Below are 72,089 nucleotides of genomic sequence, written 5' to 3'. Positions count from 1 at the left end.
GCGCTGTGTTCCAATGTCTCCTTATATGGCTGTGAATGCGCCAGGAATGAGCCTACACTTTCTGTCGTTTCCCCAAGGTGTCTGCAGCATTGTGACGTATTTGTAGGCATATCATTGGAAGATTGACCATAAGAGACTACATTTACCAGGTGCCCGCTTGGTGTCCTCCGTCGAAATTATTGCATAATCTCCAGCTGCGTGCATTTTACCATTTGCTTCAGAGGAGAAAGCCAACTGCCATGAATGACTTATCATCGAATAGAAAAACACCTTGAGGATTGATTCTAAACAACGTTTGCCATGTTTCTGTCGATATTATGGAGTTTCAGGGTTTTTTCTTAGCCAAACGTGATGAACAAAACGGAGCGATTTCTCCTACACAAATAATCTTTCTGGAAAAACTGAACATTTGCTATCTAACTGAGAGTCTCCTCATTGAAAACATCCGAAGTTCTTCAAAGGTAAATTATTTTATTTGAATGCTTTTCTTGTTTTTGTGAAAATGTTGCCTGCTGAATGCTAGGCTAATGCTATGCTAGCTATCAATACTCTTACACAAATGCTTGTGTAGCTATGGTTGAAAAGCATATTTTGAAAATCTGAGATAACAGTGTTGTTAACAAAAGGCTAAGCTTGTGAGTGAATATATTTCTTTCATTTCATTTGCGATTTTCATGAATAGTTAACATTGCGTTATGGTAATGAGCTTGAGGCTATGATTACGCTCCCGGATACGGGATTGCTCGACGCAAGAAGTTAAACATGTTGAACTCTAACCACGCTGCATTTTGGTCCTCCTCTCCTTCAACGGAAGAAAACCATTACAGTTAGAATAGATAAGGAAAATTACACGAAAGAGCAGCAATTATTAAAAAAAAAATACAGTCTATAGACTAATATTAAAGAAAATATTAGTACTTGTACTTACAGAAAAATGAATACAACAGACTGACGGTAGAAAGACAAACGATGCAGGCCGCAATAATGAGTAAAACGGCAGTAGACTTTCGGAGCGTTAGTTTTTTTTTGCAAAGGGGATGTCTAACAGAAATGGATAAAACGCACCAGGAATATGGGTACTAAATGGCCAAAAGAGGTAACATTTGATGTCTCAGTGTGTGAGGAAATGGAAACTCTAATAAAAAACATAAAGCAAAGGACACCGGAAAGAAAAGGAAAAATAAAAGAGCGAGAGAAAGGTGATGAAAATGTTGAGGTGATGAAAATGTTCAAAGTAGAAGGAGAGGGATTGTTAAAAAGTACAAATACAGCAAGAAGAATGTTAGAGAAAGTCAATGAAAAGTCAGACATGAAGAAGGTGGAATGGTTTACAGAACCTCCACCATACACCAATGGACAATTCCCGCTGGTGTCTGGAACAGTGGAAATAAATGGGGAAGTGGGATTAGAGGACGAGGTGGTTGTTTCCTCTACACTTCCTTTAGAGGGAAGAAAGGACAGTGGAGATTGAGCAAGGTGCAGGAAGGAACCCAGAAAAATTGAATTGTTATGAAGGGTTAAGTAAGGCCTCAGCTAAAATAAATGTTAAAAAGGACAGAGACGAAGATTCACTGGATGAAGACATAGTAACTGAAATAGAAGCAAGAAACAGGAGAGTGGATGGAGAAATAAGAGAAATAGAAAAATGCTTAAGTGAACAGAGGGAGAGAGTAAATGTAAAGAAACAGAGAGAACAGGCATGTAGGATACAAGAGGGGAAAAGTGAAGAAGATATAGCCAGTTTTAGGAACATGGGCTATGATGATGAAAGAGAGAAGAGAAGTAGTAAGAGGAAGATGAAAGAACCTGAAAAATGTGGTACACAATACCCGATTTTGATTAAAGGGACCCAAGGGCAACACGTTCCATGGGGATCACAGGACCTGGAAGGGTTGGTTACCCGTCTACCTGAACTCCATGACGGAGCTGGAAAATGGATCAGAACATTTGAAGAGCAAACCATGAGGAAACTACTGGCTGTGGGGGATCTGAGGGCACTGCTGACGGGAGTAGCAGGAGCGGCAAAAATGGAGGATGTACTGGATGCCAGTGGCCTGAGAACGGCAATAGGGGATCCAATGAGGGATGGAATGGACTTTGATACATACCGTCCAGGAGTCTGGAGAGCCCTAAGAGATGAGTACCCTGCACGGACGGACACAAAGTCACTAAAAGGAGAGCTACTGGGGGTGACAGAGAATCCAGCTGCGTATCTACATGGACAGCTGAAACGATGGAGGCAGGAAACAGAACAGGATACAGAGTGATGACAACTGTTCCCAAAACTCAGTGATAGAAGCCATGCCCCAGCCAGTGAGAAGCAGGCTGGAGGATGTAGTGGGACTGACTTCAAAACCACACACACAATTCTGTGACCATGTGATCCATGCAGTGGAAACATACAGAAAGGATGAACAGAAACTCACAGAACAAGAAAAAAACATTCAGAGAATAATAGCTCACCTTCAGCTGGAAGAATTGACCTACAAATAAAAAAAAGAAAATCCAGTCTCCAGTGACAACACCTGTGCCGGAAGTAGGGACTATAGCTGCAGTCTCCCCGGGAGGGCCGCAATTGCCTCCCGTCCAGCAGGCCCAAGTGCAACCCACACCACCAGTAGTAAATGTGTATGCACAACAACCCCAACAATTTAATAATGGCAATGGGCAACAATAGACATCCACAGAACAATCAGAGAAAAGGATTTAGCAGGCCAGAGGGGCCGCACGGGACCTGTTGGGGATGTTACCAGCTAGGACACTTCAAAATAAAATGCCCTACAAATTCATGAAAGATACAAGGAAACCACAAAAAATGGGTATCAAAATAAATGGAACCAAGAAGGAGGCTGGCAAAATAATCAGAGACAACTACAGGGCCCTGTGTGTCCATGGGCGGGGCCAAATCAGGGTTACTAGGGGTGCCCAGTGAATCCTACAGGGGAGGGTCAGTTTCCAATTATAACCACGAGAGCTGATCAAGAACCTATGCTGCAGGTTCAAATAGAGAACAGAGGCACACCTATGATGATAGATACTGGAGCCACTTACATATGTATAAATCCAAATTATGCCTCTCATCTCTGGCAAATATGCTAAAACTATAGGATTCTCGAGACAAACGCAGCTAATTCCAATAACAGCTCTTGTACATCTGACGGCTGAAGGTAGCTCAGCAACACTCCCTATACTAGTGTCAGAACAAACTCCAATAAATTGACTGGGTAGGGATGCTCTATGCAAAATGGGAATACAAATTAAGTGCTCACCTGAAGGGGTAATTATTGATAGAACAGGAGTAAATCTACAAATGGTAACGACAGGAAAGACAGCAAATGTGTATTGGTTAAGGGACATTAAGTCAGAGGTAAATAAAACCATAGAGAAATGTGGAAGGTTTATTCAGGCCCAAATACCTGAAGCTAGTAGAGCAACTTCTGAGTATGAATGCACAACGCAGTATGATCCCTTTCCAAGACCATTAATTAGAACAGCTTTTGATCATGAACTCAAATGGAAAATCAGTATCAATTATGTCTCATAATTATAGGGAAACAGGGAGCAACAGTAGATGTAATGGCTTTGTAGGGGAATGGTATAATGTTGGTAAACAAAGGGCTCAAAGGAATTGGGACCCATGGTGAAGAAAGCCAAGAATTGTAAATGGAATAAAACAGACAATCCATTGATTTTCCACTCTAAAGATAAAGCTTTTATCAAAACACTGACCACAACAGTAATGAATGGGGATCCAATGGTAGTAGAGGTTACAGCTAATCAACAAATACAATTAGGAGATAATATTGAATCAATAAGTGAACAGAGACAGGAAATGGGAAAAATGTACCTGAAGGGGAACGGTCGCAACATGACACAGACGTAGGATTGGTTAAATCAGCAAATCCTGTATGCATCAAAGTAAACCCGGATGCTAAACCCCCTCAGAAAGCTCAATATTATATGAAGCTTGAAGCTGAGGAAGGCGTAAAAGCATGACAATTGAGGGACTAATCAAAGCAGGGGTTTTAATAGAGACACAAAGTAGCTGTAATACACCTTTATTACAGGTGCTTAAAGCAGATGGTAAACAAATGGAGACTGGTACATGACTTAAGGGCAATTAATGACATCTGGGGGGACATTGGTCAGCAATGTGTGAGGGTTAGGAACTTCTGCATCCCAGTCCAGTGCTAAGTACTTGACAGTGATTGATCGATGTGGAACATTTTTTTAGTGTGCCCATGGCGGAAGAGTGCAGACATTTGTTTGCGTTTACATACAGAAAACAGAAATGTACTTATACTCAGATTCTACAGGGATTTAAGTACTCTCCTCATTTATTCAATCGAGTGCTGAGATTTGGTGCAACGTTGATTCAATACATGGGTGACTTAATAATCTGTTCTCCCTTTCTAGAACAGTGTTACACAAACTCCATGAATGTGCTGCAGAGATTGCCAGAGGGATGACATAATGTCTCAAAGACAAAACGTCAATACTGCCAGCCTCTCGTCAGGTACCTAGGAAGAACCATAGCTCATAGAACCAAGGCAATAGCACCAGGACAGCTGGAAGGAATCAGTAAAGCACCATTGCCACAAACAGTAGCTCAAATGATGATGATGACCTTTTTAGGGATGACTGGATTTAGCTCAGACTGGATAGAAGAATATGTAGTTAAAACAGCCCCTTTATGAGGGATAATGAAAGAAGCAGGACAACTTGATCTCAGGGCTAAACTAGACTGGAACAATGATGCTCTGGGTGCATTTGAAACATTAAAAAAGAAATGCAGACAGCACCAGCCTTAGCGGCCCCAGATTACACAACAACCATTTTTGTTTTATTTAACAAACAGGTGCGATGGTTATGCAGCAGCAGTACTTATGCAGAATACATGTAGTGGAAGGTGGAAGCAACCCATTGCTTACTACAGTACTAAACTGGACCATGTTGCCCAGGGATATCCTCCTTGTTATCAGGGAGTGGCAGCATTGCAGTACGCGTATGATAAAGCATCAACCATAACTATGGGATATCAAGTAACACTCCTCACTCACACCATAAAACAGTAGAGTTTATAATACACATTTTCCCTGTTCTCACCAATGCAAGACCTTTTCAAAACAGGACCCTACTAAATTATCCAGATGTTTATTTTAAACGATGTAATACAGTAAATCCAGCTGAAAGAATTCCATTGGAATTCAAAGGAACAGCACATGATTGTTTAGCAGTATCTCTAACATTTACCAAACTAAGACCAGATCTTGAGTCTACGCCTTTTCTGGACATGGAGTGTGCCACTTATTTGGAGCAGTGTGGAAACAAAGCTACTGGTCACCATACCTACAGGCAATGGCGGATAAGGCATTAGCAAAATGTGAGATATGTGCGCAAAACAATGTACAAAAAGGGATAACCACACCCATAGGCCATATACCAGTCCCAGAAGGACCATTCCGACACCTAGTAATGGACTGTGTGGATATGATAAGGATGGTAAATGGCAAAAGATATATGCTGGTTATCATAGACAGGTTCAGCATATGGGTAGAAGCAGTACCATCAGCAGATCAGGGATCAGGAACAGTCATAAAATTCTTAACCAGAGAAGTAATACCCAGGTTTGGAATACCAACAGAAATTAGTTCAGACAATGGAACAGCATGTATTCAATAGACAGTAAAACAGGTAATACAGCAGCTAAGGATTAATAACTTGTTGAGGATAGGGGGCAGTATTTTCACTTTGGGTGAATTGCGTGCCCATAGTGAACTGCATCCTACACTGTCCTAGATTGCTAATATGTGCATAGTATTATTACTATTGGATAGAAAACACTCTGAAGTTTCTAAAACTGTTTGAATTATGTCTGTGAGTATAACAGAACTCATAGGGCAGGCAATCTTCCAAACAAGAAGTGAAATTCTGAATGTGGGGCAACTTTGACGTCATCGCCCCCTCCTTTCCCAACAAAAAGATATGGATCTGCTAGCACTTCCTACGCCTTCCACTAGATGTCCTCATTCAGTAGAAAGTGGAATGGAGCATTTGCTGTGAACTTTGACCTAATGGGAGGGGAAATAGTCAGTGTCCCGACAGAATGCCATTTTCCTGTGGCGCATTTCTCTATGGGTGCTATCGCCGTTCCATTTGGCTGCAGCTGAAAACGTATGATCCGGGTGGAACGTTATTGGATATATATGATAATAACATCCTGAAGATTGATTTTCTACTTAGTTTGACCAGTTTATTCGACCTGGAATATATCTTTTTGAAGTTTTCGTGCGAGTTATCCTGGACCAGCAGTCAGTTTTTGGGCACGTGAGCTAAAAGTGATAGCAAATGCAGCTACTTGGACACTAGTATTGGACATTATGGAACAAAACAACGATTTAATGTGGAACTAGGACTCTGATGAAAGATCATCAAAGGTAAGGGAATATTTATGTTGTAATTTCGTATTTCTGTTGACTCCAACATGGCGGAGAAGTACTTTTACATCTGAGCGCTGTCTCAGATTATTGCAATGTTAGGCTTTTTCCGTAACGTTTTGAAAAAAACTGACACAGCGGTTGCATTAATAAGAACCAGTGTATCTTTAATTATATGTAGAACATGTATCTTTAGTCAAAGTTTATGATGAGTATTTCTGCTATCTGGCGTAGCTTTCTATAATTCCTCCGGATATTTTGGAGGCAGTTCTGAACATGGCGTCAATGTAAACCGAGATTTGTGGATATAAACATGCATATTATCGAACAAAACATAAATGTATTGTGTAACATGTCATATGAGTGTCATCTGATGAAGATTTTCAAAAGGTTAGTGATTCATTTTATCTCTAATCCTGCTTTTGTGACTATCTTTGGCTGGAAAAAATGGCTGCGTTTTCCCTTTCATTTGGTGGTGGTCTAACATAAATATATGTTGTGTTTTTGCTGTAAAACATTTTAAAATTCGGACATGATGGGTAGATGAACAAGATGTTTATCTTTCATTCGAGGTATTGGACTTGTTAATGTGTGAAAGTTAAATATTTCTAAAGAATATTTTTGAATTCCCTGCGCCACCTTTTCAGCTGAATGGGGGGATGGAGTTCCCTGAGGGGAACTCCTTGCCATTACAGGTTTTAAGCAAAGGCTGGGATGTGTTTATCACCCCCAGTCACAAGGAATGGTAGAAAGGATACATGGAACCCTTAAGGCTAAGATAAATAAGATTTGTGCTAGTGCAAGGCTTAATTGGTTGGATGCACTACCACTTGCTCTAATGAGGTATCGCATGCAAACTAACAGAATTACGCATCTAACACCGCATGAAATGCTAACTGGTTGACCTATGCCAGTGCCCTATAAAGGACCCCCATTAGAACAATTAGAAATTGAGTTAAAAGCATATATGAGACAACTAACTGCCATACATAAAGTTATGTATGGTTATCTATCTCCAGGAAAAAGGGCGAGAACCTGAACCAGGACCAGAGTTTCCCTGTCAAGTGATACCAGGAGATCGGGTCTACATCCGTGTGATCCGAAGGAACTGGAACGAGCCAGTTCTCTGTGTTTGCACCAGATAGGGCTGTTTTGGTTTTCCACGTTTGTTGTTTTGTATTGTATTATATTATTGTTTAGTTGTCTTATTAAAAAACATGAATAGAAACCACACTGCATTTTGGTCCGCCTCTCCATCACACCAAGAAAACCGTTACACCACAGCTCATCCATTTATATGTACATATTCTCATTCACCCCTTTTAGATGTGTGTAATTATGTAGTTGTTGGGGAATTGTTAGTTTACCTGTTAGATATTACTGCACTGTCGGAACCAGAAGCACAAGCATTTCGCTACACTCGCATTAACATCTGCTAATCATGTGTATGTGACAAAATATGATTTGATTTGTCCTGATGAAAAACAAAATAATAGGACTAAGAGTAAACCAGTTGAGATGGCGTATCGCTGTGAATGATGTGGTATCACTGTGAATGATGTGGTATCGCTGTGAATGACGTGGTATCGCTGTGAATGATGTGGAAGCCATGCAGATTAAGTGCATTGTGAATTTTTTATAATTCACCGACAGTGTCACCAGCAAATCCCCCCCACACCTTCTCCATGCTTCATGGTGGCAACCACACATCCGTTTACCTACCATGCTTCTCATAAAGACACGGTTGTAACCAAAAATCTCAAATTTGGACTCATTAGACCAAAGGACAGATTTCCACATGTCAAATGTCCATTGCTCGTGTTTCTTGGCCCAAGCAAGTCTTTTCTTCTTATTGGTGTACCTAAGCAGTGGTTTCTTTGCCGCAATTCGACCATGAAGGCCTGATAAACGCAGTCTCCTCTGTGTTGGCTGAACTGGAATACCAGTGCGAGGCCATTACAAATGAATAGAAACTAAGCAAAGCTGAGCCTCTGACTGCAGTGAAGCTTAGAATTCCACTTTCCCGAAATGGCACCAAAACATTGGTCCCTTTTTATTTTACCACGACAACCTGTTCTTAGGACGAAACTGAAAAATCACTTGTGTCGAAACTAAACATCCACACCTCGGTGTCAAGTGTACTTAAGTCTGCGAAATGAGGAAGTAGGAAAGAAACAAACTTCTGACCAAAATATACAAGTTGAAAGAGAGCGACTCTGTTAGAGGGGAATAAAGCAGTCCAAGAGGTACAGTAACCTACAGAAACACAGGAGAAGAGGAACATGGGGATGTACATGGGTATGGTTCTGTAACAGGTACAAAAACAGAGATGATACATATGAACAGAGCAGGATGAACGTATGCATATCAAATGAGCTACAACAGAGAACAAAAATGGAACAGAACTGCAAAAGCACAATAGGTAAGGACTGTATCTAATAACCAGGAATTACATAACAGTACAATAATAACAGAGTTCAAATGTAAACATCTTTCCTAATAGCATACAATGAGGCTATACAAATGGGAAACACAAATAGCAAGCATTACACTAAATGTAATAGAAACTTCAGCATATAACAAAGTAATAGCTACATAGTGATATACAAAGCCAAGTTAAACAACAATTGACTCTGTGTACACGCATCCTATGTGCATATGTCCACCCACAAACTGGGATAACACTGATCAGCTAAGGCAATATTTACTCCCTTTGATAGTGTGGGTCAGGCTGGCTAGCCAATCAGGACCATGGAGAGACTGCATGGAGAAAGGCTGAGGATGGGTGAGTCAGACAGCACGGCTCCAGAAAGCAAATAAACAAATGCTCACACGAACTTAAGGGCTGTAAGTAAGGGCTGTCAGTAAGCATTTCACGGCAAGGTCTACACCTATTGTATTCAGCGCATGTGACAAATACAATTTGATTTGATTTATATAGCATCTATAAACACAGAGATATTTGGCAAAAAGACAGACATGTCCGTGTAGAATTTCCCCATTGGGAAACAATGGGGCAGCCTCAGAGTTCCCATTGTAATACGGAATGTCTGCCATTTTAAAAGGCTAGCATTTGATAACAGCAAAGCTCGCTGCCTAGCCTTACAAAGATTAAAGTTCTAAGAGCAGTTTTTTTATTTAACCAACTAACTATTTATCTACTACCATTTTAGTGTTTTACATTTCGTGGTATGAACTAGGCTTCTATGGGAGTGTGGCAATAACTTATTTACTTTCATTATTCACAGGTCAACACTTCTGATTGCTGGCAAACAGGCGGCACCCTTCTGAAAACGAACTGCTCAGCTCTTTTGAGAGCCATCAGATGAAAAGAAACAAAGAGGGGGAAAAAACAGACGTTCAGTGTGTTTATACAGTTGAAGTCAGAAGTTAACTTAGCCAAATACATTTAAACTCAGTTTTTCACAATTCCTGACATTTAATCCTAATAAAAAAAACTGTATTAGGTCAGGATCACCACTTCATTTTAAGAATGTAAAATGTCAGAATAATAGTTGAGACAATTATTTATTTCAGCTTTTATTTCTTTCATCACATTCCCAGTGGGTCAGAAGTTTACATACACTCAATTGGTATTTGGTAGCTGTCAGACATATGTGTATAGGTGGCAGGGAAGTCAGGCGCAGGAGAGTCAAACGGAGTGTAAAATGGAGTCTTTTAATAATATCCAAGTAACATGCTCCATAACACTAAATAGAAAAATGAATATAAATAAATATGGGTACGAAGACCCGTCGCGTACCTATACAAAAGAAACCTACACTGACGATAAACAATCTCTGACAAAGACATGAGGGGAAACAGAGGGTTAAATACACAACAGGTATGAATGGGATTGAAAACAGGTGTGTGGGAAGACAAGACAAAACCAATGGAAAATGAAAAATGGATCAATGATGGCTAGAAGACGGGTGACGTCGAACGCCGAGCACCGCCCGAACAAGGAGAGGCAACGACTTCAGCAGAGGTCGTGACAGTAGCATTGCCTTTAAATTGTTTAACTTGGGTCAAACGTTTCGGGTAGCCTTCCACAAGCTTCCCACAATAAGTTGGGTGAATTTTGTCCCATTCCTCCTCACAAAGCTGGTGTAACTGAGTCAGGTTTGTAGGCCTCCTTGCTCGCACATGCTTTTTCAGTTCTGCCCACACATTTTCTATAGGTTTGAGGTCAGGGCTTTGTGATGGCCACTCCAATACCTTGACTTTGTTGTCCTTAAGCCATTTTGCCACAACTTTGGAAGTATGCTTGGGTTCATTGTCCATTTGGAAGACTAATTTGCGACCAAGCTTTAACTTCCCGACTAATGTCTTGAGATGTTGCTTCAATATATATATCATGATGCCATCTATTTTATGAAGTGCACCAGACCCTCCTGGTTCTATTTTTGTTTCATCAGAACAAAGGATATTTCTTCAAAAAATGTGCAGTTGTAAACCGTAGTCTGGCTTTTTATGGCAGTTTTGGAGTAGAGGCTTCTTCCTTGTTGAGCAGCCTTTCAGGGTATGTCGATATTGGACTCGTTTTACTGTGGATATAGATACTTTTGTACTTTTTTTCTGAGGTCTTGGCTGATTACTTTTGATTTTCCCATAATGTCAAGCAAACGGAGTTTGAAGGTAGGCCTTGAAAGACATCCACAGGTACACCTCCAATTGACTCAAATGATGTCAATTAGCCTATCAGAAGCTTCTAAAGCCATGACAACATTTTCTGAAATTTTCCGAGGTGTTTGAAGGCCCAGTCAACTTAGTGTATGTAAACTTCTGACCCACTGGAATTGTGATACAGTGAATTAATCTGTGTGTAAACAATTGTTGGAAAAAATATTTGTGTCATGGACAAGTAGATGTCCTAACCAATTTGCCAAAACTATAGTTTGTTAACAAGAAATTTGTGGAGTGATTGAAAAACAAGCTTTTATGACTCCAACCTAAGTGTGTAAACTTCAACTGTATATTAAGGGGTTGTTACTTTGGCAAATAATGTTACCATCTAAAGAGTGTTTTTTAATAATTAACCAAATGTATTGTGTTTTTGTTTTACATGCATGGCCCATTAGTTTCATTATTTATTTTTATCCTGTGAATTGGTATTTTATGGTTGTAAGCAGTGGCAATTTTAGCATGTAAATCTTGGTGGGGAAAACTCAATTCTACCATTTTTTTGATGCATGCCAGCAGAAACACTACACAACATGTTATTTTATTCAGCCTATGTGATTGAAAAGGGAAGGAAAATACAATACAAGATCAACGTTCAAACAATATACAGACAGACAGTGCATTATGCAAACAAAAAACAATCCTTGCAATATCAACTGGAATTACATGAGTCTATAAATGAAATTTTGTTTAAAAAAAAAAAAAACATTATGGGAAGTGTCACTGGCAAACATGGTTACAGACCCAACAACATATATAGTATCCCCTCATGAAGAAAATAATGAGCTAATTATAATACAAAATAAATCAAATGAAATAATTCCAACATTGGCTAAAATGAATAAGATAATGAGAAAATGAAAAAGCAACATAACCATTTTGACCAAACAAGAACGAATCATGACGTCAGTGATCGTCAGGTCGGAGCTCTAGAAAGAGGCCCGAGTTCTACACTTGGAATTCAGAGTTGGATGACCATTCAAAATGTACTTTCCCAGTCCGAGCATGTTCTTTCCCGAGTTCCCAGTTGTCTTGAAGCCTGAGATTTCCCAGTTCAGTTTCCTGTTGTTTTGAACGTGGCAGAAGTCATGCTGGATTGACAGCATTGCCAACATATTTAACCATTTCTGGCCCATCGTGTTGCATGTGAAACGTTTATCCTTCTAACTTTGAAAACAGATCCTTTCAGACAGATGTTTTGAGTTCTTAAACCCAGACATGGACCACACACCCTCTCCACCCGAATAGCAGGCAGGGGAAACAAAATAGTGACGTCTTTGCGACGCTTGCAGTTTGCCATTGATCCCTTACCAACTACTAATTGTTGAATTAGCGATTTCCGATTTGTGATGTTTACGTCCAATGGCTGATGAGCACCGATACGTTTAATCTCGAATTTCTCTTCATATTACAAGGAATGAAAAGGATTTGCCAGTAGATTTTTCGACATGATTCATGATGACTGCGTGTCTAGCTAAGATTGTGTAAGTATGACGTTGGCACGATCAGTCCAATCAAAGCTACAGTAGATTTAACGTGTTTTGATGTCATTTTATCTGTGGCCAATGACCTTCAGCGTTCTTGGTTGTCTGTAGCTGGGTTGTGAACATTGAAATGGCAGGTTATCATAACTTTGGTCATTTGATTTGAGTTCTAATATTTAGATTGGTAGCTCTTCTGAACCCAAAACAAAGGCTATTATAAGAGCCCATTCCCACCCTGGAATTCTACTCCATTTACAGGACTGTGTGTATGTATTACTTTTACATGACTTATTTGTATATTGTTTTAAACGTCTGCCTCTCACTCGCTCTAGTTGGGGCTCTATTGAAATGCACCAATAACCTTTGTGATTACATTCACTAGCATATGAGTGTCTGTGCTACAATCTTGAACACAATATTCCTTCAAAAAACCAAAAGCTGTTTTCAGAGCCGAATCATTAATAATTAAGGGATCATTTCCATCGTCTGTGTGTGTGTGTCTGTTACATTTTAGATATTACCCAGCTACAATGTGTTTATCATAATTATTATAATTACCAGTTAAATGTTTAGAAATTATACTCGATTACTATTTCAATAACGATTATCAATAATCATGAACATTAATTCAGTGTCCTCTGGTCATGAAAAACATTTTCCTAACCAGGTACTGCAAATCTCAATTATACCACAAGGTGGCAGCACGACTACAAATTCAATTCTCTGACGTCTCTAAGATTTCAGACACTTGCTACTGACAATGCTAATCCAAATTGCTAATCCAATTAACACCGTTCACTGGATATATAAATAACATTGAAATGGCATGCCATTGTCTTAAAATCAAATGTAAAATACTTTTTTAAATGGAAAAAGCAGTGCAATGCTTGCATGCCGCATGCAAGATTCGAACTTGTAAAGTATCTGTCACGAGTCGAGAGAGCAAATCCACTAGGCACTCAAAATGCATGCAACTCACATTATCGACAGTTTCAAGAGGGCACATGAGAAGGAAGATTCCCGCCTGGGAATAGTAGCCAATCAGATGCATACATTGGAGTTGCTCGAGACCATTGCCCGAGTCGTGACCGACTGAATGCGATTAGCCAAGGAAATACACGCAAAATATGTTTACATTGTTTATAAACATTGGCATAAAATAAACTTGTATTTTGGGTTCTTATGGGGTACATGTAATATTGTTCAAAAATCAAAAGGGATCAATGGTATTAATCATTACTTTATAAGTCCAAAAATGGATGTAGCAACTACGAATTCTAGCTTTAACATACAGTGCATTCAGAAAGTATTCAGACCCCTTCCTCCACATTTTACGTTATAGCTTACTCTAAATTGTATTAAAATAAAAAACGTAAATCTACACACAATACTCCATAATGACAGTGAAGGTAGGATTAGACATGTTTTCACATGTATTAAAAATAAACAGAACTACCTTATTTATATAACTATTCAGACCCTTTAGTATAAGACTTGAAATTGAGCTCAGGTGCATCTTGCTTCCATTGATCATCCTTGAGATGTTTCAACTTGATTGGAGTCCACCTGTGGTAAATTCAATTGATTTGGCATGATTTGGAGAGGCACCTACTCGTCTATATAAGGTCCCACAGAGCAAAAACATAGCCATGAGATCAAAGGAAATTGTCAGTAGAAAAGTAAATTTCTGCCACATAAAGGCTTCTATCATTCTTAAATGGAAGTTAATATCCACCAAGACTCTTCCTAGAGCCGGCTGCCCAACCAAACTGACCAACCGGGGGAGGACCTTGGTCAAGGATGTGACCAAGAACCCGATGGTCATTCTGACAGAGCTCCAGAGTTCGTCTGTGGAGATGGTTGTCCTTCTGGAAGGTTCTCCCATCTCTGCAGCACTCCACCAATTCGGCCTTTATGGTAGTGGCCAGGCAGAAGCCACTCCTCAGTAAAAGGCACATGACAGCACACTTGGAGTTTGCCAAAAGGCACCTAAAGGACTCGGACCATAAGAAACAAGATTCTATGTTTCTGATGAAACCAAGTCTTTGGCCTCAATGCCAAGCTTCAAGTCTGGAGGAAACCTGGCACCATCCAGTGAAGCATGGAAAGTCTCCGTATGTTATACCTGGCTTAAATGCCCCATGAGCAAAAATGCTGTCTTCAATTTATTTTTCCAGCTTCTACATCACCAACAGCTCTGGGTAACTTCCCTTCTGTAATCTAATCTCTTTCATATACATTAATTGACTTCAACAACAAATTGTTCTTTACCGTTTTTATTTGTGTTTCAAATACAGGAGAGTTATTTAAGGTAGACTCAGCGATATGACGTGGATGCAGAAAGTAAACAGCATAGTGGGTCAATTTCCGCACCAACTAAAAGGGTTGAAGCGCGAGGCTCAACTTCTCCACTGTTTTGGTCCCGTGGCTACCAGGCTGCAACAGTGTGAAGCGAACCCGTTCACATGCTCAGATACTGTATATGACAGAGAGAAGTCTTGCATCTCACTCATCTCAATATCTGCGATGCTGCTCGTGGCAAAACATTTCGCTGAGTATCTAATGTATAAACAAAGATTTGTCAAGAACTGTACAATATTTACAGACTGTCTTTCCAAGGAAAAATGCCCCCCCCTCCCAAAATATATCATCGTAATATGCAAAACATCAGACATAAAAATGAAATGACCATTTTCTCTTTAAATATTACTCATTTATAACCATTCCTGTAAGGGAACTTGATAATGTTTCTTTCTCTTTGCAGCTGCATGATTCTGATGACCTAAAGCACTACAATGTCGGTTTTAAATATACCCATTCTCTACAGACAAAGTTGATGCCACGTTTCAGTCTCATCCATCTTTTGTGTCAAAGAAAAAAACAAGACAGCTCGGATATGTGGGTGTACGTACAATTAAACGTTTAACGTGAAAAATGTTAATGCCAAGGCGGCATCCCAGCACTTGTGAGAGTTTGTTCAAATCCTCCTCATAGAAATAATTTAAATGGGTTTATATATTATCACATAGCTCACCGGTGCCGCTGCCTACTGTCGCATAGAACGAGTGAGAGAATTAACACCGTTATGTTGCATCCTTTCCACAGACAAGCCATATATTCACACCGCTCACTGCACTCCTCTAATGCAATGTTTAAAAACAAATCATTTATGTAAAAACAGACAGTAATAGATTCTCCGAAACGTTTCTGTCTGACGCACAGTTTTACGATGTCTGTGAGGCAATCCACGTGACTAGGTGCAATAGCTCCTCCTTCTGCCTTCGGTGTATTTTCTCACCTTGGTCTTTGCCTCCTGATTGGTCAGTGTCTTCTTGACCAATGAGGTACAACACCAGCTCCTGTGGGGTCATCATCCATTCTCAAGGTCAAGTCAATTAATTGCTATATTTTTGTCAATGAACTAAGGAGGTCACTCTCCAAGGTCACACCTACCGACCCTCTTGTTCCTCGAGTTTCAAGTTGTCCGTCGGACCCACACGACTCCAGGTGGGATGGGACCTCTTACCTCGTGCCCCTTGTTTGCCCACCTCACCGTTCCTGGGGCCTAGTTTCTGTGCCTTTTGTTCTTTCGCTTTCTCTTCTCTTTCTGTCTTCCATCCCCTCTGTCTGTCGCTCAGGCCTTGGCGCTGAGTGTGAGCAGCTCGATGAAGGAGTTGAAGAGGGTGTCCAGCCAGCCCTGGTTGGCCATACACTGCTGCACCACCTCCTCCTGCCCAGGGTCCTCAGCTGCCTGCTCTATAGTGTTGGTCTGCCAGGGAAACACAAATATAAACACAATATACAGTATATTTAGACTATGGTAACATGTCTATTTGGCAAAATAGAAGTACATGTGTCAAGGCTATGGTGTGTCTACCCATGGAATAAACATTATCTATGCTGGGTAAACACAATATTAATATAAACTAGGGCTGTCAAGGTTTATATGTTAACGCGTTACAGTTTATGACTAGTTCATGTTGAAGAACACGGATAACCTAGGCCTGGCTGCTCTGTTGTCTTCTGTAGAACTGACAACATAGTTGGACATGTTGATATGCTCCTCGTTTCAGAAATTGGGAGAACACTCATTTAGAATGCCTGAAGCTTTAACCGTGTGTGTGTGACTATGTGCAAGTCTTCAACTTCAAGAACATTGATACGAGGGAGTGAGCCTACTTAAACATTGAGAGCATTTTGTTTCTGATACAGATAATTGTGTGTTTCTGGCCCTTACAATCAAAGTATAGTATGCCTGTAACTCAATGAATGCCCTGCTTTTTAGAGACAAATTTGAGCAATTTCAAAAATTGCAATTAAATCGTGATTAACTACTGAAAGATCACGCAATTCTTTGTTTGTTTGACAGCGTTAATATAAAGACAATATTTAGAATTCCTATCAACCATTGTTGATTAGCAAATTATTTACTCTATGTCAGCAGGGGATTTCAACCACAATATATTTGGTGTGTTTAAGCAAGGATAAAAGAATAAATTACATTTGGGTAATATTTCTGCTGGGTAAATTGAAACAATATTTAAATAAAACCACAGTAGGGGAGACGCATAACTGTTCTTGATACACCTGTTTGATATATATTTCTCTTGTTGATATTGTATCTATTACAATAATATAAAATACATGTCCTTACCTCTTTCTTGCAGTGTAAGAAAGTATGATATTTATAATGATGCAGGGAGTGATAGAGGCTGTAGATCCGACATGACTCTGTTGACAGTTTAAGGTCCTGGGGGAAGACAGATTAAAAACAATATTTGGAGAGAATAAAATCCACCTATATAATCAAGGTTCAACAGTGCGACATGAGAATGCACATGACACGCACACCTGCAAACAAACTATCAACTTATGGGAGAGATGGGCAACGTAACCTAGCAGCTGTTGAACGGATTGTTGGTAATGCCTTTAACACAAAACACCCACTCACTGCAAATACCCACAGACACACCCGCCCCCTCAAAAACACATACACACAAAATACTTCATTTGAATCCACAAATTACATTACAGTCGAAGAATTGAAACAATTCAACGGACAAACAATGCCTTCAGAAATGATCCACACCCCTCAACTTATTCCACATTTTGTTGCATTACGGACTGAATTCAAAATTGATTACATATTGTTTTTCCTCTCACTCATCTACACACAATACCCCATAATGACAAAGTACAAAAATGTTATTATTATTTTGTGCAAATGTATTAAATTAAATGCACATCTCAAACACCCCTGCCTCCAAACATGTTAGAATCACTGTTGGCAGGGATTACAGCTGTGAGTATTTCTGACTAAGTCTAAGAGCATTGCACACCTGGATTGTACAATATTTGCTCATGATTCTTTTTAACATTTTTCAAGCTCAGTCAAGCTGGGTGTTGATTATTGCTAGACAGTCATGTTCAAGTCTTGCCATAGATTTTCAAGCCGATTGAAGTCAAAACTGTAACTCGGCCACTCAGGAACATTCAATGACGTCTTGGTAAGCAATTCCGGTGTATATTTGGCCTTGTGTTTTAGGTTATTGTCCTGCTGAAAGGTGAATTCGTCTCCCAGTGTCTGTTGGAAAGCAGATAACCCGGGTTTCCTCCAGGATTTTGCCTGTGCTTAGCTCTATTCCGTTTCTTTTTATCTTAAAAATCTCCATAGTCCTTGCCGATGACAAGCATACCCCATATCATGATGCACCCACCACCATGCTTGAAAATATGATGAGAGGTACTCAGTGATGTTTTAGTGTTGGATTTGCCCCAAACATAAGGCTTTGTATCCACATTTTCTGCCTCGTTGCAATCAGGATGCATGTTTTGGAATATTTGTATTCTGTACAGGCTTCCTTTTTACTCTACCATTTAGGTTAGTATTGTGGAGTAACTACAATGTTGTTGATCCATCCTCAATTATCCTATTACAGCCATCCAACTCTAACTGTTTTAAAATTCAGCATTGGCATCGTGGTAAAATCCCTGAGCAATTTCCTTCAGCTCCGGTAACTGAGTTAGGAAGGACGCCTGTATCTTTGTAGTGACTGGTTGTATTGATACACCATCCAGCGTGTAATTCAGATCTTCACCATGCTCAAAAGGATATTCAATATTTGCTTCTTTTTTTCTACCAATAAGTGCCCATCTTAGCAAGGCATTGGAAAACCTTGCTGGCCTTTGTTTGAAATTCACTACTCCACTAAGGGACCGTACAAGATAATTTTATGTGTGGGGTACAGAGATGAGGTAGTCATTCAAAAATCTTGTAAGACAGTATTATTGCACACAGAATGAGTCCATCTAACTTATGTGATTTACACACATTTTTACTCCTGAACTTATTTAGGCTTGCCATAACAAAGCGATTGAATACTTATTGACTGAAGACATTTCAGCTTTTTAGTTTTAATTAAATTTGTAAAAGATTCTAAAAACATAACTCCATTTTGACATTATGGGGGTATTGTGTGTTGGCCATGACACAAAATATCAAATTAATCCATTTTAATATTCAGGCTGGAACAACAAAATCTGAAAGAAGTCTAGGGTTGAGAATACTTTCTGGAGTCAATGTATATGGACACTCAGGGATACAGAAAGCACATTTCCAATACAGCTTAGCTGCCCCTGACAGCTGACACGGAGCAGTATCTAGCTAGCTGCTTTGCCTGTCTTATGCAGGCCTGCAATCTCAAGGCCATGTTACTGTCAAGCCTATGTACACGGCCGAGGCTCCCAAATATCAGTACCACCACTTTGCACTGGTAACTGGTGTACAAATTACCTCGACTAACCTGTACCCCTGCACATTGACTCAGTAGTGGTACCACCTGTATATAGCCTCGTTCTTGTTATTGTGTTACTGTAGTTTATTTGGTAAATATTTTCTTAACTCGTTCTTGAACTGCACTGTTGGTGAAGGGCTTGTAAGGAAGCATTTCACGGCGCATGTGACAAATAAAATTTGATTTGAACGTTTCAACAAAATTGGGATCCTTAACGTTAAGAAGAATCCCTAACCCAATTTTTATTATGTACGTAGATGCAGAAAGTTAACATAGTGGGTCAATTTCCACAATTGCTAAAAGGGTTGACGCCCGAGGCTCAACTTTTCCGCTGTTTCGGTCCCATGGCAACCAGGCTGTGAAAAGCGTGAAGCGAACCTGCACACATACTGTGTGTGAAATGTATCTCAATATCCTAGCCTATTCATTGATGATAGGTCCCGCTTTACAGAATTTGAGAGACATTGTGAGATAGAAACTGTGAGATACAGCTATTGATTGCCAATAGACAGGCCTAGTGCATGGTTCTGAATGTCTGCCTGGTGGCCGACTTGACTATCGTGACCCTCCCCTCTCTCTGTCCCTTGCTAGCTCGCTATGAAAGATGCAAGTGTTTATGTTCTCGAAAGTACAGCATCTAAATTTGCCTCCTCTGTTAAACAAATACTGGATCTTGACACTTGGGAGTTGACGTCGGAAGGCGACGTGCAAGGAGTCGAGGAATCAATTATTTTGGAGACGACTCCACCCCTTCGTCATCGTCGGTAAGAGTTTGAAAAATGGCTGAGAAAGGCAAGCAACAGCAGCAAAGTCCTGTGTGGCAATACTTTTATGAATTTCTATCGTTTTAATGGAAAACCGATAAAGCAGTTTAAACATTAAATAAATGTTTTCCATTTGTCACATCTCTACTGGTAATCAAGGCGGGTGATAATTCAGCAACTTGGCAGCAAAGGTCTGCTCCATATAGGAATCAACTCACCTCCAAAATGAGCAACTCCCTCTGGCCTCCCCCCACAACAACATCTGGCAATTTGGTATGCAAAACAAGCCACATCAGAACTGCCGACAAACACACACCTGTGGTTTGGGTAGGCTCTTCTTGACTCTGTTAAGGGTCTTGCGGTTGTAGCCCTCCCCACTGAGCCGCATCCACACAGCTCCTGAATCCAGGGGGTCTGCCGCCATATGAGGATACATGTGCAGGGTCTCCTACGAGAGAAAATGGAAGGAAACCACACACACAACCAGTCAAAGGTCTGGATATAACTATTGAATGAGTAGATATTTGTACTATTGTCTACACTAGAATAATAGTGAAGACATCAAAACTACAAAACACATGGAATCATGTAGTAACCAAAAAGGTGTTAAACAAATCAACAAAATATTTTAGATGAGATTCTTCAAATTAGCCACCCTTTGCCTTGGCAGCTTTGCACAGTCCTGTCATTCTCTCAACCACCTTCTTGAGGAATGATTTTCCTTCCGTCTTAAAAGGAGTTCCCACAAATGCTGAGCACTTGTTGGCTGCTTTTCCTTCACTCTGCGTCCAACTTATCCCAAACCATCTCAAATTGGGGTGAGGTTGGATGATTGATGGAGTGCTGCATCAGATGACACTCCTTGGTCAAATAGCCCTTACACAGCCTGGAGGTATATTTTGGGTCATTGTCCTGTTGAAAAACAAATGATAGTGGGACTAAGAGCAAACCAGATGGGATGGCATACCACTGCAGAATGCTGTGGTAGCCATGCTGGTTAAGTACGCCTTGAACTAAAAAAAAAAATAAAAATAAAAAATAAATCACAATCAGTGTCACCAGCAAAGCACCCACACACCTCCTCCATGCTCCATGTGGGAACAATTGATGCGGAGATCATCCGTTCACCTACTCTGCGTCTCACAAAGATACGGCGGTTGGAAGCAAAAATCTCAAATTTGGACTCATCAGTCCAAAGGACAGATGTCCACGGGTATAATGTCCATTGCTTGTGTTTCTTGGCCCAAGCAAGCCTCTTCTTCTTATTGGTGTCCTTTAGAAGTGGTTTCTTTGCAGGAACTCAACCATGATTCACACAGACTCCTCTGAACACTTGATTTTGAAATGTGTCTGTTACTTGAACTCTGAAGCATTTATTTTTGCTGCAATTTCTGAGGCTGATAACTCCAAAAAACTTATCCTCTGCAGCAGCTGCAACTCTGGGTCTTCCTTTCCTGCGGCGGTCCTCATGAGAGACAGTTTCATCATAGCGCTTGGTTTTTGCAACGGCACTCGAAGAAACTTTCAAAGTTCTTGAAATTTTCGGTATTGGTATCTGCTGGTCCATCATTAAAGCCGTCAATCATGTAATGTGTTGATCCATCATTAAAGTAATGAAGGAGGAAATGCATTTCACAAATTAACTTAAGGCGCACCTGTTAATTTAAATATATTCCAGGTGACTACCTCATTAAGCTGGTTGAGAGAATGCCAAGAGTGTGCAAAGCTGTCAGAGGCAAAGGGTGGCTACTTTGAATATGAATATAAATAAATATAGGTGTATGTCAACTTCAACTGTAAACATCTTTCTTTTGTTTTAGAACACCTACTCATTCAAGGGTTTTATATGTTTTACTATTTTCTACATTGTAGAATAATAGTGAAGACATTACAACTATGAAATAACGCACATGGCATCATAACTTTTAAAAAGTGTTAAACAAATCCAAATATATTTTAGATTCTTCAAAGTGTGTGCGTGCATGTATTCTTGCCCACTCCCGTTCAAAGGTTAGGGGTCATTAAGAAAGTGGTAGGCATGCTGTGTAAATCAAATGATACAACCCCCCCCAAAAAATCTATTTTAATTCCAGGTTGTAAGGCAACAAAATAGGAAAAAATGCCAAGGGGGTGAATACCTTCGCAAGCCACAGTAAAAACTATAGATTAGGGCAGATTTTTTTTTTTTTTTTTTACTGATTTTCTTATATGAACTGTAACTCAGTAAAATCTTTGAAATTGTGGCATGTTGCTTTTATATTTTTGTTCAGAATATATACACATTTACAGTATATTCAGAGCAGGTTACCTGGTGCTGAGTACTCATGTTTACTCTCCTCATCAGTCTCCTCTTCTGTTCCACGATGATGCCATCAATCTTCCTCATTCCAGGGAGGTACAGCTCATCTGAGGGAACCAATGGAGATGGAGAGGATAGCCTGATTAAATGGATATGTTTCAAATGACTGTCAATCATTCCAAACCTGGGGAGGCTAACTAGGGGCATATTCAGTTGATTAAATTTTTTTCTACATTGCGAAACGGTTTGTACGGAACCTAACGCTTTCCCACAATGCTGTGCACTGTTCAACATTCCTCAAGGTATGTTTGGTGTGTGTGGCCTGATCAATATGGGTGTAGGGTTGCACATTTTGGGGAATATTCAGAGGTGGAAACTTTCCATGGGAACATATGCAAATTAATATTAATACCATTTAAAATGTAGATGTTGTTTGCATTGGCTATATTTACCTATATTAAACCTTTCCCTTATCATAAGTAGACAATTGCAAATAATTCAATCCTTCCAATAGAAATTAAAAAACAAAACAATTTAGCTACGTATTGAACTTTAATTAAATTAGTTGACTCTTCACATGGGATGACTTCACTGAACAACAAAAGGGAATATTGAATGATCCCCAATGATCCATCGCATCTCCCAAAAACATTTAACATATACATCTGTAGAATGATAGTCTAGAAACTAAAGCTTTGGTTGTCCTCCTCTCAGGTTTCTATATCTTCTCCCTGGACCTCCTCAATGTTCACCTCTTGAACATCAGACTCTGAGGCCTCATCTTCACTGTCACTTTCCAACCTTGTTGAGGATGGCTCGTTGTCAGGCTCAAAAAAAAAATCAAATTTGCCCTATAGCCACCAATTTCTCAACCCTTGTATTGGTCAGCCTGTTGCATGCTTTGGTGTGTGTTCCCAAACAAGGACCTGTTGCACTCTGATGTGGCTGATGTTGGTGGGATTTGGAGGATGATGGAGGCAACAGGGGAAAGCGCCTCAGATCCACAAAGTCCCTTCCACCAGGTGGCTGATGAGATATGTTGGCACGACTGCCATATTTCATCTCCATCCCAAAGCCCTTGCTTGGAAGTGTACTTCGCCAGACTGCCAAGAACATTGCCCTCATCCAGGCAAAGGCGGCGAGACACAGTAGTGATGACACCATAGGCCTTGTTGATCTCTGCACCAGACAGGATTCTCTTGCCAGCATATTTGTGGTCCAACATGTACAGTGCCTGTTTTTTAAAGCTTGGGAAATCTTTTTGTATCCAAATCCGGCTTTAAACTTCTTCACAACAGTATCTCGGACCTGCCTGGTGCCCAAACCATGATGCTGCCACCACCATGTTTGACAGTGGGGATGCAGATTGGCTGTTGTGGTATGAGCTGATGAGCTGTGTTGATACTCCTTCCATTTCTTCGCTTGCACACCAAACTTTTTGTATAACGGCTTTAAACTTTTGTTCCTTGTTCTTCATGATGCTCTCTGCGCTTTTAACGGACCTCTGAGACTATCACAGTGCAGGTGCATTTATACGGAGACTTGATTACACACAGGTGGATTGTATTTATCATCATTAGTCATTTAGGTCAACATTGGATCATTCAGAGATCCTCACTGAACTTCTGGAGAGAGTTTGCTGCACTGAAAGTAAAGGGGCTGAATAATTTTGCATGCCCAATTTTTCAGTTTTTGATTTTTTTTTAAAGTTTGAAATATCCAATAAATGTTGTTCCACTTCTTGATTGTGTCCCACTTGTTGTTGATTCTTCACAAAAAAATACAGTTTTATATCTTTATGTTTGAAGCCTGAAATGTGGCAAAAGGTCGCAAAGTTCAAGGGGGCCGAATACTTTCGCAAGGCACTGTATGCATTGTTTATGGGCTTCAGGCAGAAGTCTTCACGCTTTTTGATCATTTCAGAACTGCAGTTTCCTCTGCTTAGAGCACCAGTGTAGTGGGCAAGGCAGGTATCTTCTCTTACATCTGAAAGCAGAGTCTGAACATCAGACAGAATGGCAGTCTCCCTTAATCCGTGCAATGGCTACGGTTTCAGGAGTTTCAGGCTGCTTACCACTCTCTCCCAAAATACATCATCCAGGAGGATCCGCTTGATGGCTGTCCATAATCGGCAGACTGTGATACAGCTTGGAGAGACTCAACGGGTGTTGCTGGGCAGCTTCAATGTGGTGTTCTTACTCTTCCAACTTTGCTTGGTGAGGTAGATAGCTGCTATAACTAGATGACCCTTCACATACCTAACCATTTCATTGGCTCTCTTGTAGAGTGTATCCATTGTTTTCAGTGCCATGATGTCCTTGAGGAGCAGATTCAATGCATGAGCAGCACAGCTAATGGGTGTGATGTGAGGGTAGGACTCCTCCACTTTAGACCAAGCAGTCTTCATGTTCGCAGAATTGTCAGTCACCAGTGCAAATACCTTCTGTGGTCCAAGGTCATTGACGACTGCCTTCAAATCATCTGCAATGTAGAGACCGGTGTGTGTTGTCCCTTGTGTCTGTGCTCTTGTAGAATACTGGGTGAGGGGTGGAGATGTAGTTAATTATTCCTTGCCCACGAACATTCGACCACCCATAATTGATGATTGCAATACAGTCTGCTTTCTCTATTTACTTGAACTCTGTTGAACTCTGTTGAACTCTGTTGAACTCTGTTGAACTCTGTTGAACTCTGTTGAACTCTGTTGAACTCTGTTGAACTCTGTTGAACTCTGTTGAACTCTGTTGAACTCTGTTGAACTCTGCGTCCAGCATATGAGTTGTTAAAGCATGTCTGTCTGGAGGAGTGTATGCTGGGCAAAGAACATTCACAAATCTCTTACATTACACATTGCCTGTGAGCAGAGGTGAACCAGTTGCATACACAGCTCGAGCAAGACATTCATCAGCATTTCTGACAACCTTCCTCCATTGGGTAAAAAAAACATCTGATTCCAGGAGGACCATGAGCTGTTGCTATTGATAAGGTGTCCGAGTCATCATTTTCACCTCAAATAGAAGTAGAGGGACTTTTGTCAGAGGTTGGTTGTTGTGAGCGCAGAGGGAACTTTACGCACTTGGCCAGATGATTCTGCATATTTGTTGCATTCTTCACATATGATTTGGCACAGTATTTGCAAATGTACACAGCTTTTCCTTCTACATTAGCGGCAGTGAAATGTCTCTCCACATCAGATAGTGCCCGTGGCATTTTCCTGTAAAGATTTGGGGAAAAAAACAAGTAAAAAAAATACATGCAGATAAAAAGTTAAGCAGTTAGATGAAACAACTCCTTTGTATAATTGTTTTTTTATGAAACATGTATGGAATTAACACTCAGTTAGCAGGCTCAAGCAAGCTAAAACTCACATGGTACCAAAAACTAAGTAGCAGAAATGGTTAACAAGTTATAAATGACTTACACTTTGCTGAAGGCCACTATTTACTAGTTCACAAAACCAATCATGCATGTCGTATAAAATATATTCACCCCACCCAGTATTGTAATCAAAACTTACCCGAAAGCACATAGTCCTTGGCTCAGACAGTGTAAGTGTGGGCTCAATAGCATCTCATCAATGTGCAAGATCTTGAGAATCAGCTGTACATGTGATGAAAGAATGCACAGTGCATGCAGAGGGTTGCAATTCCATTGAATTAGGGATAGTTTAACCAAAATATGCCACAAGACCTAGAATTGCCATGTGTATCCCACAAAAAAAGGTTCACTGTTATAATTTAAGCAAAATTCCAGGGCTTAACTTCCCATGGAAAATGTCCGACCCTTTGCAACCCTATATGGGTTTGAGCATTTGAAATCTTAAAACCGAACACAATCACAACATTCACCTGGTCGTTCAAAATAGCACTTTTGTTTCCATTCAAATGAACGTTGCACGTTTGGCACTGCCTTCCCTTATCAAACTCTTTACCGACATATTACAGCTGATATGACAACACTAGTTGCTTTTCAGAAATGAGCACGAAACAATCAAGGTAAAAGGTCAGAAACTATCCCTAACCTTATTCACACTGTATGGCCGACCCAAATCACACTGTGCTGACTCATATACTTTCTTCTTGCCTAGTCCTTTCTAGAATGGTTCCAGCAGCAGGGCCAAACCCTCAACTTGGGATACGCATGAGGCAACTTGTGCTTGACAAAAATCTTTGACGTATTGCAAGATTAATGTCCATTGCTTCAGTGTTGAACCTCTCTGCCCCAAGGGGCATAGGAAAGTTAGGGTTTGTTCAAAGGGTGGCGGGAAATTTAGGATTTGTCCCAAACAGGTGCAGAAAGTCTAACTTTAAATCTCTGGATGCCACTGGGATATGAGGTGAAATGTTATGAATAGATCAGACATGATTGATCATTATATCTGAACACTGTAACTTTGAGCGCTCCGTGTTCATTAGGACACACCGAGATCAGTTCCAAATTGTCCCTACCCATTTCAGTCCAATTTCTTCCATTTGAAGCCAAATGAACATTTTTATTTTTTTATTTTACCTTTATTTAACCAGACAAGTCAGTTAAGAACAAATTCTTATTTTCAATGACGGCCTAGGAACAGTGAGTTAACTGCCTGTTCAGGGGCAGAACGACAGATTTGTACCTTGTCAGCTCAGGTGTTTGAACTTGCAACCTTGCGGTTACTAGTCCAACGCTCTAACCACTAGGCTACCCTACCGCCCCGATGGACCTAGGCTAGGGCTACAAAAAATGTAATTGCCATTTCTTTTACCAAATATAGCGGCCTGATTTGCGATATAGATCGAAACACGAGTCTACTGTTGGAATCATAGAAGTAGAATGGCATTTAAGAAGCAAAGTGGAAAGCAGCATTGTTCTTGTTTGGAACAATCGGTTAACTGCATTTGACCTAACAGAGCAGCATGCAAACTTATTTTGAATCTAACAGTGGGGAGGAGGAACTGCGCTACTTGAGTGCGCTGCAAAGCTTTTTGTGTGTGGGAAGCAGCTGCAACAGAAGACAGGGAAAGAGACGACAGAATAAACTGACGATATTGACAAAAATCCATATTACGATAAAATAAATTTTTTGCAATACTGATCAATAATTTGTTTGGGAGGTGCGCAGTAACTCTCTGCCTTTTTTACATAATCTCAAAGAAATGTCCATAATATATTAGCCTAAGTCATTTGGTTACCAGGTGGATCCAGCAAAAGGCTGCAAAGGAAAGGAAGGCATAATAAACATTTTCCCCAACTCAACTTTATTCAGAAAAGTGTCACTCACATTAAATTGAGAAGTGGACAATTGACATGGACAAAGTTCCCAGCGTTATGTCAAAATCCTTCTGGGTAACTTTACTTTTCATTGTAAACAAAAAATACATTTTCCAAACCCCTGATTACAACCTGATTACTAACTGTATTAGTTCTTTAGTTTCAACCATTTGAAATGAGTAGCTAAATAACAGGCTGAATATTATCCTAAATAATAAATATCAGCAACAAAAAGCGCTGTTCCGCTTCTCTTAAATACACTGACCAAAAGTTTTTTTTTTTTTTTTAAAAGCGCTGTTCCTGACCAAAAGTATAAAAACAGAACTTGTGTTTTATGAGCTGAAATAAAAAAGACTGCAGATATTTTCCAACACAAAAAAATGAGCACAAATTTGTTTACATCCCTGTTAGTGAGCATTTCTCATTTGCCAAGATAATCCATCCACCTGACAGGTGTGGCATATCAAGAAGCTGATTAAACAGCATGATCATTGCACAGGTGCACCTTGTGCTGGGAACAATGAAAGGTCACTAAAATGTACAGTTTTGTCACACAACACAATGCAACAGATGTCTCAAGTTAAGGGAGTGCGCAGGAATGTTCACCAGAGCTGTTGCCAGATAGTGAAATTAACATTAAATTACCATAAGCCGCCTATCGTTTTAGAGAATTTGCAGTACGTCCAACTGGCCTCACAACCACAGATCACGTGTAACCACGTCAGCCCAGGACTTCCACCCGGACAGCAGATGAAACTGTGGGATTGCACAACCGAATCATTTCTGCACACTGTCAGAAACCGTCTCAGGGAAGCTCATCTGCTTGCTCGTCGTCCTCACCAGGGTCTTGACATCACTGCAGTTCAGCGTCATAACTGACATTAGTGGGTAAATGCTCACCTTTGATGGCCACAGGCACGCTGGAGAAGTGTGCTCTTCACGGATGGGTCCCGGTTTAAACTGTACCGGGAAGATGGCAGACAGCTTGTACGGTGTTGTGTGGGCGAACAGTTTGCTGATGTCAACGGTGTGAACAGAGTGCCCCATGGAGGCGGTGGGGTTATGGTATGGGCAGGCATAAGCTATGGACAACGAACAAATTGCATTGAAGGCGCAAAGATACCGTGACGAGATCCTGAGGACCATTGTCGTGCCATTAATCCTCCAGTCATTCATTTTACGAAATTAAAATGAAAGACAGGTTATCCTGCAAATTCAGCAGGATATGGTGGGAAATAGGCTATTAGAAGTGCCATCATTATTTAATGAATTATATTGTTAATGTTGTCTTTGGTGTGCTTATCAATGTTCTTTCCCCCCACTCTTAATTAAAATAATTATAATATTGATAGGTCATACGAAAGTTTTACAGCGCATGAAGTTTCAAATGCATGTATTTTAATATGACTATTTTTAGTAACAAAAGAACACCTGACTAATAAAAATATTTTATGTGTTGAGCGCTCACCTTCTGTATCCTCCAGGGCTTGGGTCATGTCGGGATCCAGGGCCGTGTGTGTGTGCATGTGTTGAGCGCTCACCTTCTGTATCATCCAGGGCTTGGATCATGTCGGGATCCAGGGCAGTGTGTGTGTGTGTATGTGTTGAGCGCTCACCTTCTGTATCCTCCAGGGCTTGGATCATGTCGGGATCCAGGGCCGTGTGTGTGTGTGTTGAGCGCTCACCTTCTGTATCCTCCAGGGCTTGGATCATGTCGGGATCCAGGGCCGTGCTGACCAGCATCTCCACATAGCTCCTGAACATCTCCCGCATGGCCCGGTTGTTCACCCTGCCTTGCACTGTCACTGCATAGAGGTTACACACACACACACACACACACACACACACACACACACACACACACACACACACACACAGGGTTGTCACAATACCTGTAGCAGAAAAAACAGGCATAATGGTTTCTTATGTTGTAACTAGAGGTCGACCGATTAGGATTTTTCAACGCCGATACCGATTAATTTCGGCCATTTTTTTTTTTTTACATCTATTTGTAATAATGACAATTACAACAATACTGAATGAACACTTATTTTAACTTAATATAATACATCAATGAAATTAATTTAGCCTCAAATAAATAATGAAACATGTTCAATTTGGTTTAAATAATGCAAAAACAAAGTGTTGGAGAAGTAAAAGTACAATATGTGCCATGTAAAAAAAGCTAACGTTTAAGTTCCTTGCTCAAAACATGAGAACATATGAAAGCTGGTGGTTCCTTTTAACATGAGTCTTCAATGTTCCCAGGTAAGAAGTTTTAGGTTGTAGTCATTATAGGAATTATAGGACTATTTCTCTCTATACGATTTGCATTTCAAATATCTATGACTATTGGATGTTCTTATAGGCACTTTAGTATTGCCAGTGTAACAGTATAGCATCCGTCCTTCTCCTCGCTCTTCCCTGGGCTCGAACCAGGAACACAACGACAACAGCCACTCCAAGTCTCAGAGCGAGTGACGTTTGAAACGCTACTGGCGCGCGCTAACGAGCCAGCCATTTCACTTCGGTTACACAAGCCTCATCTCTGGAGTTGATAGGCTTGAAGTCATAAATAGGGCCATGCTTGACGCACAACGAAGAGCTGCTGGCAAAACGCACAAAAGTGCTGTTTGAATGAATGCTTACGCACCTGCTTCTGCCTACCACCGCTCAGTCAGATACTTGTATGCTCAGTCAGATTATATGCAACACAGGACACGCTAGATAAACTAGTAATATCATCAACCATGTGTAGTTAAACTAGTGATTGAAATCGGCCCTAATTAAATCTGACATTCCGATTAATCAGTCGACCTCTAGTTGTAACCCAGTGTCACATTTGTTTAAACTCCACGCTATAGCACATAATGTAACATAACACTCCTAAATGGCCAAAGAGCTTAGTCTGCATTCTGTTTTCCTTTCTGCCATGGAAAATGTTGTAACGTATTATCATGACAACCCTACACACACAGCTCGACCTATTTGCCAAATACATTCCTGAAAGCTTCTCTTTTCACCTTCCCTTCTATTCACTGCCTGGCGCACCCAAACAAATACACACCCCTTGACTTGTTCCATATTTTGTAGTGTTACAGCCTGAATTTATAATGGATTAAATTGAGATTTTTGTCACTGGCCTACACACAATACCCCATGAAGTGAAATTATGGGTTTTGAAAAAAAATGTAAAGCTTAAATGTCTAGAGTAAATAAGTATTCAATTCCTTTTGTTATGGCAAGCCTCACCCAGTCACTACGAATATACAGGCGCCCTTTCTAACTCAGTTGCCGGAGACGAAGGAAACCACTCAGGGATTTCACCATGAAGCCAATGCAATAATAGTGTTTAACATAAATGTTGAATGACTAACTCATATCTGTACCTCGCACACACAGATAATTTTAAGGTTTCTCAATCGAGCAGTGAATTTCAAACAGATACAACCACAAAGACCAGGGAGGTTTTCCAATGCCTTGCAAAGAAGGGTACCTTTTGGTAGATGGGTAAAATTTGTATAAGCAGACAATTAATATCTGTTTGAGTATGGTGAAGTTACTAATTACACTTTGGATGGTGTATCAATACACCCAGTCACGACAAAAATACAGGTATCCTTCCTAACTCAGTTGCTGGAGAGGAAGGAAACTGCTCCGGGATTTCAGCATGAAGCCAATGGTGACTTTAAAACAACTACAGTGTTGAATGGCTATGATAAGAGAAAACTGAGGATGGATCAACAACATTGTTGTTACTCCACAATACTAACCTAATTGACAGAGTGAAAAGAATGAAGCTTGTACAGAACAAAAATATTCGAAAACATGAATCCTGTTTGCAACAAGGCATTAAAATAATATTGCAAAAAATGTGGTAAAGAAATTAACTTTTTGTCCTGAATTTTTGTTTGGGGCAAATCCAACGCATTACTGAGTACAGTGGTGGCTGCATCATGTCATGGGTATGCTTGTAATCGTTAAGGACTGAATAATTTTTCAGGATAAAAATAAATAAACGGAATGTAGGCAAAATCCTAGATGAAAACCTGGTTCCGTCTGCTTTCCACCAGACACTCAGAGATGAATTCTCCTGTCCGCAGGACAATAACCTAAAACAAGGCCAAATCTAAACTGGAGTTGCTTACCAAGGAGACAGTGAATGTTTCTGAGTGGCCGAGTTACAGTTTTGACTTAAATCTACTTGAAAATCTATGGGAAGACCTAAAAATGGTTGTCTAGCAGGGATCAACAACCAATTTGATAGAGCATGAAGAATTTAGAAAAAAAATAATGGTCAAATGTTGCACAATCAAGGTGTGGAAAGCTCTAAGAGACTTACCCAGAAAGAGTCTAAGCTTTAGTCACTGCCAAAGGGTGCTAATACAAAGTATTGACTAAAGTGTGTGAATACTTATGTAAATCAGATATTTCTGCATTTCATTTTCAATGAAATTTGCAAACATTTCTAAAAATATGTTTTCACTTTTTCACAATGAGGTATTGTGAGGAGATAGATGGGTGAGAAAAATATAAATGTAATCCATTTTGAATTCAGGCTTTAACTACAAAATGTGGAATAAGTCAAAGTCAAAGAGTATGAATACTTTGAAGGCACTACGTTCCAATTGGCACCATGATCCCTTTATAGTGCAGTAGTTTTTTACGGGGGCCCATAGGGCTCTGGTCAAAAGTAGTGCACTATATAGTGTAACAATCAATAATCAGTACAAGACTGCTTCACAAAATAATAAAGTATTACAGGCTACATTCACAATGGAAATAGCTTTTTACTCCGAGAATCTCCATTGAGAATGCGTTTTAGTCCTGGACTAGGCTTAATCTGTCTAAGAAACTGGCCCTACAGGCAAAAAAACGCTTCTTACTCTCATCCTCGCTGGCTGCCTCCTCAGATGAGTCGGAATCAGACGACGAGGGGACCCCCTTCAACCACTTCCTCTTCTTCGGAAGAGGTTCCGCCTTGACCTTGGCTGGCTTCGACTTGGGAGGGCGCTCTACCGTCTTCCCTTTCTCCACTCCCCCTTTCTTATCCTTCCCTCGTTCTGTCGTTGCCACTGTGGCGGCCCGTTTCTCGGGCTTCTGAGACGGCTGCACCCTCTTCTCTTTCTCCCTCTGCTTCTCTTTCTCCAACTCCTCTTTCACTACCGCAGCCGCCTTCTCCTTCTCTCGCTGTTCGTTCTTTGCCCTTGTTCTCTCCCTGGGCTCACGCTGCACCGGCTCTCGCGCCGGTGCCACTCGCTGCTCCCTCTCCTCCTTCTCAGCTCGGGGCGGGGTCTGGGTGGTGAGAGGCGGGGACGCCATTTTGGGGAGGACCTGTTGCCTGTTGAAGAAGAGTAGAGAATTGAATAAAGAAAAAGCAACCATATTCCAGATACCCAGTTCTATAACCACCCACTTCCAACCAAATAGATGACTACTAACCCTAATTTTGTGGGGGTCATGCCCTCTCACCCCCCTAGCTGGCAACTTTTTTCAGTATGCTGGCTACTTCAGATTTTTGGGAACACTGGATGGCTAGATGGAAGTACAAACACCATGTTAGCTCTTTAGGCTAGTATTTTCCTCTTATGCCTTGTCCTTGGACATTGAACAGGACAGCACGCTCTGAAATGTATATTTAAAAGGTGCAAGTAATACAATTTCGGACAACACTATGAACTGTTCAATGACAAGGTGGAAGAAAACCTTTGAGAAGTGAATGCATATACAATGTACAGTTGAAGTCGGAAGTTTACACACACTTAGGTTGGAGTCATTAAAACTAGTTTTTCAACCACTCCACACATTTCTTGTTAACAAACTAAAGTTTTTGCAAGTTGGTTAGGACATCTACTTTGTGCATGACACAAGTAATTTTTCCAACAATTGTTTACAGACAGATTATTTCACTTATAATTCATTGTATCACAATTCCAGTGGGTCAGAAGTTTACATACACTAAGTTGACTGTACCTTTAACCAGCTTGGAAAATTCCAGAAAATTGTCATGGCTTTAGATGCTTCTAATAGGCTATTTTACATAATTTGAGTCAATTGGAGGTGTACCTGTGGATGTATTTCAAGGCCTACCTTCAAACTCAGTGCCTCTTTGCTTGACATCATGGGAAAGTCAAAAGAAATCAGCCAAAACCTCAGAAATAAAATTGTTGACCTCCACAAGTCTGGTTCATCCTTGGGAGCAATTTCCAAAACACCTGAAGGTACCACGTTCATCTGTACAAACAATAGTACGCAAGAATAAACACCATGGGACCACGCAGACGTAATACCGCTCAGGAAGGAGACGTGTTCTGTCTCCTAGAGATGAGCGTACTTTGGTGCGAAAAGTGCAAATCAATCCCAGAACAACAGCAAAGGATCTTGTGAAGATGCTGGAGGAAACAGGTACAAAAGTATCTATATCCAATATAAAACGAGTCCTATATCAACATAACCTGAAAGGCCGCTCAGCAAGGAAGAAGCCACCATAAAAAAGCCAGACTACTGTTTGCAACTGCACATGGGAACAAAGATCGTACTTTGTCACACTTTTTGGAGAAATGTCCTCTGGTCTGATGAAACAAAAATAGAACTGTTTGGCCATAATGACCATCGTTATGTTTGGAGGAAAAAGGGGAAGCCTTACACGCCGAATAACACCATCCCAACGTGAAGAACGCGGGTGGTAGCATCATGTTGTGTGAGTGCTTTGCTGCAGGAGGGACTGGTGCACTTCACAAAATGGATGGCCTCATGAGGAAAGAAAATTATGTGGATATATTGAAGCAACATCTCAAGACATCAGTTGAAGCTTGGTCGCAAATGGGTCTTCCAAATGGACAATGCCCACAAGCATATTTCCTATATCGTGGCAAAATAGCTTAAGGACAACAAAGTCAAGGTATTGGAGTGGCCATCACAAAGCCCTGACCTCAATCCTATCCTAAATTTCTGAAGAAGTGTGTGCGAGCAAGGAGGCCTACAAACTTGACTCACTAACACCTGCTCTGTCAGGAGGAATAGGCTAATTGAGTTTGTAAACTTCTGACCCACTGGGAAGGGAATTAAATAAATAAAAGCTGAAATAAATCACTCTCTCTACTATTATTCTGACATTTCACATTCTTAAAATAAAGTGATGATCCTAACTGACCTAAGACAGGGAATTTTTACTAGGATTAAATGTCAGGAATTGTGAAAAATGTATTTTAAATGTATTTGGCTTAGGTGTATGTTTACCTCCAACTTCAACTGTACATGTCTAAAATAAAGCCATTTTCACGCAAGACCGACGGCTATAGGCATGTATATTATTGTTCTGGCTTTATCTAGCTCTATTTGTGATTTTACCTTAACTGACTGGCTTGCTAGGTAATCAATCCTCTGACGATAACCATCTGATTATGCGTTAACTTGCACAAGGTGCATTTGAAGTTGAATGTGATCGTATGCACTGCTACGTTTCTGATGAAGACCTACGCATGCAACGTTTCATGACGCAGTCGGGAAATAGGTGTATAGATGGGTACCTCAGTCCGGATGGTCTGTGCCAGGGTCGTCGAGAGCACACTCTCACATAGTCCTTCTTGTTGATGTTCTCCAGGAACTTGACGTACAGGCGCTGGTATCGCCTCTTGGCGTCACCAAAGTAGCCCAGATACTAAGAAAAAGAAAGAGCAGCCATTTTGTTTATTGGGATGCCTAATAAGCTACTTATTTAACAGATAGTCATCCTGGTGTCCACACAAATCAGTGGGTCTCTTCCAGGTCATTTTTATTGCAGTCGTGCTGCAGTTTATTTGGTTCTATATTCATAGTGTCTCAGAGTAGGAATGTTGACCAAGGACCAGAATCCCACTGTCCATTTCTTATCATCCAAAACGAAAAATAGTCAGCATGCTGATCTAGGAACAGTTTTAGATCTCAGGAATCACGTTAATATGATATAGCACTCGTAAGATGCTCAGCGACTGCAATTAAGAAGACCTGAAACCAACAATCACACTGTCGGGCAAAGCAGTGATCTTCATGTGGAACGTCAGTGGAACCTTAGGCACTTAATTGTGGAAAAGGTACTGGAAGAGACTATCCGAACTTGTCCTATGCAACATTTCCATTTAGAAATGTTTAAGACATTTTCCGATGCGTGCCCGCTCTGCTGATAAGACAGAAACATGCATTCTGTGTTGACATTGAGCAGTGATCTTCATGTGTTGGGTCAGTGGAACACAGAATTAAGAGTACACATTATTGTATGGGAAAATATTCAAAAGTTTCCGAGAAAGATCATTTGAAAAATACAATCGTATTGAGTGAATGTATTTATTGAGATGAAAACGCAATGAATTGATGGTTCTATGTTGATGTAAAAATATAAATTTACAGATTAAGGTTGTGAGGTCCGGTGACAAGAAATTCTTTGAGGCGGAAAAAAATGGGGTATGAATAGTATGAAGGGTGGACAGACCAACTGACTCACGTTGCTGGTGGCACAGAACTGCCTCTGTCCGTTCTTAATCTCAGGGCTGAACTTCTGCAGCAGGGCTTTCTGCACCCTCCAGATGGGGGGAGGTTCTCGACCGGTCTTCAGGGCCAGCTGGGGAAAGAGGGGTGAGGGATTTAATGCATACTGAACACACACACAATCAACTTATGGAACAGATGGACTACATTGAGAAACAATCTAACTGTTGAACTGGTGGTTAGTGATGCCTTTATTATGTTACACAAAAACGCAACACACACAAATACCTTCATAGTTCCGATGTCTTCTACGCGCACCACAAACTCGTCCCTCTCTCGGAAAATGCCTTCTCCTCCACTCTCGCTCTTGTCATCCTCGCTCTCTCCAGCAATGGCGGCATCCTCCTGCTTCTGGGCCACATGCAGCGAGGTGACCTGAGGGGCGGGGGTGTCTTCCGGGGACGCGGGGGGCTCCAGTGCTGGCTCGGGGGAATCCGAGGCCGGGGGAGTCTGGGAGGAGGGAGGGAGGGTGGCGGGAGCAGGAGGAAGAGAAGGAATGGAAGGAGGGAGGGGGCTCGGAGGTTGGGACTGCTTCTGTTGTGCCGCCTCTTGTGGGGGCAGGGGTGATGAAGGGAGAGAGAGGAGAAGTAAGGGGGAAGGTGGGGGAGAGGGAGAGAAGGACTGAGCGGGGGAGGCGGAGAGAGGTGAGGGACCGACTGGTGCCACTGGTGCTGTGGCTGGAATAAAAGGAGATAAGTGGTGATTTTTCGTCAAGAATCAAAATGCGATTCCACACCATATTCCACAAAATATTTTTCAGATCATAGAATATTCTGTCAATTCTCATATAGAAACTACACTGGGAGGAGGGATGTTAAACATGCTTTTCAAATTTGTAACAAACACACAAAAAAAACTAAGAAAATCATGATGAAAGTGGTCATTTTAGGCCCTTTTTAGACCTCTACAGTGCATTCGGAAAGTTCAGATCCATTTTTTCCACATTCTGATATTTTACAGCCTTATTCAAAAATGGATTACACCCCAACAATCTGCACACAACACCCCACAATGACAAAGTAAAAACCATTTTCTATAAAGTTTTGCAAATGTATATTTAAAAAGAATTCTGAAATAACATTTGCATGAGTATTCAGACCATTTACTCAGTACTTTGTTGAAGCATCTTTGGACGTGATTACAGCCTCGAATCTTCTGGGGTATGACGCTACAACCTTGGCACACATGTTTTTGGACAGTTCGTTTTTAAATTTATTTAACCTTTATTTAACTAGACAAGTCAGTTAAGTGCAAATTCTTATTTACAATGACGGCCTACAATACCTCATAATGACAAAGCGAAAACACTATACGCTTGGCGCACCTGTAGTTGGGGAGTTTCTCCCATTCTTCTCTGCAGATCCTCCAAGTTCTGTCAGATTGGATAAGGAGCGTTGCTGCACAGCTATTTTCTGGTCTCTCCAGGGATGTTCGATTCGGTTCAAGTCCAGGCTCAGGCTGGGCCACTCAAGGACATTCAGTGACTTGTCCTGAAGCCACTCCTGTGTTGTCTTGGCCGTGTGCTTAGGGTCATTGTCCTGTTGGAAGGTGAACCTTCAGCCCAGTCTGCGGTCCTGAGTACTCTGGAGCAGCTTTTCATCAAGGATCTCTGTACTTTGCTCTAGTCATCTTAGCCATGATCCTGACTATTCTCCCAATCCCTGCCACTGAAAAACATCTCCACAGCATGATGCTGCCACCATAATGCTTCACCGAAGGAATGGTGCCATGTTTCCTCCAGACATGACACTTGGCATTCAGGCCAAAGACGTCAATCTTGGTATCATCAAGATTCATCAGAGAATCTTGTTTATCATAGTCTGAGAGTCTTTAGGTACCATTTGGAAGACTCCAAGTGAGCTGTCATGTAAACGACTCCTCAGTAAAAAGCACATCTGGCCACTCTACCATAATGGCCTGATTGGTGGAGTGCTGCAGAGATGGTTGTCCTTCTGGAAGTTTCTCCCATCTCCACAGAGGAACACTGTCAGAGTGACCATAGGTTCTTGGTCACCTCCCTGACCAAGGCCCTTCTTTGGGACCACCAGCTCTGTGTTCTTCGGGACCTTCAATGCTGCAGAAATGTTTTGATACCATCCCCAGATCTGTGCCTTGGCACAATCCTGTCTCGGAGCTCTACGGACAATTCCATCGACCTCAGGGCTTGGTTTTTGCTCTGACATGCACTGTCAACTGTGGGACCTAAACACAGGTGTGCCTCTTTCCAAATCATCTGAAGGATGAACAATGGAAACAAGATGCACGGGAGCTCAATTTCAATTCTCATAGCAAATGGTCTGAGAACTTATGGAAATTAGGTATTTTTTTAATACATATAGTGGGGCAAAAAAGTATTTAGTCAGCCACCAATTGTGCAAGTTTTCCCACTTAAAAAGATGAGGCCTGTAATTGTCATCATAGGTCCACTTCAACTATGACAGACAAAATTGGTATGCTGTTGCTGGTATTTTGTCCCATACCTCCATGCAGATCTCCTCTAGAGCAGTGATGTTTTGGGGCTGTTGCTGGGTAACACAGACTTTCAACTCCCTCCAAAGATGTTCTATAGGGTTGAGATCTGGAGACTGGCTAGGCCACTCCAGGACCTTGAAATGCTTCTTACGAAGCCACTCCTTCGTTGCCCGGGCGGTGTGTTTGGGATCATTGTCATGATGAAAGACCCAGCCACGTTTCATCTTCAATGCCCTTGCTGATGGAAGGAGGTTTTCACTCAAAATCTCACGATACATGGCCCCATTCATTCTTTCCTTTACACGGATCAGTCGTCCTGGTCCCTTTGCAGAAAAACAGCCCAAAAGCATGATGTTTCCACCCCCATGCTTCATAGTAGGTATGGTGTTTTTTGGATGCAACTCAGCATTCTTTGTCCTCCAAACACAACGAGTTGAGTTTACCAAAAAAGTTATATTTTGGTTTCATCTGACCATATGGACATTCTCCCAATCTTCTTCTGGATCATCCAAATGCTTTCTAGCAAACTTCAGACGGGCCTGGACATGTACTGGCTAAAGCAGGGGGACACGTCTGGCACTGCAGGATTTGAGTCCCTGGCGGCGTAGTGTGTTACTTATGGTAGGCTTTGTTACTTTGGTCCCAGCTCTCTGCAGGTCATTCACTAGGTCCCCTCGTGTGGTTCTGGGATTTTTGCTCAGCGTTCTTGTGATCATTTTGACCCCACGGGGTGAGATCTTGCGTGGAGCCCCAGATCGAGGAGATTATCAGTGGTCTTGTATGTCTTCCATTTCCTAATAATTGCTCCCACAGTTGATTTCTTCAAACCAAGCTGCTTACCTATTGCAGATTCAGTCTTCCCAGCCTGGTGCAGGTCTACAATTTTGTTTCTGGTGTCCTTTGACAGCTCTTTGGTCTTGGCCATAGTGGAGTTTGGAGTGTGACTGTTTGAGGTTGTGGACAGGTGTCTTTTATACTGATAACAAGTTCAATAACAAACAGGTGCCATTAATACAGGTAACGAGTGGAGGACAGAGAAGCCTCTTGAGAAGTTACAGGTCTGTGAGGGTCAGAAATCTTGCTTTTTTGTAGGTGACCAAATACTTATTTTCCACCATAATTTGCAAATAAATTCATAAAAAAATCCTACAATGTGATTTTCTGGATTTTTTTTCTCATTTGGTCTGTCATAGTTGAAGTGTACCTATGATGAAAATTACAGGCCTCTCATTTTGGGGCGGCAGGGTAGCCTAGTGGTTAGAGCGTTGGACTAGTAACCCAAAGGTTGCAAGTTCGAATCCCCTAGCTGACAAGGTACAATTCTGTCGTTCTGCCCCTGAACAGGCAGTTAAGCCACTGTTCCTAGGCCGTCATTGAAAATAAGAATTTGTTCTTAACTGACTTGCCTAGTAAAATAAAGGTAAAATTAAAATAAAAAATCTTAAGTGGGAGAACTTGCACAATTGGTGGCTGACTAAATACTTTTTTTGCCCCACTGTATGCAAAAAAATATTAACTGTTTTCATTTTGTTATTATGGGTTATTGTATGTAGATTGACAACAAATGGGTTTTATTTAATCCATTTTAGAATAAGGATGTACCGTAACAAAATGTGGAAAAAGTCAAGGGGTCTGAATACTTTCCGAAGACACATTACATGCTTCCTGTAAGACACTATGAACCGTGACCGTACATGATACAGACCACATCTTTGTGTCGTTATAGTCTTTTCTAACATATGGAGTACATCTAGATTCAGAAATAATTTATCACGTTCATTTATTCAACATTAAAAATATTAACATCTCAAAGTACCCGATTTGATTTTGTTCATTTTATGGAACAATAAACTTTACGGGTACATCACATTTCCAGAATGGGCTCTAATTTTGAAGTTATGATAAATGGTATGTGAACGGGAAAATTGATTAAAAAGGAAACATCTTCTGTTGGCGATTTGCCAAATGTGCAATCCTAAGGGCTGTGACTGGTTAATGACCTATAAATGTCAATTTCTATGTCTGAAATGGGTCATATGTACCAGAGCCCACTTTAGAAATGGAGTGTTTGAACAGTATATTGTTCCAAACAATGGTTTAAAAACGGTACTTCTGAGATATTAAATATGTTGAAAAAAATGAATGTAAAAAATTGTATTTCAGAATTAAGACATACTCCATTTGAGAGCCCACTATAAAAAGGTAGGATTCCCAAATGGCAGCCTGAATTTGGCCCACTGGGGATTTTATTTGGTCCCCGCAAGTTTAGCAAAAAGGTATTAATTAGTAGTTGTTTTTTTAATTGTTGGACATAAGACTGTAAAACCAACAGCAAATCAGCTCCAAGTGATAAACATTTTGGAAATCTGCTCCAAAGTATTACGTTTTAGTCAAATATTAAAGCCGTTTGGACTTCTTGCAGTCAATTTGCGGTCTACAAATACATTTACATTTAACAGACACTCTTATCCAGAGCGACTTACATGAGCTATTAGGGTTAAGTGCCTTGCTTAACAGACAGATTTTTCACTGAGTCAGCTCAGGGATTAGGTCCAGCAACCTTTTGATTACTTGTCCAACACTCTTAAATGATTGGTAATCATGTTCCTGCCCCCTGACCATCCGTTCAAAAAAAGGAAAATCGTCCAACAGCTGAATCTAGTCGATGATCCTTGCTATAAGGAGTATAATTACAAAGATGTCTGTATGATGTATGGTTCGGTTCACAGATCATAGGGTCTTACAGAAGGCATGTATAGGTCTAAAATGGGCCTAAAATAAACCATGTTTGTGACACAAATGTAAAAAGCATGTCAAAGTTCCTTCCTCCCGATGAAGCTTCTATGTGACAATTTCCAGAACAATCTGAGACAAAACATATTTTTGGGCTGCCTTGGTGTGGAATAGCTCAGTGGGTATCTATCATTCCTTTAAATAACCAAAAACAGCTGTAAACATCAGTGGGTCTGATTTAGTTCAAGCTATCAGAAATATAACAATTGGGCTATCGTTTCTTTTAATCAGTTCTTTACTATGTGTGCACAGGAAATGGAATCAATGACTGAATTCTACAGCAACTGCTAAGCCAGAGGCTAAAATAATTATTTTCCATGAGCTATGCCGTGAAATTAATTCTAAGACAATTGGGGCATGAGCTGAAACAACAAGACTATGATGAAAAGTACTGTAATAAATAAGAAATATATTGTGGTTCCACAAAGAGATGCACAATGTAACAGCCTACATACATTCTCTGCCAATAAAATATATAGTCTATCAGTACCAGACGACAGTCGATATTATAGGACAGTTATGTATACTATTACATCTCAGACAAAATAGTGAATATGTGGGGAATGTCCCAAAAATGACTAAGTGATCGTTTGCAACATCCACTACCTGAACAAAAGAAACAAAAAGTACATCTCGAACATCTGATTCCAAAATCATTACTATGTCGCCGGTCGCCTCTTTCCTACTATAACAGCCTCCACTCTTCTGGGATGACTTTTCACTAGATGTTGGGACATTGCTTTGGGGACTTTCTTCCGTTCAGCCACAAGAGCATTAGTGAGGTCGGGCAGTGATGATGGGTAATTAAGGCCTGGCTCGCAGTCAGCACTGAAATTCATCCCAAAGGTGGTTCGATGGGGTCGAGGACAATCAAATTCTTCCACACTGATCTTGACAAACCATTTCTGTATGGACCTCGCTTTGTGCACAGGGGCATTGTCATGCTGAAAGAGGAAAGGGCATTCCACAACCTGTTGCCACAAAGTTGGAAGAACAAAATGTCATTGTATGCTGTAGCATTAAGATGTCCTTTCACTATAACTAAGGGACCTAGCCGAACCATGAAAAACAGCACCAAACCATTATTCCTCCACCACCAAACTTTACATTTGGCATTATGCAGAGAGACAGGTATCGTTCTCCTGGCATCTGCTTAAACTAGCTTTTTCCATCGGATTGCCAGATGAAGTGTGATTCATAACCACAAAGAAAGTATTTCCACTGCTCCAGAGTCCAAGCTTTATACCACTCCAGCCGACGCTTGGCACTGCGCAGGGTGACCTTAGGCTTGTGTGCAGCTGCTCAGCCATGGAAACCCATTTCAGGAAGCTACAGACAAAAAGTTATTGAGCTGACACTGCATTCAGAGGCAACTTGGAAATCGGTAGTGAGTGTTGCAAACGAAAATACGATTTTTACACTATGGGCTTCAGCACTCTGCGGTCCTGTTCTGTAAGCGTCTGTGGCCTACCACTTCACAATAACAGCACTTACAGCTGACCGGGGCAGCTCTAGCAGGGTAGAAATTTCACTAACTGAATTGTTGGGTGCCACTTTGAAAGTCACTGAGCTCTTCAGTAAGGCCATTCTACTGCCAATGTTTTTCGATGGAGATTGCGTGGCTGTGTGCCCAATTTTATACACCCGTCAGCAATAGGTGTGGCTGAAATATCCACAAATTTGAAGGGGTGTCCACAAAGTTTTGTATATACAGTGCCTTCGGAAAGTATTTCGACACCTTGACTTGTTCCACATTTTTTGTTACATTACAGTCCAATTCTAAAATAGATTTTTTTTTTTAAATACAATCTACCCACAATACCCCATCATGACAAAGCAAAAGCAGGTTTTAATTTTTGGCTAATTTATCATTTAAAAAAAACAGAAATACCTTATTTACATAGGAATTCAGACCCTTTACTAGACTCGAAATTGAGCTCAGGCACATGCTGTTTCCATTGAACGTCCTTGTTTGTTTCTACAACTTGATTGGAGTGCGCCTGTGGTAAATTCAATTGATTGGACATGCTCTGGAAAGGCACACACCTGTCCATATAAAAAGGTGCCACAGTTGACAGCGTATTTCAGAGCAAAAACCAAGCCACGAGGTCGAAGGAATTGTCCGTAGAGCTCAGAGACAGGATTGTGTCGAGCTCGGCACAGATTTGGGGAAGGGTACCAAAACATTTCTGCATCATTGAAGGTCCCCAAGAACACAGTGGCCTCCATCAATCTTAAACGGAAGAAGTTTGGAACCACCAAGACTCTTCCTAGAGCTGGCCGCCCAGCCAAACTGAGCAATCTGGAGAAAAGGGCCTTGGTCAGGGAGGTGACCAAGAACCCGATGGTCACAGAGAGTTCTCGAGTTTCTCTGTGGAGATGGTTTTACTTCTGGAAGGTTTTCCCATCTCTGATGCACCAAATCAGGCCTTTATGTTACAGTGGCCAGACGGAAGCCACTCCTCAGTAAAAGGCACATGACAGCCTGCTTGGCATTTGCCAAAAGGCACCTAAAGACTCTCAGACCACAAGGAACAAGAGACTCTGGTCTGATGAAACTAAGATTGAACAAGCGTCAAGTCTGAAGGAAACCTGGCACAATTCCTACGGTGAAGCATTGTGGTGGCAGCATCATGCTGTGGGGATGTTTTTCAGTGGCAAGTACCTGGGAGACCAGTCAGGATCATGGCTAAGATGACTAGAGCACAGAGATCCTTGACAAAAACCTGCTCCAGAGTACTCAGGACCGCAGACTGGGCTGAAGGTTCACCTTCCAACAGGACAATGACCCTAAAGCACACGGCCAAGACAACACAGGAGTGGCTTCAGGACAAGTCACTGAATGTCCTTGAGTGGTCCAGCCAGAGCCCGGACTTGAACCCGATCCAACATCCCTGGAGAGACCTGAAAAAAAAGGCTGTGCAGCAACGGTCAGAAGAATGGGAGAAACTGTCCAAATACGTGTGTGCCAAGCTTGTAGCGCCATACCCAAGAAGACTCAAGGCTGTAATCGGTGCCAAAGGTGCTTCAACAAAGTACTGAGTAAATGGTTTGAATTAGGGATGCACGATATACCGGTGAACATACCAGAAATTGGCCAATATTAGCTAAAAATGCCAACATCAGTATCGGCCCAATGTCTAGTTTAACGCCGATGTTAAAAACCGATGTCAAAGGTACCATGCATACCTATATAACGTAATAACGCCACATAAAATGTTGCGCTTCACGTGCAACACAGCATTCCTAACCTAGCCCACAAGATCTGCTGTGTGGATCGAGCAGTCAGCAAGTCAAGCAGTCATTTGAAAGAGTAAGAACATTTCGGCGAGGCAACTCAAAGGCGAAATCCAATTAAGCCAAGATAATGGAATTCAGTTCTCTGTCGTGGGTGATGTTGACTTTCGCCGACTGGTCGAGCACCTGTACACACTACCAAGCACGCCATTTTTCAAATGTTGCCCTACCGGAGTTACACAGTAATCAGTAAGCGTCACTGGAATTAGCTTCACAACATACATACTGTGGAATGCGTCACTGCAATTAGTAAGCGTCACTGCAATTAGCTTCACAACATACATACATACTATGGAATCCCATTACTTTGTGTGTCAAAAAAGATACTGTAGCACTGTACCAAAAAACGTCTGCAAACAAGCGAACACCAGCCACGAACGATGTGTTTACAATAAAGCATAATTTGTTTGACTGCAACTTCTAGGGTAGCTAGCTTTAGCTTGGTACCTAACTAGCACCAATACAACCAGCCTGAAAACAATGACCAGTAGAAAAAGCAGCCAGTTAGCTTCATCTGGCTAGTGAGGCTCAACCGGACCAGGTTGTGAAGCTAGCCACAATAAGGCACAAAGTGGAATTTGCGGTTGTGCTGTGAAAATAAAAGTACATCATTGACAGTGATGCAAATGAACACAAATTGTAGAATTATGTCATGCTTTTATTTTGAAGGCTAACTGCAAAGTCCAGTATTGTGACTAATCCTTATTGTGGCTAACTTCACATAGCCTGGGTCAGACCACCATTAATCAAATAAGAACTGTCTTATGAATTAGGGTTATTTTAGATGATACCGAGCTAACTATAGCTACTGAAACAGATTGTTTGCATCCATGAGCTAGCTGGCTTTTTTTTATGACCAGCACTATAAGGTGCGTGAGACAACTTTACCAGCATCATAGCATAGGTATCATTGTGACATATGAAATACGAGTGAAACTGTAATCAATGTGTAATAACTACGTAAAAAATTATTCACATTCATTTAAATTGTGTGACGTGCAGTCATATTCCTGATTGGTCAACAAGCTTATTTGGCACGTCAAATAATGTAATTTGACGTGTAGCTTTTTTGACACACGAAGACCCAAACGGCGTTCCCAAAAAATTCTGGTTGAGAATGAAACGACTGAACAAATGAAAAAAAGAAAAAAAATCTTATTTACAATGACGGCCCGGACGACGCTGGGCTAATTATGCGCCGCCCTATGGGACTCCCAATCACGGCCGGATGTGATACAGCCTGGATTTGAACCAGGGACTGTAGTGATGCCTCTTGCACTGAGAAGCAGTGCCTTAGAACGCTGCGTCCATGTGTAGGTGTTAACTATTTAACTGTACTAGAATGGTTAAAAGACCACTAAATTTAAAATGTCTGTATCGGTTTTTTTAGGCAAGGAAAATATTGGATATCGGCCAAAAATGTCAGATCAGTGCATCACTAGTCTGAACAATTATGTAAATATGATATTTGCACAATTTTCTAAAAACAGGTTTTTCGTTTTTCATTATGATGTAGTGTGTAGATTGATGATGAAAAAAACAATTTAATCCATTTTAGAATAAAATAACAAAATGTGGAAAAATCAAGGGGTCTGAATATTTTCCAAATGCACTGTATAATAATGTATTTTCTGCTGCAATAACTTTTATTAAAAAGTTTATTCCCCTTTTGTAATACCTGTATTGGCAATCATCGACAACAAGATCATATGATCTGTATCGACCCGGTATTTCCCTTACCTTCCAATCTGGGCTCACCAAGTATCTCCAACTCTGGCTCCTCCTCTGCCATATCATTCACTTCACTCTCCTCATCACCCCCTCCATGGACCTTCCTCTCTTCCTCATTCTCCTCCATCTCCTGGTCCTCTCGCTGTAGTACTGCCGGCTCGGCCGCCTGGGGCTGGGAGTGAGGGTTGAGTGAGGGGGCTGGGGGCTAAGGGCTGGGGGCTGCAGGGTGGTCGGTGTGAGCGGGGCCTGGCTGGGTTGGTCTTGGGACTGGGGTGGGGGAGAAGGTGGGGGCTGCTGAAGCGAGGCCAGCTGCGGCGTGTCGTAGAGAGCTGAGATGGCCGAGGAGATGCTTTTCTGCAGGTCCTGGTTCTTGCCCACCGAATCCTCCTCGTCTGAGGAGAACGAGGGCAGCGTCTCCAAGTTCCTCTTCAGCTCGTCGTCCAGGGTGCGCTTGCAGGGACTGGGGCAGCCCCCTAGGCCGCTGTTGCTCTTGCCCTCACCGAACTGAGGCAGTGTTGGAGGGGGTGCCGGGGACAGGGGACAGAGTCCGTCAGATTTGAGAGGGGAGACGCCACTGTTTCCTGATTGCATTTCCAAGCCCGGAGGTCTTTTTCCCGACTTGAGGAAGTCCATGAAGGAGGCCATGCAGCCTGATTTCTCATTCCCCTGAGAGAGACAGAGAGGGAGAGGTTACGGGGGGAATAGAGAGTGAGAGAAAATAGACAGTTCCTAAGAGAGGGAAATACTGGTTTCCCTCTTCATTTGACGAGCTAGGGCTAACATTTTGTCACATACAACATGCAGGATTAACCATAATTGCTGACTGATTGAGTGGCCAAACAGAGAGTAATAGTCCCTTACCCTTCCATCCATCCCCTCGCCATCCACTCCGTCACTCTGTATCTGGCTCTTCTGCTTGCTCTTGTCCTGGGTCCTGTGGGAGTCGACCCCTTCGCACAGGGGTCCAGGACTTAGGCCAAGGGAGGGAGCAGAGCCCACTGAGCCGTCTGATAGAGCGGGGTCCGTGCCGGACAGAGAGTCGGTCCTCAGCAGGGCTTCGGAAGAGGACATGGAGCCGATGGGCAGTTTGATCTAAGACAGGAAAAACGGCGGAAATGTTTGATTAAAATGCGAAATAATAAAATAGATAAATAAAATAGAGTAAAGTACAATACAGAAAACTTGGCTATTCCCACCACCTAAAGGAACATTACACTCAAATTAAAAGTTGTCAGATGTATTTGGAACTCAAAAGGAGTCTGATGTCCATATGCAATCGCATCCCATGTCATCGGTTATGTTGATCCATATTTACAAGATGTGGTTTAATCTTGACAGACTACTTTAAAGATCTGAAACCATTTGACAAACTTTGATTTAAAAGTGTAATGTCCCTTTAAGTATAAGCCTGCAATGACATGGGACAGAAGGTAGCCTAGCGGTTAGAGCGTTGGACTAGTAACCGAAAGGTTGCAAGATTGAATCCCCGGGCTGACAAGGTACAAATCTGTCGTTCTGCAACTGAACAAAGCAGTTAACCCACTGTTCCTAGGCTGTCATTGAAAATAAGAATTTGTTTTTAACTGACTTGCCTAGTTAAATAAAAGTCAAATAAAAAAAATGACCAACATTTCCCCCTGGGAATTAACAAAGCTCAGTTCCATTATCCACGCCCACCTTGAGATGCGGTATGGGCTCCTGATGCTGTGGGGGTGGAGCCTGGTGGTGAAGTTGATGCTGTTGCCGATTAAGGTGGTGTTGCTGCATCTGCTCCTTCCCAGTTATCTCCATAAACATGTCGTCTCTCCTCCCTCTCCCTCGGCCTCCGCCACCACCACGGCCCCTGCTCCGTTTAACCTCAATTCCTCCTCCATACCCACTTCCTGCTTCGGTTCCTCCTCCCATCTCACCTCCCATCATTCCACGGGGGGCGTGCTGCTCGGGCTGCGGGCGAATGCGAGGCCTACCCCTGGGCCTTGGAGGCCCTGCTCTCTTTGGCTTGGTGGGCTTACGGCCCCTCTTCTTGGGCCCGTCATGCGGCAGGAGCTGGGGAGGGGGGCAGAGGGAGTGGTAGAAGTCGAGGTCGCCCATGAGGGGGCTGAGCGTGCCTCCTCCTCCGGCCCCCCCTCCTGTCTTACGGCAGCTGGAGACCAGGTCGGGGAGGTGGTCAGGGAGCCGTCGGCTGTTCAGACGGATGTCCGCTGGCTGGTTGTCCTTGTCCTCATCATCCTCAAACTCGTACTCCTGCGCGTAGTTCTTTTTGGGCAGTGTGTTGGGGTCTCGGCGCTCCTTGAGCAGGTGGAACGAGCTGGACTTGAGGAGCTTCTTGGGGCGCGATGAGCAGAAGATGGGCGAGGTGAGGCCTCCAGGCCCGGTGCCAGTTCCACCGGTGCACCCGCCTGGACTAGAGGACTGGATCAGGCCCAGCTGCGCCGTGTTAACAGTGGACGGCAGCTCATCCAGGTCCAGGGTGCGGTTGCCGGACTCGGGAAGCCTGTGGCAGTATTGCCCATAGCCCTGGTCGCCCAGCATTTCATACCCGGCTCCTCCGCTTCCCCCTCCTGAATTATCCTTCATGGGCTCCTCATGGCCCCCTCCTGGTCCCTCCTGGTTCATCTCCTCCTGCACTGGGCCAGCGCCACCGGCACAGCTCGACTTGGAGAAGTCGTCTGAGCAGAACATGTCCTCCATGCCGGGGAAGAAGGAGCGGTCCTCGTCCTGCAGGAGCGAGTCCGGGAAGCAGATAGAGGTGAGTGTGACAAAGCGGTTCTGGCTCTGACCACAGCTTTTCTCCACAGGGCTGACCGTGTCGAATGGGTGCTGCTCGGTGCGCTGATGCTGGTCTATTTGGACCTGCTGACCTGGGGTGAGCTGGGACGGGTGTGATTGGGACTCCTGTTGCTGGGAGTGGGTGGAGGGAAGGGGCTGGGGGTGAGTATGAGCCTGGGGGTGAGCGTGGCCATGGGAGTGGGGGTGGTGCCCCGAGTGGCTTTGCTGGTGGTGGGAGTTGGGGTGTTGATGGTGTTGGGGGAGGTGATGCACATGCAAGGGGGCGGATAAGCCCATGTCGGGCTCAGAGAGGAACGAGTGGAGCTCCGAGGCGGAGTGTTGAGGGTGGTGGGACGAGAGCCTCTGCTGCTCTTGCTGCTGCTGCCTGTGGCGCTCTCCGCCTCTTCCTCCTGCACCTCCTCCTCCTCCTCCTCCTCTCCTCTCCTCCACTCCCCCTCCGTCCGCACTGGAGGTCTGGGAGAGCGAGCGGTCAAGCATGTCCAGGGAGGACACCACCGAGCTCTGCTGTCGCTGCTTGGACTGGCTCTGGTCTTGCCGAGGAGGTCCGTGGTTGTAGTGAGCCGCTGCCGCTGCAACCTCCAAAGCCTGGGACTGGAGTTGTAGCTGAAGCTGGGATGCCTGCTGGGTCTGGGACTGGTGTTTGCCCGCGCCCATTCTCCCTGCAGCTCCATCCATCATAGCTTGTTGCTGGCCCACTGAATGCTGCTGCTGATGGGGCTCCATCTTGTTGCGAGTGGTGTGGGACAGCACAGACTGGAGCAGGTGGGGCGGCTGGTGGGACTGGTCTGTGGGGGAATCCATGAGAGAGGCCGAGGACTGAGAGTGCTGTTGCACCTCGGGGTTCTTGCGAGGGTACACCAGCTCGGAGCGCTCTTGTGGATTCTTCTGCAGCTCCATGTGAGCGTGGGACTGTAGGTGGGTGTGAGAGGTGGCGTGTTGCTGCTGCGCGTGGGAGGAGTGTTGGGGGCCCAGGGAGTGCTGGGAGTACGGGTCGCTCCGGCCGTAGTGCACCACCGACCCCAGGGAGTCGTGGTGGTGTAGATGGGGGTGGCTTTGCTCGGCACCTCCTCTTCCGCCACTCCTGCCACCGCCTTCACTGTCATTCCTCTGTTGTTGTTGTTGTTGATGTTTCTTGAGAGACATCTCCAGCTGGCTGTCTAGGCCCGTGACCGCACCCCCAGATCCGGCACCGGCACTGGAGGTGGCGCTGTGGGTGCGGATGACGCTCTGGAGGTGGTACCTCTCCTCAGAGCTCTTGCCGAGCTCGTAGGACGACAGCCCCTTGCCGCCATCCGTGGTAGAGGGGACAGGCTGCAGAGGTGCCTGTTGTTGGGCCGTCTGTTGAGGTTGTTGCTGCTGGGAGTGATGATGGGACGCCTGGGGTGTGGGACTGGCCTGGGCTTGGAGAAGGTGCTGGATCAAAAAGTCGTCATCATCGTCCACATCCTCTTGAGACCTCTGGGAGCCCACACCTAGCATGCGGCTGGAGTCGGACTTGGTCTTGTTGGCGGTGGGGTGGTAGGACTGGGACTGGGGACCTCTGGTGTCGGGGTAGCCCTGAGGGGAGGAGATGAAGGTGGGAGAGAGGACAGAGGAGATGTATTTGTTGGAGGCCGTTCCTCCAGGGGACTGGGTGGGGCAGGCAGGGGTGGGGGAGTGCAACCCTGGACGGATGATCCCAGAGTTAGCCGACGGAGAGGGGATAGACTCAGGGATATGGTAAGGCCCTACTCTGGCGCCACCTCCTCTCTCATTGGCCATACTACTCCCAGCTCCTCCAGAACCGGAGTTCCCACTTCCTGCGGTGCTGCTACCACCGCCTCCTGAGGTTCCGCCCACCGACGACCCGCTCGACTGTAAAAGAGCTGGAGAGTGGCCTGGGCCGTAACCCAGCGATGGACATCCCGCTCCGCCCAGGGAGGAGGGGACGGACCCATAGGCAGAGTCAGCCCCGTAGACCACATCAGCCGAGTACGACTGGCTTCGCCCTCCCAGGCTTCCATAGCCTTTTCTTCCACCGGCTGAGCTCAGGTCCTGGGCCTGAGGGGAGCTGAAACCGCCATAGGACTGGGGTAGGTGGGAGGGAGGGGGCTGGTTGGGAGAGTATGACTGGTTCTGCTGTTGTGGCGGGGTTTGGCCTGTGAGAGCGGTGGCGGGGGTTTCACTGGGGGCACGGGTGAGCCGTAGCCTGAGAGGCTGTGTTTGGGTAAGGGCTGCTGGACAGATGTGGAAGAGGTAGGAGGGGCTTGCTGCTGGGGAGCTGGAGCACTCTGAGGGGGAGGCTGCTGTCTAGACGGGGCCGAGCTGGAGCTGGAGGGGGGGAGTGAGTTGGAGGGGTGGGCTCCCGAGGCAGAGGAGGAAGAGGAGGTCGTTGAAGAGCTGGAGGACGCAGAAGGGGGCGTGTGAGGGGTACGGGAGGAGGACGCCGAGGTGGTCGAGGAGTAGCCGTTGCTAGAGTTGCTCTTGGCGCCCTTTCCTGCTGCTGAAGATGAGGTGGAGATCGAGTAGGGGGGCTGGATGATGGGCCGGTACACCTGTTCCGTCCGGGAAGAGGCCTTGTGGTCCGAGGGGCTCTGGTCACCCAGGGGGCTGCAAGAGAGTCCGGCCTGCCTGTGGTGGGCGATCTGCTGGTACCCAGCCCCGCCACAGCTGAGGTAATGCTGCAGGGAGTGGGCCGCTGAGGAGGAGAGCTGGGACTGGGACGGCGTGGGCCGCTGGTAGTGCTTGATCACGCTGTCCTGCCGGGGCACAGCCCTCTCCTGGATCGAGTTAGACTGGGCCTGAGCTTGGGCTGAGGAGAACACTGAGGCATTGTACAACTGGGAGGACTGGTCCTGCAGCTGAGAGGACAGCAGGTTGAACTGGTGGGACTGTAGGTGCCGCGCTGATGAGGCCTGGACCGACGAGGCGCCTGTGGGGTCCTGGCCGCCCCGGTAGGCTGTGGCGGCGCCCTGGGAGGGCAGGAGGCGGTCAAAGCCCAGGCTGGACTGAGAGGGACCCTTGATATGCAACAGAGGGTCGTGGGGGGATAGGAGTCCGTTGGAGGTGGAGTTGAACGTGGGCGTGTCCTGGAGGGTGGGGAAGGAGCGGCTGGAGAAGGAGGCCGGGTGCTGATATGCGGACAGGGCCGAGGAAGAGGTGAAGGAGCCCGAGCCGGGGAGGGGCCCGGAGATGAAGAGCTCAGAAGGGGCAGGGGTGTGTATCGCTGTCAGGGCCAGATAGAGACAAGACGACTATTATTCAAAGCCCATCAACAGAAAAAAACTGACAAGCATGACTAAATAATTGTACCCCCAACCACTCCCTTAACAAGTAAAAAGCAAAAATAATACAATATGCAAATGAAACCAACATAATCTCACCAATAATGCGGACATTGAAAGAGGAATGACAATTTGATAGAACCTGTGAGGCGTTGGAAATGTGAACGACTTTTGCCACCCCGTTTTGAATGTCAACACAGGGCTGGTCACATGCTCACCCGTCTGCCAGGACGGCGTGCGGAACTGGGAGAGGAGGGAGGAGGCGGAGGGAGGAGCCTGGGGACCTCGCTGTGACTCCAGAGCGGAGATCAGATTCATGACCGAAGCATCTGGACCAGAGGGGCTGGCATGGTGCAGACCTGTTTCAAACAGTCCAGAGAGACCTGATGGGACAACAAATACAACCATGAGTAAACCATGACCACCATTTCCCTTTTCACAGATTATGCAAACTCAACAGGGCATTTAGAGAGATTGCTATATCTATGTGATTAAATGGCATAACTGGGATGAATAGGTCAAGAAGTGTCCATTACAACATAATACAATGATGTAATCCAAACAGATGTTATTAATCTGACAAGTTACCAGGTAAAATACAGGTTTTTCCTGCACACACACAAAAGGGGTTTCCATAGAAACTTAATTTTTCAGTGGCTGCAACCTTAGTGCCAGCAGCATGGCCAGTCATAACACCTGTACTGTGGCGACACAATTAATGGTGTGTGACATATCCCTCACCCAAACTCCGTCCTGCTCCCCAAGCCCCGCCTTGGCCAGAGCTGCCTGGGTGGTGATTGGTCGAATAGCCCTGCAGAGGATGGGGAGTGCCGTAGGTTTGTCGATGGAGAAGTTCCGACTCGGGGTGTGATGATCTGGAACTTCCATAGACGAGACTAGGGAGGAGAAGAGGTCATTTATTCAACTGTTCAAGTCCAATTGCCTTCATTTTCCTAAACCTTTGTTCAAAAGGTGACCTCTGGGAGACCCCACTAAATTTAAACAGATGCAAACCCTATGTAAATAGGCCTACAATGTAAATACACTGAGAACACCGTTTAGCTTGAAGGTCATGACTAACTACAGCACACTCTTCAGAAAACTAAGATCTTAAAGTTATTCAGATGCATTAGTCAACTTCCATCCTAATAAAATGATTACTGTAGCTCACCATTCTTCAAATTGTAAGAATTTAGAATAGTAGACTATGATTACACAAAATCAACTCCGAATGAATACTAAAATATGATTGCCATCTTAATGCCTGTTGTAGACTTCCTTTACAATTCCTGTGTCCAAGATATTTTACCAACACATGACTTTATTCATGGACCTACAATATGGAAGCCCATTAACACCACCCAAAAAATGACTTGATACCATCTCAAAAATGTTATACCATGTCAATTGAGGTAAATCATAGGCCTACATACAGGATATGTTTCTTCATTAGTAGCATTGTGTGGTGTATTCCAACTATCCACATTGCAGAGATCAGCACAGCAATCAAACACAGGCTGACAGAGCTTGCTTTATGCAGGGTTGCATCGTATAGGTCTACAGTGCATTCAGAAAGTATTCAGACCCCTTCCCTTTTTCCACATGTTGTTCTGTTAGACTTATTCTAAAAAATAATTACATAAAATTTTTCCTCATCAATCAAACACAATACGCCTTCATGACAAAGAAAAAAACAGGTTTAGAAATGTAGGCAGAAATACCATTTTTCCATAAGTATTCAGACCCTTTGCTATGAGACTCGAAATTGAGCTCAGGTACATCCTGTTTCCATGGATCATCCTTAATGTTTAATGTTTCTACAACTTGATAAAAAATAAAAAATAAACTATTTCACCTTTATTTAACTAGGCCAGTAAGTTAAAATCAAATTCTTATTTACAACGACGACCTACCGTGGAACTGTGGGTTAACTGCCTTCAGGGGCAGAACAACATATTTTTACTTTGTCAGCTCGGGGATTCAATCCAGCAACCTTTTGGTTTCTGGCCCAATGCTCCAACCACTAGGCTACCTTGGATTCCACCTGTGGTAAATTCAATTGATTGGACATGATTTGGAAAGGCAAACACTTTTCTATATAAAATGGTCCCAAAGTTGACCGTGCATGTCAGAGCAAAAACCAAGGCATGAGGTTGAAGGAATTGTCCGTAGAGCTCCGGGACAGGATTGTGTCGAGGAACAGATCTGGGGAAGGGTACAACAAAAATGTCTGCAGCATTGAAGGTCCCCGGGAACACAGTGGCCTCCATCATTCTTAAATGGAAGAAGTTCTATTCGCCAACGTGCAATCACTGGAAAACAAACTCGCTGATCTACAGTCGAGACTATCCTTCCAACGGGACATTAAAAACTGTAATATTTTATGCTTCACAGTCGTTGTCGCAGAATGACACGGATAGATGGCTGTTTTTTCTGTGTATCACCAGGACAGAGTAGCTACGTCTGGTAAGATGCATTTGTCAATAACTGCAGGTGCGCAATGACTAATGTTAAAGAAGTCTCGAGGTATTGCTCGCCTGAGGTAGAATACCTCATCATAAGCTGAACACCACACTATCTCTATTATTCGTAGCCATCTATATACCACCACAAACAGATGCTGGTACTAAAACGGCACTCAGGGAACTAGAAAAGGCCTTAAGATTTTGAGTGAAAACCTCCTTCCATCAGCAAGGGCATTGAAGATGAAACGTGGCTGGGTCTTTCAGCATGACAATGATCCCAAACACACCGCCCGGGCAACGAAGGAGTGGCTTCGTAAGAAGCATTTCAAGGTCCTGGAGTGGCCTAGCCAATCTCCAGATCTCAACCCCATAGAAAATCTTTGGAGGGAGTCCGTGTTGCCCAGCAACAGCCCCAAAACATCACTGCTCTAGAGGAGATCTGCATGGAGGAATGGGCCAAAATACCAGCAACAGTGTGTAAAAACCTTGTTAAGACTTACAGAAAACATTTGACCGCTGTCATTGCCAACAAAGGGTATATAACAAAGTATTGAGAAACTTGTGTTATTGACCAAATACTTATTTTCCTCCAATTTGCAAATAAATTAATTCATCATTCACTACAATGTGATTTTCTGGTTTTATTTTTCTCATTTTGTCTGTCATAGTTGAAGTGTACCTATGATGAAAATTACAGGCCTCTCATCTTTTTAAGTGGGAGAACTTGCACAATTGGTGGCTGACTAAATACTTTTTGCCCCACTGTATATGTACACACACACACACACACAACGTCGACCGATTATGATTTTTCAACGCCGATAACGATAATTGGAGGACCAAAAAAGCCAAAACCGATTTTTGTTGTTGAAATTTTAAAATTAAAATAATGACAATTAAAACAATACTGAATGAACACTTATTTTAACTTAAATTTAATACATCAATAAAATCAATTTAGCCTCAAATAAATAATGAAACATGTTCAATTTGGTTTAAATAATGCAAAAACAAAGTGTTGGAGAAGTAAAAGTGCAATATGTGCCATGTAAAAAAGTTAACGTTTAAGTTCCTTGCTCAGAACATGAGAACATATGAAAGCTGGTGGTTCCTTTTAACATGAGTCTTCAATATTGCCAGGTAAAAGTACAATTGTACTTTTAAATTCCGTAAAGTTAGTGTGAAAGAGGTGAACAAATGATTGTTGTCTATCACCAATGACAAGCCACCGGGGTCTGACAACTTAGATGGAACATTACTGAGGATAATAGCAGACAATATTGCCACTCCTATTTGCCATATCTTCAATTTAAGCCTACTAGAAAGTGTGTGCCCTCAGGCCTGGAGGGAAGCTAAAGTCATTCCGCAACCCAAGAATAGTAAAGCCCCCTTCAAAGGCTCAAATAGCCAACCAATCAGCCTATTACCAACTTCTAATTGTGTTTGACCAGGTACAATGCTATTTCACAGTAAACAAATTGACAACAGAATTTCAGCATGCTTATAGGGAAGGACACACACCAAGCAAAGCACTTACACAAATTACATGATTGGCTGAGAGAAATTGATGATAAAATTATTGTAGGGGCTGTCTTGTTAGATTTCAGTGGAGCTGTTGACATTATGGATCATAGTCTGCTGGTGGAAAAATGTATGTGTAATTCCTTTACACCCCATGCTATAATGTTGATAGAGTTACTTGTCTAACAGAACACAGAGGGTGTTCTTTAATGGAAGCCTATCAAATATAATCCAGTCAGAATCAGGAACTCCCCAGGGTAGCTGTCTCGGCCCCTTGTTTCTTTCAATTTTAACTAACGACATGCCACTGACTGAGTAAATCTAGAGTTTCTAGCAACAAATGACTGCAACACTCAACAAAGAACTGCAGTAAGTTTCAGAGTGGGTGGCAAGGAATAAGTTAGCCCTCAATATTTCTAAACCTAAAATATTTGTATTTGGAACAAAACACTCACTAAACCCTAAACCTCAACTAAATCTTGTAATAAGTAATGTGGAAATTGAGCAAATTGAGATGACTAAACTGCTTGGAGTAACACTAGATTGTAAACTGTCATGGGCAAAACATATCAATGCAGTAGTAGCTAAGTTGGGGAGAAGTCCGTCTATAAAAAAAAGCGATGCTCTGCCTTCTTAACACCATCAACAAGGCAGGTCCTACAGGCCCAAGTTGTCGCACCTTGACTACTGTTCAATTGTGTGGTCATGTGCGACAAAAAAGGATTTAACAAAATTGTAATTGGCTAAGAACAGGGCAGCACGGATGGCCCTTGGATGTATACAGAGCGATAATATTAATCAAATGCATGACAATCTCTCCTGGCTGAAAGTGGGAGGAGAGATTGACTTCATCACTACTTTTATTTATGAGAGGTTTTGACATGTTGAATTCATTCAATTCAATTCGGACACCCATGCATACCCCACAAGAAATGCCAGAAGAGGTTTCTTCACAGTCCCCAAGTCCAGAAGAATATGGGAGGCACGCAGTACTACATAGAGCCATGACTACATGGAACTATTCCACATCAAGTAACTAACGCAAGCTGTGAAATTTTATTTAAAAATAGATTAAAAATACCTCACGGAACAGCGGGGACTGCAACACAAACATTGGCACACACACATGGATTTTGTCATGTAGATATGTGGCAGTGGAGGAGTAGGGGCCTGAGGACACACAGTGTTGTGAAATCTGTGAATGTATTGTAATGTTATAAAATTGTATAAACTGCCTTAATTTTGCTGGACTCCAGGAAGCGTAGCTAATAGGGATCCATAATAATCCATTGGATCCATTGACTCCCGCAAAGGCGGAGGTGTTGCTAACATTTACGATAGCAAATTTCAATTTCTTGTCATGAAATCTATACAGCCTACTCAATCACTTTTTATAGCTATTGTTTACAGGCCTCCTGGGCCATATACAGCGTTCCTCATTGAGTTCCCTGAATTCCTATCGGACCTTGTAGGCATAGCAGATTTTTTATTTTATTTTACTAGGCAAGTCAGTTAAGAACAAATTCTTATTTTCAATGACGGCCTAGGAACAGTGGGTTAACTGCCTGTTCAGGGGCAGAACGACAGATTTATACCTTGTCAGCTCGGGGATGCAACCTTTCGATTACTAGTCCAACGCTCTAACCACTAGGCTACCCTGCCGCCCCAGATAATGTTCTAATTTTTGGTGACTTTAATATTCACATGGAAAAGTCCACAGACCCACTCCAAGAGGCTTTCGGAGCCATCATCGACTCAGTGGGTTTTGTCCAACATGTCTCTGGACATACTCACTGTCACAGTCATACTCTGGACCAAGTTTTGTCCCATGGAATAAATGTTGTGGATCTTAATGTTTTTCCTCATAATCCTGGACTATCGGACAACCATTTTTTATGTTTGCAATTGCAACAAATAATCTGCTCAGACCCCAACCAAGGAGCATCAAAAGTCGTGCTATAAATTCACAGACAACTCAAAGATTCCTTGATGCCTTTCCAGAATCCCTCTGCCTACACAAGGACGTCAGAGGACAAAGATCAGTTAACCACCTAACTGAGAAACTCAATTGAACCTTTAACCAAAATACCTTAGATGGAGTTGCAACCCTAAAAACATTTCTCATGAGAAATTAGCTCCCTGGTATACAGAAAATACCTGAGCTCTGAAGCAAGCTTCCAGAAAATTGGAACGGAAATGGGTGCCACACCAAACTGGAAGTCTTCCGACTAGCTTGGAAGGACAGTACCGTGCAGTATCGAAGATCATCCTATTTCAAGGTTTTACTGCTAACTTACAAAGCATTACATGGGCTTGCTCCAACTCATCTTTCTGATTTGGTCCTGCCGTACATACCTACACGTACGCTCCGGTCACAAGACGCAGGCCTCCTAATTGTCCCTAGAATTTCTAAGCAAACAGCTGGAGGCAGGGCTTTCTCCTATAGAGCTCCATTTTTATGGAATGGTCTGCCTACCCATGTGAGAGACGCAAACTCGGTCTCAAACTTTAAGTCTTTACTGAAGACTCATCTCTTCATTGGGTCATATGCTTGAGTGTAGTCTGGACCAGGAGTGTGAAGGTGAACGGAAAGGCTCTGGAGCAACGAACCGCCCTTGCTGTCTCTGCCTGGCCGGTTCCCCTCTTTCCACTGGGATTCTCTGCCTCAAACCCTATTACAGGGGCTGAGTCACTGGCTTACTGGAGCCCTTTCATGCCATCCCTAGGAGGGGTGCGTTACTTGAGTGGGTTGAGTTACCGATGTGATCTTCCTGTCTGGGTTGGCTCCCCCCCCTTGGGTTGTGCCGTGGCGGAGATATTTGTGGGCTACACTCGGCCTTGTCTCAGGATGGTAGGGTGGTGGTTGAAGACAACCCTCTAGCGGTGTGGGGGCTGTGCTTTGGCAAAGTGAGTGGGGTTATATCCTTCCTGTTTGGCCCAGTCCAGGGGTATCATCGGATGGGGCCAGTGTCTCCTGACCCCTCCTGTGTCAGCCTCCAGTATTTATGCTGCAGTAGTTTGTGTGTCGGGGGGCTAGAGTCAGTTTGTTATACCTGGAGTACTTCTCCTGTCTTATCCGGTGTCCTGTGTGAATTTAAGTATGCATGCTCTCTCTAATTCTCTCTTTCTCTCGGAGGACCTGAGCCCTAGGACCATGCCTCAGGACTACCTGGCATGATGACTCATTGCAGTCCCAGTCCACCTGGCCGTGCTGCTGCTCCAGTTTCAAATGTTCTGCCTGCGGCTATGGAATCCTGACCTGTTCACCGGACGTACTACCGGTCCCAGACCTGCTGTTATCAACTCTCTAGAGACAGCAGGAGTGGTAGAGATACTCTTAATGATCGGCTATGAAAAGCCACCTGACATTTACTCCTGAGGTGCTGACTTGCTGCATCCTCGACAACTACTGTGATTATTATTATTTGACCATGCTGGTCATTTATGAACATTTGAATATCTTGGCCATGTTCAGTTATAATCTCCACCCGGCACAGCCAGAAGAGGACTGGCCACCCCTCATAGCCTGGTTCCTCTCTAGGTTTCGGCCTTTCTATGGAGTTTTTCCTAGCCATCGTGCTTCTACACCTGCATTGCTTGCTGTTTGGGGTTTTAGGCTGGGTTTCTGTACAGCACTTTGAGATATCAGCTGATGTACGAAGGGCTATATAAATACATTTGATTTGACTCACTGATGAATAACGATGATGAGCGATCGGCAAAGGCAACCTTTGGGCATCACGGCTCAGTAAGAAATGATATATACACACACACATACATAGTTGAAGTCGGAAATTTGCATCCACCTTAGCCAAATACATTTAAACTCAGTTTTTCACAATTCCAGACATTGTTTTAGGTCAGTTCGGATCACCACTTCACTTTAAGAATGTGAAATGTCAGAATAATAGTAAAGAGTTATTTCAGCTTTTATTTTTTTCATCACATTCCCAGTGGGTCAGAAGTTTACATTCACTCAATTAGTATTTGGTAGCATTGCCTTTCTAGAACTCCCCCTTCGACAGGCAGAGTCAACAAACAATACGTGGCGGGTTTTCGGTTCACCCTGACATTTCCATTCCTCTTCTGACAACAGAACGTGACCAAATGTTCACCAGGCACAGCAAGGGACGCCCGGACCATTATGCTATTCCAAGCATGTGTAACCGAAGAGAGATACCACGAGTGGGCACAGAATACATAGCATTCCTGCTGTGGGCGTCTATTTCAGCACCGTTTCGCGCTGCTCTGAGACAAGCCTGCAGAAACAAAAATGTTAAAATATTCCATTTTATGTGTTAAGCAAGTCATGTCTGCTGAATAATCAAGTTAGATTTCTCCAGAAATATAATTCTAAATAACAAACCGTCTTTATTTACAAATTAGTGAGAATGTCTCACCCCATGTTCAAGAATTGCCTTTTTCCTCACTCACTCTCGGTTAAATGAAAACAAAATCTCCAAAATGTTGTTACATTTTAAAGAAAGCAATTATTATTAATTAATTTAGAATGATATCAAAAGCCCCTCCGATATTCAGATATTCTCACAGATCGTAATGAAAAATGCCCCTTAGATATCAATAGACTCCTCCAATCCTCTAAATGTAATTGTTGGCAGAGAAACAAATCATTGAAAAAAAAAATTATTTTTTTGGATACTGTTATAAATGGTGTAGGTCATTTATTTATAGAGCATATTGAAGTTAGAAGCAAAAAAACTATTTTACCACTGTTTCGCGTTGCTCTGAGACAAGCAAGTGACAGGGATTCTTTAGCTAAATAGCCCAGTGCTGTACTGCCGGATATCACGTTGTACAGCGCCATATTTTCCGTTCCATCCTAACAGAAACCCAGAGGGTTTTAAGTTTTTCATGGAATAGAAACACCATAATATTAATCAAATGAATGAAGTACCAGTCTAAAGTCTGGACACACCTACTCATTCCTGGATGTTTATTTTTACTATTTTCTACATTGTAGAATAATAGTGATGACATAACAACTATGAAATAACACATATGGAATCAGTTAAGAACAAATTCCTATTTACAAGGACAGCCTACTCCTTCCTCCCCAATGGGAAACCCCGGTCTCCCGCGTGCCCCGCATTCTGTAGTAGACATAGTCTGCTCTCCCTAATGTAAGGAATTAGGCACTTTCCCATGTTTACTACAGTACGTATTGTAGACTGCACAGTAGCCTAATAAACAATTAAACACATTTCGTTAACAAAATGTAACAATTGTAAAATAATCAGTTGGTCACCGGTTGAACTGATTCTACATTGAATTTAGTCTTTGAGATGCTCAAACAAATGTGTTTATCTGTAGTTTTTCTTCAACAAAAACACAACAGGCAAATGCATATGGGGTCCCAATGTCTAAATAGTGAAGGTAGGGATAGTTTAAACTGCAGTAGGATGGTTCTCAGAGGTGAGATAATCAGCCCATGGTTGGTGAATAGCACTTGGTTGGCACCTTCGATACCGATAACGTGATAGGCAGACGTGATCAGCAGAGAAAGTACACAAGTTTTGATTGGTTTACAGTTTATTACTCAGCTGCGTTTGCCTGTCCAGCAAGCAAAAATAAAAGTGTTTTGAAAAGAATTACAAGAATTGACATTGCCAAAAAACAGAAACGTGTTCAGAAGTAATAAATATAAACAATATGTAAAAACCAGCTTCTCGAGACAGATTGATCATCTCAAAAACTTAAGAAGATAGCTAGCTGAAGGGTTGGGCGGTATCCAGATTTTCATAGTCATACCATCCTTCTCTCATCCCGGGATTTATGGTATTACCAGCGTAGTACACAAGAGGGTGCAACAACAAAAAAACTCAGACCCCCATTGTGTGTTTATTACCAGAATGCTAACAAAATCTGCACAAGTAATAGCAAATATCAATGGAAGCTGCTAGCTAAATATGCTAATGAGCACAAACAAAAATAAACTAATTGCAAAGACATGCAATCCAGCTCAAAGTTATACATATGTAGGTAGGAGCTACCGAATGTCATTGTTGGCTGGTTTGGATATTGACAAGCGAATGTGAATGAGAGACATTGTTGACACAAGCTTGTCTGAAGGAAAAACTGTAATGGCGCTAAAGCAGCATGTGTCTGTGTGGAGTCGCTAGGGTAACAGGCCTGCCTGCTGGCCAAGAACAGAGGAGAAAAATGCAAGGAAATCAAGCAGCGGCAGCTGTTCAGATGTCAAAGCACTTTGGATGAGTTCTCAAACACAGCAAGAAGCAAACACTATATGATGTCACCTTATTAATTCAGCCACTTGATTAGATATCTGAGGGGTCGCGTCAACACAGAACTCTACATTTTTCCACGCAATAAATCATTATAAAATGCATTAGAAATATCATGATGCATTTTGTAAACGGAGATCAACAATTCTTCTTGTAATTTTTTACTTCAGTTGTAATTCTCCACTTGGTTAAGAATTCACAAAAAGGCCATTCTATCAGCAGACAGCGCTCTGACTGATGTGTAGCTACTTTTCTTGGTGTGGCCAGCCTACTTTTCTCCAGTAGATTTAAAGATGAACTTTAAGCAAATCAGTATGAAATGTAGCTGGCGACATTCTTTCTTTTATAAACATGATGTCCATGCATAGTTTTTGCAAAAATGTATTTTTTCATTGTAAGCTAATTTACTGGTTGCCATCTGATGAGAATGACATTTTCTGCCTAATGTGTTGCACTAATGTATTTTCTGTGAAGTTAAAACTGCAGTGCACATCCCTGATCATTATATTTAAGCAGCAAAAAAAACTATTGCCTTTTCAATATAAAACTCGACCACTGTCAATACACAGCTGGACTCCGGCTTTCTCTCGTTGCATTATTACCAAATAAACACGTGACTGGCTCTGTGGAACTACGGTAAGCTTCATAGTGTAACGACCATGGGTTCATAACCGCGGATATCGACTCTGCAGCTGAGCATGCTTTTGCAGCACGGTCGATAGCGTGCTGGACTTCGGGCTAGAAGGTCGAGGGTTCGAGGCCTGCTCCCTGCTGTTTCATTACATTGGTGTCAGAAGGGATCGGACCTTGCATCCACGACAGTGCATGTGCTTGACCGGTGAGCGCGTTCCTGTAAGACGTAGAGTCACAAGCTAGCGCGAGGACGCTGAAAGGAGGGAGTAGTGTATGACCCTGGTTTCATAAGCGCGGATATCGACTCGGCGTCTTGAGCATGCTTTTGCAGCACGGTCGATAGCACACTGGACTTCGGGCTAGTTCAAGACCTGCTCCATGCCTGTTTCATTACAATATTGTAAAATAATGTGACATGAAGAACTCGATCTGCTTTATCTCCTAGCGTATTGCACAAGTTGGCGGCAGGTATTTACTTAAAAAGTAACTACAAATATTTAAATGTATTTTAAAACTTCAATTAAATAGTTAACGGTATCGACAGTATTGAAAAACCATGCCATGTCCATTTCTAAATAACCCAGTATATGGTATATAGGGTGTACCGCCCAAGCCTACTAAATAGCCATGATTCGACCATGTACCATGCTAGCTTTTGTCATTAGCTAGGTAGCCTACTAGCTAGCAAACCAAATAATATCATGGTAGATATGGTATGATGGCATGATGTTGAAAACACTGATAAGATCAATCAAAATAAAGACTTAGCTACCTAATGTATTTGATCTGCTATCAAGACTGGGTGGAATGCATTTTAACTTAACTATGCACAACAACCTAGAGTTATGCAGTTATTTTAGGAGCCAATGTGTTGACTATCAACCATTATCGTTCTTCACAGCACCAAAGCTGGCAACATTCGACGACTGCCACCTCGCGCAAAATCACTGCAAGCAAACAATTTACAGTGTAACAACTTTGCTACATCACAGGCGGAAGCAGCTCAGTTAATATGTGAAACTAACGTATCAAGCTATGTCACAGGAGAAAAAAACTAGAAAGATACAAACTGGGCATTGTAATGACAGTTTCTTGCAAATGCAATAGTCTCGTGTGCATTTACCTATGAATAAGATATGGGCTGTTTTCATAGTCAATGTGTCAAACTATTCTAAAAGGATATACTACTATAATTATTCTAATGGTCCAGACATATACTCCAACCCACCCCCCTCTTTAACCCCCCGGTCTACCTAAAACCATGCTTTTAGTCTGTCAATCGCATTCTATACATTTTCAAGAGCTCTACAAGCTAGTCCACCACCCCCACACGGCTTGCTCCAAACCATTTAGAATACTGGTAACAACGCGATGCTGCCTGTAGGCAGGTTACAGATCGATGTCAATGTACCAAATGAACGACCAATCGATTACATACACGCAAAGAGAATGCAATATATTAGCTAGTGTGCAAACATTTGCAGGACTGGATCAATTGCTTACCTTGCTTTCGCTGATCTCTCATAACTCCATCCGGCTCCTGCGCCCAAATCACCGAACCCTGTTCCCGGGTAATTTCTATCCATTTTTCATTTATAAGAAATGTGTTACAAGGACGAAAACTCTAAGTATTATGAATTTTCACAGACTTGGGGTATCAGTCTTCCCCGTGATCGATTTTAGACTATTTTCCCCGTTTCATTACAAAATCATCGGGATTGGAAAACAGTATATTGAAAGAGAAATGGAGGGGAGGAGAAAACTGGACAAAAAGGGGGGTCAGGGGATGTACTCCAACCACCTCCAAAAATCAGTCTCTCCTTTCCTACACTTTCCTCAAAATATAATTTCCACAACTGCCAAATTGCAACGACGCTATACACGACCATGATAAATTATCGATAAATTGCAGAGAAACATTCATGCCGTATACCATTCCCTTTATTGCTAGAGCAAATGCATTGATCCGCGACTGAAAAGATTAACATCGATATCTCACGACTGTTCCGAATAGGATCAAACGATAAATGATCATAAATCACGATTACTGTTCTATTTAGCATGCAAAATGCCTTCCCATCCTGAAATCGTTGTGGGCTAGCAGATGCTACTAGTTAATAGCTAGCTAGCCCTGTCGACGCATCAAAATAAAACTGGGTTGCTATCTATATAGCCTTCTACCATTCCTTCTCCTTTTTTACATTACAAAATAATGATTACGACGATATCGCGACATCTGGAAACCATCATCTAAATTCCAAAAATCGATGAAGACGGAAAGTAGGCCTCGTTTTCTATATTTTTAGTCTTTTTCCTCGGAAGACGCCATTTTTGAAGGCGGCTGGCTCTCAATCCTTTCTCCCTCCCCTCACCCACCCACGTCGCTCAAACACAGGCGCACTGGGTCTGTTGTGTCCTCCATCCACCGGTTCTCACGGCTCGCCACTAGTTACCACAGTGGCAAAGTCAACACCCCCGCACATTTCCTCTTCTTCAAATCCTAACCTCAACCACACTGCTAACCTTATGACAAACCTTCAATCAAGACCAAAAAGCACGTTTTTGTTTTCATGATTTTTTACGATAAATCCCATTTCGACTTTGTAGCTGTAGGAACTAGTGGAAACCGTTCTCGTGAGAAGGGGAGGGGCTATACCAGTAGGGGCTGGATCCTCTGATGTTACATCCAGTATGGGGCATCCAGCTCAGAGTTACAACTTCCTGCAAAGCATCCGGATGAGTTTTACATACAGCACAGACTTACATGCAGCAGGATGTAACTAGGAACTGAGATACCTACTGCAGCCCTCATCCTCCACCCGTTCTGCCAGTCACGTTCTGTTAAAGGTCCCCAAAGCACACACATCTCTGGGTCGCTCCTCTTTTCAGGTCGCTGCAGCTTGCGATTGGAACGAGCAGCAACAAATACTGAAACTGGACAGTTTTATCTCAATCTCTTAATTCAAAGACTCAATCATGGACACTCTTACTGACAGTTGTGGCTGCTTTGTGTGATGTATTGTTATCTCTACCTTCTTGCCCTTTATGCTGTTGTCTGTGCACAATAATGTTTGTATCATGTTTTGTGCTGCTACAATGCTATGTTGTTGTATGTAGTTGTATGTAGTGTTGTGGTGCCTCTCTTGTCGTGATGTGTGTTTCGTCCTATATTTTTATTTTTAATCCCAGCCCTGTCCCCGCAGGAATCATTTTGCCTTTTGTTGAGCCGTCATTGTAAAATACGATTTTGCTCTTAACTGACCTGCTTAGTTAAAAAAAGATAAAAAAATAAAAACATAAAACAAAACCAGATGGAACACTTCAAAATAAAAATCCCCCGACATGTCATGCTAAAATAAAAAATAACAGTCCTTCAACTTCTCATGCCAAAATAAATCGTTATGTTTCCAATTTCAAAATTAAAGTCCCTCTATTTGTCATGCCAAAATAAGTCGTGCTGTTTCTAATTTCAAAATTAAAGTCCCTCGATTTGTCACGCTAAAATAAATCCTGAAACTCCCATTTCAAACAAAGTCTCGCAATTTGTCATTCCAATATAAAAGTTCTGCGATTTCCAATTTAAAAATAAGAATAAAATCAAATTTTATTTGTCACGTGTTCCGAATACAACAGGTATTACAGCGAAATGCTTACTTATAAGCCCTTAACCAACAATGCAGTTAAGAAAAATACCTACAAAAATAAATAAATAAAAAAGAAATAATTAAATAGCAGCAGTAAAATAACAATAGTGCGACTATATCCTGGGGGTACCCGTACAGAGTCAATGTGCAGGGGCACCGGTGTCAAGGTAATATGTACATGTTGGTAGAGTTATTAAAGTGACTATGCATTTTAATAACAGAGAGTAGCAGGTGCGTAAAGGGGAGGGGGCAATGCAAATAGTCTGGGTAGCCATTTGATTAGATGTTCAGGAGTCTTATGACTTGGGAGTAGAAGCTGTTTAGAAGCCTCTTGAACCTAGACTTGGCACTCCGGTACCACTCGCCATGTGGTAGCAGAAAGAAAAGTCCATGAATAGGGTGGCTGGAGTCTGAATATTTTTAGGGCCTTCCTCTGACACCACTTGGCATAGAGGTCCTGGATGGCAGGAAACTTGGCAGCGGTGATGAACTGGGCCGTACGCACTACCCTCTGTAATGCCGAGCAGGAGGCTGAGCAGTTGCCATACCAGGCAGTGATTCAACCTGTAAGGATGCTCTCGATGGTGCAGCTGTAGAACCTTTTGAAGGGCTGAGGACCCATGCCAAATCTTTTCAGTCTCCTGAGGGGGGATAGGTTTTATTGTGCCCTCTTCATGACTGTCTTGGTGTGCTTGGACCATGTTATTTTGTTGGTGATGTGGATGCCAAGGAACTTGAAGCTCTCAACTTGCTCCACCATAGCCCCATCGTGGAGAATGGGGAGGTGCTCGGTCCTCCTTTTCCTGTAATCCACAATCATCTCCTTTGTCTTGATCACGTTGAGGTAGAGGTTGTTGTCCTGGCACCACATGGTCAGGTCTCTGACTTCCTACCTATAGGCTGTCTTGTCATTGTCGGTGATCAAACCTAACACTGTTGTGTCATTGGCAAACTTAATGATGGTGTTGGAGTCATGCAGTTATGAGTGAACAGGGAGTACAGGAGGGGACTGAGCACGAGGGGCCCTCGTGTTGAGGATCAGGGTGGCGGATGTGTTATTACCTACCCTTACCACCTAGGGGCAGCCAGCCAGGAAGTCTAGGATCCAGTTGCAGAGGGAGGTGTTTAGTCTCATGGTCCTTAGTTCAGTGATGAGCTTTGAGTGCACTATGGTGTTGAACGCTGAGCTGTAGTCAATGAATAGCATTCTCACATAGTTGTTCCTTTTGTCCAGGTGGGAAAGGGCAGTGTGGAGGGCAATAGAGATTGCATCATCTATGGATCTGTTGGTGCGGTCTCCAAATTAGAATGGGTCTAGGGTTTCTGGGATAATGGTGTTGATGTGAGCCTTTCAAAGCACTTCAGGGCTACAGACGTGAGTGCTACGGGTCGGTAGTCATTCGGGTAGGTTACCTTAGTGTTCTTGGGCACAGGGACTATGGTGGTCTGCTTGAAACATGTTGATATTACAGACTCAGACAGGGAGAGGTTGAACATGTCAGTGAAGACACTTGCCAGTTGGTCAGCGCATGCTCAGAGGACACGTCCTGGTAATCAGTCTGGCCCTGCGGCCATGTGATTGTTGACCTGTTTAAAGGTCTTACATCGGCTGCAGAGAGCGTGATCACACAGTTGTCTGTAACAGCTGATGCTCTCATGCATGTTTCAGTGTTACTTGCCTCGAAGCAAGCATAGAAGTAATTTAGCTTGTCTGGTAGGCTCATGTCACTGGGCAACTCTCCCTTTGTAGTCTGTAATAGTTTGCAAACCCTGACACATAAGATGAGCGACGGAGCCGGTGTAGTACGATTCGATCTTAGTCCTGTATTGACGCTTTGCCTGTTTGATGGTTCGTCGGAGGGCATAGCAGGATGTTTTATAATCTTCCGGGTTAGAGTCCCGCTCCTTGAAAGTGGCAGCTCTACTCATTAGTTCAGTGCGGATGTTGCCTGTAATTCATGGCTTCTGGTTGGGGTATGTACGTACATTCACTGTGGAGACGACGTCATTGATGCACTTATTGATGAAGCCAGTGACTGATGTTGTGTTCTCCTCAATGCCATCGGAAGAATTCCCGAACATATTCCAGTCTGTGCTAGCAAAACAGTCCTGTAGCTTAGCATCTGCATCACTTGACCACTTTTTTATTGACGAGTCACTGGTGCTTCCCGCTTTAATTTTTGCTTGTAAGCAGGAATCAGGAAGATAGAATTATGGTCAGATTTGCCAAATGGACTGCTAGGGAGAGCTTTGTATGTGTCTCTGTGTGTGGTGTGAAGGTGGTCTAGAATAATTTATCTGGTTGTACATTTAGCATGCCAATAGAAATTAGATAAAACTGACTTATGTTTCCCTGCATTAAAGTCCCTGGCCACTAGGAGCATCACCTCTGGATGATCGTTTTCCTGTTTGGTTATGGCGGTACACATTGAGTGAGGTTTTAGTGCCAGCATCGGACTGTGGTGGAGTCCCTCGATTTGTCATACATTTTTATTCATGTATATTTTATTTCATTTCAATAGTAATATAAACCCCCAGGGGGGAATATCATAAAATTAATTATCAAGGCACAGATATACATTAAACACAAGATCATGCTGTTAACCCACCCCTTTTTGTTAGCTCAACTCATGTTAAGTGGCTTCTGAAATGAACGGACACATCTATTTTGGCTGCCGATCCATATACAAAGTACCCATAATCCAAAGATGACCTGATCAATGCCTGATACATATACAACAGTGTTTGTCTATCCAACCCCCAATCATATCCTACCACTGCCCTCATTATACTTTATTTCAATATACTCAACATGTCTCTTCCACGTAAGTCTCTTATCAAACCTCATACTTAAATACTTAAACTCAGACACCCTACCTACAGTGCCTTATAAAAGTATTCATCCCCCTTGGTGTTTTTCCTGGTTTTATTGCATTATAACCTGTCATTTAAATTGATATCTATTTGGATTTCATGTCATGGACAAACTCAAAATAGTCCAACTTGGTGAAGTGAAAAAAAAAACTTGTTTAAAAAAAATCTAAAAAATTTTAAACAGAAAAGTGATGTGGGCATATGTATTCACTCCCTTTGCTATGAAGACCCTAAATAAGATCTGGTGCAACCAAGTACCTTCAGAAGACACATAATTAGATAAACAAAGTCCACCTGTGTGTAATCTAAGTGTCACGTGATCTCAGTATATATATACACATCTGTTCTGAAAGGCCCCAGAGTCTGCAACACCACTCAGCAAGCGGCACCACCAAGCAAGCGGCACCACCAAGCAAGCGGCACCATGAAAACCAAGGAGCTCTCCAAACAGGTCAGGGACAAAATTGTGGAGAAGTACAGATCAGGATTGGGTTATAAAAAAATATTGGAAACTTTGAACATCCCACAGAGTACCATTAAATCCATGATTAAAAAACTGAAAGAATATGGCACCACAACAAACCTGGCAAGGAGGGCATTAATCAGAGAGGCAACAAAGAGACCAAATATAACCCTGAAGGAGCTGCAAAGCGCCACAGCAGATATTGGAGTGTCTGTCCATAGGACCATTTTAAGCCGTACAATCCACAGAGCTGGGCTTTCCGGAAGAGTGGCCAGAAAAAAGCCATTGCTTAAAAAAAAAAATAAGCAAACATGTTTGGTCTTCGCCAAAAGGCACGTGGGAGACTCCCCAAACACATGGAAGAAGGTACTCTGGTGAGATGAGACAAAAAATTGAACTTTTTGGCCAACAAGGAAAATGCTATGTCTGGCGCAAACCCAACACCTCTCATCATGGTATGACTTAAAGATTGCGATACACCAGCAGAACCCATCCGACTTGAAGGAACTGGAGCAGTTTTTCCTTGGTGAACGGGCACAAATCCCAGTGGCTAGATGTGCCAAGCTTATAGAGGCATACCCCAAGAGACTTGCAGCTGTAATTCGTGCAAAAGGTGGCTCTACAAAGTATTGACTTTGCTGGGGTGAATAGTTATGCACGCTAAAGTTTTCTGTTTGTTTTTTTTTGTCTTATTTCTTGTTTGTTTCACAATAAAAAATATTTTGCATCTTCAAAGTGGTAGGCATGTTGTATAAATAAAATGATACAAGCCCCCAAAAAATCTATTTTAATTCCAGGTTGTAAGGCAGGGTTGAAGATGTTGAGGAGCCTTTTGGTCCTAGACTTGCCACTTTCCGTGCAGTAGCAGAGAAAACAGTCTATAACTTGGGTGACTGGAGTCTCTGACAATTTCATGGGCTTTCCCTATTATATAGGTCCTGGATGGTAGGAAGCTTGGCTCCCGTGATGTACTGGGCTGTTCGCACTACCCTCTGTAGCGACTTATGCTCAGATGCCGAGCAGTTGCCATACCAGGAGGTAATGCAAACAGTCAGGATGCTCTCGATGGTGCAGTTGTAAAACTTTTTGAGGATCTGGGGTACCATATCAAAAATGTTCAGTCTCCTAAGGGGTAAAAGGTGTTGTCTTTCTCTGTTCACAACTGTCTTGGTGTTTTTGGACCATTCTAGTTTGTTGGTGATGTGGACACAAAGGAACTTGAAACTCTCGACCCGCTCCACTAGAGCCCCGTCAATATTGATGAGGTCCAGTTCGGCCTGCCTTTTCCTGTAGTCTACAATCAGCTCCTTTGTCTTGCTCACATTGAGGGAGAGGTTGTTGTCCTGGCACCACACTGCCAGTTCTCTGACCTCCTCCCTATAGCCTGTCTCGTTGTTGTCGGTGATCAGGCCTAAAACTGTTGTGTCGTCAGCAAACTTAATGATGGTGTTGGAGTCGTGTTTGGCCACACAGTAATGGGTGAACAGGGAATACAGGAGGGGAATAAGTACACACTCCTGAGGGGACCCAGTGTTAAGGATCAGCGTGGCAGACGTGTTGTTGCCTACTCTTACCACCTGGGGCGGCCCGTCAGGAAGTCCAGGATCGAGTTGGAGAGGGAGGTGTTTAGTCCCAGAGTCCTTAGC

The 72,089-nt window shown here is 42.7% G+C and overlaps 1 protein-coding gene across 1 annotated transcript; it reads right to left on the bottom strand.

The window, feature by feature from the left end:
* Positions 1 to 14,864: 14,864 nt before the first annotated feature.
* On the bottom strand, positions 14,865 to 65,497 carry LOC135523940 (proline-rich protein 12-like). Its single transcript, XM_064950970.1, is given in 17 exon segments — positions 14,865 to 16,373; positions 17,259 to 17,354; positions 20,479 to 20,610; positions 22,471 to 22,568; positions 29,397 to 29,516; positions 32,598 to 33,052; positions 35,241 to 35,371; positions 36,191 to 36,307; positions 36,463 to 36,911; positions 46,537 to 46,722; positions 46,725 to 47,193; positions 47,389 to 47,619; positions 48,205 to 51,479; positions 51,482 to 52,522; positions 52,799 to 52,963; positions 53,322 to 53,476; positions 64,966 to 65,497. Coding segments are annotated over 17 exon segments (7,338 nt in total). The 5' UTR covers positions 65,049 to 65,497; the 3' UTR covers positions 14,865 to 16,238.
* Positions 65,498 to 72,089: the final 6,592 nt, after the last annotated feature.

This window comes from Oncorhynchus masou, chromosome 31 (genome assembly GCF_036934945.1).
Source record: "Oncorhynchus masou masou isolate Uvic2021 chromosome 31, UVic_Omas_1.1, whole genome shotgun sequence".
NCBI lineage: Eukaryota > Metazoa > Chordata > Actinopteri > Salmoniformes > Salmonidae > Oncorhynchus > Oncorhynchus masou.
The sequence above is the reverse complement of the archived record's forward strand: the minus strand, read 5'-3'. Positions and strand labels throughout refer to the sequence as shown.